This window comes from Mirounga leonina, unplaced genomic scaffold, assembly GCF_011800145.1.
Source record: "Mirounga leonina isolate KUSES-001 unplaced genomic scaffold, KU_Mleo_1.0 Mir_169, whole genome shotgun sequence".
NCBI lineage: Eukaryota > Metazoa > Chordata > Mammalia > Carnivora > Phocidae > Mirounga > Mirounga leonina.
Window position 1 is genome coordinate 18,634,073 of NW_023270431.1, and position 72,089 is coordinate 18,706,161.

At 34.6% G+C, this 72,089-nt stretch overlaps 1 protein-coding gene across 4 annotated transcripts; it reads left to right on the top strand.

Moving 5' to 3' along the window:
- Positions 1 to 12,962: 12,962 nt before the first annotated feature.
- Positions 12,963 to 54,426, top strand: ARL6 (ADP ribosylation factor like GTPase 6). 4 transcript variants are annotated; one of them, XM_035015183.1, is made up of 9 exons: positions 13,562 to 14,519; positions 14,988 to 15,080; positions 16,066 to 16,215; positions 23,718 to 23,779; positions 24,221 to 24,289; positions 28,026 to 28,120; positions 41,974 to 42,103; positions 45,954 to 46,009; positions 53,852 to 54,426. In XM_035015183.1, the coding sequence occupies exons 2-9, from the start codon at positions 15,024 to 15,026 to the stop codon at positions 53,875 to 53,877; spliced, it is 645 nt and encodes a 214-aa protein (XP_034871074.1). In that variant the 5' UTR covers positions 13,562 to 14,519; positions 14,988 to 15,023; the 3' UTR covers positions 53,878 to 54,426. The 4 variants fall into 4 exon arrangements, with proteins under 4 accessions (XP_034871075.1, XP_034871076.1, XP_034871074.1 ...); XM_035015184.1 differs by lacking the exons at positions 13,562 to 14,519; positions 14,988 to 15,080 and adding an exon at positions 12,963 to 13,383; XM_035015185.1 differs by lacking the exons at positions 13,562 to 14,519; positions 14,988 to 15,080 and adding an exon at positions 13,485 to 13,545.
- The last annotated feature ends 17,663 nt before the right edge of the window (positions 54,427 to 72,089 follow it).

A 72,089-nucleotide genomic window follows, 5' to 3' on the forward strand; every position in this document is an offset into this window, starting at 1 on the left:
ACCAATCACAGATCCCTGATCCCAAGGATGTTATAAGATCCAGGAATATTAACAGTTAAATTACCAAATTTATTTGGAAATTTCACATGAAATATTTTGAGATTTACTAGTATACATATTTAGTAATTAAAACTGTTTAATATGCATAAGTATAGAACTTAATTATAGAAAGAAAATTAGTAACTTACATAAATCACAGCCTTCAGTAATGATTTTTGATAACTTCAATATGCATATACATTCATGTACCTGCTTTATTTTAAATTTTCTAATCTATACTACTGAGGAGCTTTTTGGATTTTGTAGATCAGACGGTTGAAGAAACCATTTTCATTTTATTTCCTGGGTGGCCAGTTTCCAGTCTATAATCAACTCATTATCCCATAGTATAAGGCATATTTGGGAAAAAAATGTAAAAACAATGCACAATCAAGAAGAGAGATTAGGTATGTAAATCATTAAAAAAGCAATCAGAAATTGCAAAGCTCTTGGCTTAACAGGAATAAAAAATTACAGCACTTTTGCACTGAGTTATCTTATAGCCGTTGATAAATAAGTTACGCATGCCATTGGGGCGCCTGGGTGGCTCAGATGGTTAAGCGTCTGCCTTCGGCTCAGGTCATGATCCCAGGGTCCTGGGATCGAGCCCCACATCGGGCTCCTGGCTCAGCGAGGAGCCTGCTTCTCCCTCTGCCTCTGCCTCTGCCTCTCTCCCTGCTCATGCTTTCTCTCTCTCTCTCTGTATCTCTGTGTCTCAAATGAATAGATAAAATCTTTAAAAAAAAAAAAAGTTACGCATGCCATAATAGAAAAAGATTTGTATACTTTAATACTCTGCATTACTCTTTAAAATCTATCCAGCTATCACCAAATAAAACAGCTTTTTTTTTTTTTAACAGCCTTTTAACTACAGTTCTAAGACCTATCTTAGCCCTCAAAGGGAAAACAAATCGAAATTCAATTCTTGAAAAGCAAAGTCTTTGTAGAAGTGCTTCTGAAGAGGTGGTGAAGAATTAATCTCAACCACATTGCTTAAAAAATCCATTTTTTATATCTTTCCCTACCAAATTTCTACTTTATAAATCATTATCCCAAAATTTTCACCAACATTAGGTTTCTTTTTTCTGTTCCTTCATTAAATTTTCTAAAATTTCCTTCCTCAACCCCCTCTGTTGTTCTCTCTTTATTCCTCCATCCCATCTCTTTTCCTTTCTCAGCTTCTACCACTCCACCCTGATTCTTATCAGCAAAAGAAAGCACAGAAAATCCAAAAAAGATCTTACTACTCTCCTTAGAAGAGGCTGAAGATGGAGGGAAGAAGGGAATGTTGCAGAAGTCATACATTAGTATTTTGGGTCCCACCACATAAATGGAAGCATTTGCACTCACAGAGAGGGAATGAACTTTGTTTTTTATTAACTGGAAATTAAGTGCTTTGGAAAGTAATTTCAAAATGGATGATGATGATCCTTTTCTATAGCTTCAGATAAGGAAATTTATTATTAATTTAAAAATTTTGTATTTTAAGAATCAAAAACTGTTATCAATTCACAGTTGGTGTACATGTGTTTATGTAACAGAGACTAGAAGCAAATATATCACATCTTTTAATATTATCACCTTAACTTTTCCAAGCTCAGATTCCATTTAGTAGAAAAGACTCATATCACTTCATGTTCAATCCGAAAATATTTTGATGCTTTTTATATGGAGACTCCAAAAGGTAGATGAGTACACTGAGTCAAATTGATGTTATTCTTTCATTAGGACACCAGGCACTGGAGTCACCTAACTTCGGTTTTTATGCTCAACATTTTCAGCAACTTTCAATCTTTATAATGTTCAGTAAAGACAGTATAAACTTTATTTAGTTCAATTTAACAAATATCTATGAAGTGTCTCCTACACACATAAGATTTTTATGGCAAAGATGAGTTTGGCTGTACTGTCCTTACCTTCAAAATAACTCTTAAGCTTAAAACTTAGAGGTTGGAGCCTATTTGCTATGCTTGCTTGCTGTGATTGCCAAGTCACTAAGGGCCAGCTCTTTCCATAGAACAAAAATATATTAAATAAATTAATAAAGCCTTGTCCAGTGTGGATTGGGTTTGCAATCTTTATGGAGAGAAATTTATTTTGTACCTCAAATTCTCATACAACACCCCACACTTCCCCTAGCAGAAAGGAGCATGCTTGCAGGATTCTCCTAAGACAATCTCCTTAGGAATCACAGATTTTTCCTGTCCAGTGGCAAACTTTTCAGTTCATGTGTAGATTCACTACCTCAAAGGTGCCTCCAATTAGAAAACATCCGCCTTTTTTCAAAACAACTCTGGAGTAATCTCTTGCCCAAGCCAATTCACTGGTTTTAGTAAACGTACTAATAATTATGAACCTGCAATAGCTGCATAAAATTCTTTCAAACATGATACATTTAACAAGGGAAAGAGATGATTACTCATGCCTAGATCTAACATATTACTAAATGAAATAAAGGAAAGGAAAAATCTTAAGTTACAGAGACATAAATACCCCTCTTCCTCTTACTGTTTCCTTAAAAAACAAAATATTAGGCAGATATTTCAAAGATTTCACAGGATAAAAATAAATTTTGTGTGTTATAGGGGGTGTGACATTTCCAGGGAAAAAAGGTCAACAGATCCAGAAGATACAGGTCATCAAAATATAACTTTAATCCTCTTTCTTTTGACTAATAATTAGATTTGAATTTCACATTAGTGATGGATTTTTATAAATCCATAAAAAAGGATGTTTACATCTTAATTGAAAAACGTGGGGGGCACCTGGGTGGCTCAGTCGGTTAAGTGTCCGACTCTTGATCTTAGCTCAGGTCTTGATCTCAGGGTCGTGAGTTCAAACCCCATGTTGGGCTCCATGTTAGGCATGGAGCCTACTTTAAAAAAAAAAAAAAAGACTTGGGTTCTTTGTTTTTAATTCGAAACAAAAATTGGTTGGTTGGCATTTGCTTTTTAAGGATTTTAAAATAGATTTGAAAGTCTACCTTTAGTTTATCAGTGTTGATTCAAAATTAATTTTAAAAATGAAACAAAAAATAATATGAAGAAAACTTCATTTACTAAGGGTAGCAAAGCACTATTAAAAGAATATAAACTTCATCTTTTAAAAAAAAATCTGGCAAATACAAAGTTTTGTGTATCTCTTAATGATACCAAGTCACTTCCGTTGTGTTATATTTTGGCACTTTACCATTGAAAGTAGTTTTTTTCTAAACAAAACAAAGAAAGGTTCTCACTTGAGTTTCCATACTGGTTAACTACAGTACCAGATCTCTACATCATTAAGAGAACTTTTGTTTCATTTAAAAGGAAAAATCTCAAAGAAGAATTCCACTATCCTTAGACATACCTAATTATATACATACCTAATCCATCCAAAGGCATTACAGAAAAATTACCTGACAGATGAGGATGAAAGAGCTCTTAAATGTAATATAAAGAAGTGGTTCCGACTTTCGATTAGAAAATGAAGTACAGATTAACAACAAAATTTCCTGGGAGTTGCAAATTAGAAAGGTATCAAACTCAGTGAAAAATCTCTCAAGTAAAGCTCTTTCCTTACCCATGTTCTCCATTATTTTTAACCTCTGGATATCTATTTTGTTACAATAAACTCACTTTTGGTTAAGATAATAAGTTATCAACTCAAATAATAAATCAGAAAAACTGAGATATAACTTTAGAGTGTTCTACAAAATAATGAAAGAACAGCCTACTTCAGGATTCCTATTTAGTTAGCCCAGTCTCTAGCTCATTAGCCCTCATTGAAGGGAAAACTGTCTTTATTCCAAAATGATATATTATCATAAAGAAAAATTCAAGGTATGAGAACCTTCATTTTTCATATATCCAAATTTTATTTTTAGGCATTAACTTTGAAAATAGATGTCCTTGTTTTCATAACTTAAATATGAGCTTACATGCAAGCAATATTGATGTAAATATTTCCATGAGTTTTGCCCCATTTATAGATCATTATGCTCAGAACAGTCTTCATTTGCCTGTTCTAGAAAGACCAAATATCATTTAACTGTTTGAAATCATGATAGATGGAGTGAATAGTGCTAAATCATAAAGATGAGTAAACAATGCACTTACAAGATTTTTACCTAATTTAAAATGTCCTCTTCTATTGCCTTTATAATAAATTAAATCTCTCTTCTACATTTAGTAATTTGTAGAATGAAATGTAAGCATTTAGCTAGAAATTGCTTGTTAAATTTTCATTAAACACATCTTCACTCAGAAGCTTGAATATAATTCATTCTGTTAGCTCATTTCTCATGCAAAGTAGTAACTTTTGCTCTCTTTAGAATTATTTACCCAGTAATATCATTATTTAAGTTGTAATACAATTTTTCTTTGACTGTACATGCTTTACTTATTGCCACATATTTTTATCTTTGAAATAAATCTGCTTAAAATTGTTGTCTTTAGAAGCTCTGTGACAAAATCCATGGCTACTCATTTGCTAACAAACTTATGACTGAATGAGCTATTTTTTCTGTCCATGTGATTCATGTGAGCACTGTTAAATCTAACTTATTTGAATATTCGTTGGTATTTTACCTAGAGCTATTATTTCACTATCTTTAAAAGTACCTTTAAAACAGTACTGAATTTCATAGACAATATGACAATAAACAATGATTGGGGATTTTTAAAATTCCTGCATTGCTTGAAAAATAAGGTTTAATGTGCGTAAATGTTTATCATTGAAGTTTTTAATTTGCTTTAGTGTGATGTTTCTTCCCATGTCATATGCATTCAAAGAAAATTGTATTAATATATCTATACTATGCAAAAATCTCATCTTATTCTTCCAAATATAGAGTTTTGACATAATTTGGGGGTTTTTTAGGCCTCCAAGAGAAAAAAAAAAAGTAAAATGGGAGCATTTTTCTTTTTTTTGTGGGGCATAATATTTGAGCAGTCCTAACAAATATGAATGTGTAACATTTGATTTTAAAGATTGCTATATGTGCTTTATTTCTGATACATTATTGATCATTTTCTTAATCACATCCCATCTTAGATTGTGTCTTTGAAAATCTGAATAACTACAGGATATAAATGTCTATGGACATTTTTCATAAACTATACTTGGGTTTAATTTTGTATTCAGTACAAACTTTGACAGCTTAATTTTGATTTTAATAGTTTCTTAACATTTCTTAAAATGTTGGTTATATTATGCCTTCTATAATAACCTTATTTTTTAAAACTCAGAGGCGGAGCATTAATGTAGAACTTGGAAACAGACCAATTTCCATTAAAATTGAGGAAAAGACAAAAAGGTAATACAAAAAGGAGTTTTTTTGTCAAAACTATTAATTACCACATTAAAAAAAACTATTAGAAAAGAGTGATTAAAAATTCTGTCTTTTTTTTTTTATTCTTACGTTAATCCCCATACATTACATCATTAGTTTTAGATGAAGTGTTCCATGATTCATTGTTTGTGCATAACACCCCGTGCTCCATGCAGAATGTGCCCTCCTCAATACCCACCACCAGGCTAACCCATTCTGTCTTATTACTCTTCTGGTAATTTTGAAACTAAAATGCATTTTGAGGAGGGGAATCTCTAATATAAATAAGTCTATTAATATTTGTTAAAATATATAGTGATATATAAAATAAGAAATTTTGCCAAGATATTAAAAATAGAAATTTATTTTTTTTAATTTATTAATAAACCAAATGATCACAATTATTAACATTTCCATATTACTAGTTCTTTTGATTTCTAAGACCTATATATAATAAAAGAATTTGTCAAAAAAATACATGGAATTTTGGACTGTCAAAGCATTTTATACATGTCAGTGAATCACTCTCAATAAGAGTTTTTTCTTCTGATATTACTAAATGTAAAAAATTTATATAAGATGCAGAAAAAAAGAACTGAGTTAAAAGAGTAGTCTTTTAAATCAATTTATGCTTTTATGCAATTATACATATTTTATATAGTTTCAAATGTTTAAAAAATGTGGTATCTGCATATTAATTTTATGTTATATGCTATGATCTCAAAGTGCTTATATTCTTTCAAGGTGATTGCCTTCTCTTTTCAGTTGTTTTAAGTATTAAAAAAAAAACAGGGCGCCTGGGTGGCTCAGCTGGTTAAGCAACTGCCTTCGGCTCAGGTCATGATCCTGGAGTCCCGGGATCGAGTCCCGCATCGGGCTCCCTGCTTGGCAGGGAGTCTGCTTCTCCCTCTGACCCTCCTCCCTCTCATGCTCTCTGTCTCTCATTCTCTCTCTCTCTCTCTCAAATAAATAAATAAAATCTTAAAAAAAAAAAAAGAAAAAAAACAGCTGCTTTATGTCATATTTCCATTCAGTCTCATAATGCTTATAAATTTCCAGTTCTCAAAGAGTTGAAGCCAAATGCCAAAACACGGTGGCTAGAAGTTATTATTTTTTAAGTTACTCTCTTTTTTTTTTTAATCTAATATGGGACAGATGTCTCATAAAGTCTGCTGGATAAAGCAAACTCTTAGTTTCTCATGAATGGAAATACAAAAAGAAAATCCTACATTGGACTTTGTGTATTCAAAATAGTGAACATATATTTTTATAGTTATTTTTCACTACTTACTGTTTATTCAATTTTTTAAATTTCACCAGATGGGATACCTCAAACAAAAGTGAAAGGCCATTCCATTTTTGTATAAACTGCTTTCAGAGTCTCCAAAAACCCCTTGAGGAAGCAAAACATTCCCTTTTCCCAAGTTACAACTTCTCTCAACCATTAAATGAAATAATTAGGTATCTATAGTTTAATATAAAGAAGAACAACAGGGCATGATTTCTCCAGTCAGAGCTCTGACACTATGGGAAACAGATATAACAAACAAAAGAAAAAAAAAATTAAAGGAAGTTCTGTTTGCTGGTACAAAATTGTATAATTCCTAAATTTTAAAATTAGTATATACACATATATACTGATTTACTTTAAATATATTTATCCATAATTTCATTTGTTCCATTAACTAATGTTTATTGAACACTGTCATGTATGTGTCCTGTTCTAAGCACTGAAAATACAGAGTGACCAAGATAAGCAAAAGTCCCTGCCTCATGGAATTGATCTTCTAGTGGTAAAGGTACACAATAAAGAAATGTTATGTTGATAATTAAAAGCAATAAAGTTACATAGCATGACTGTGGTTTTTATATTACATGGTAAAATAAATTTTCTCTGAGGATGTGACATTTAAACTGTTATCTGAAAAGCATGAAGGAACCAGTCAAGAGAAGATCAGAAGCAAGAACATTCCAGGCAGAAAGATAAATTTAATGTGTGGGAGTTTGGAATGTTTGAGGGTAGAGAGAACAGTGTGCTTAGTACACAGTAGAACTGAAGAGAGGCAAAATGAGACAGGAGTGAAAGAACATTATGAGGCTACGAAATAGTTTAAGCAGAAAAATAAATGTTGGCTTTTGTTAAAGTGGAAGTAGTAAAGATAGAAGTGGGGGAATTTGGGCTATGTTTGAACCCAGGGCTTCCTAATGAATTAGGTATGAGGGGTGAAAAAGAAAAATCAAAAATAAATTCTATTATTTGGAGAATGAGAGACTAAGCAGGGGTGGGGAGAAGCAGGTTTGAAGGGAAAAATCAAGAGTTAAGTTTAAGCTACATAATGCCTGAGATGCCTGTTAGATATTCAAATGGAGAGTAGTGTATGTGAGAGTTCCAAGGAGCAATCAGGGATAGACATCAAGATTTGGAAGTCATCAGCATATAAATGGTGTTTAAAATTTTGAGATCACCCAGGAAAAGGCTGTAAGATAGAGAAGTAGGCTGCAATTGAGGTCTAAGGCATTTCCATGTGTAGAAGTTAGGCAGAGAATTGGAAGCCAACATAGGACACAAAGGGAGTATAAGGTAAGGTAGAGGAAAAAAGAAATCCAACTGGTCATCTGGATTAAATGCTTGTAAGAAGCCAAGATGTGAACTAAGAAATTGCCACTGGATTTGACACATGAAAGTTATTGGTGACCTTGACAAGGACAGTTTCTATGAAGTAGTGTAGTCAAAAACTGATTGAAGTGGATTAAGAGGAGATTGTAGGAAAGCTGGTGGAGTCAATATCTATAAACAACTCTTTCAAGAAGTTTTACTCTAAGAAATAGGGCAGTAGCTGGAGGGAGATACAGGGTCAAGAGAGATTTTTGGTTGTGTGTGTGTGTGTATGTGTTTAGAGAAAAATGCTAGAGTATATTTATATACTAATGAGAATGATCTGGTAGAAAGGGGAAAACTGATTATGATTATGCAAGAGAAAATATATTTATAGAAAGGGCCTTGAGAGGTAGAAGGGTTAGGATACATAGTATAAGTAGTAGGGAGGTTAGTTTTTGATAGGAGGAGACATAGAACTGCAATGGGAGGGAAGGCAGAATTGCAGATAGGTTGGTAGATTTGTGGTAGAAAGGTAAAGATGTTACTATGTGAGTAGTTCTATTTACTATTGCCATAAAAGTCATTACACAGGGTGTGAAGGCAGTATAGATTGGAAGAGAGAGGTATAAGTAGTTGGAAAGGGGAAAAGTGAACTATATATATGTATATATGTGTATGTATGTGTGTATACACACACATGCATGTATACATAAACACGTAGTCAGTGGGTATTTGTGTATATGTTGTACACCACGGGAAAAAGACATATAGTATAAAATATTTTAAAGCTATTCTTACTGAGTATTTTTGAGACATCTTACTTGAAGGACCTGAAACAATTCTGTGCTTTCCAAGGACTCTAATAACGGTGTTCTCTTTTCCATAATGTAGAGATTAAGTGAGGACTTCTCAATGCCATAATACGTCTCATGTTTTGTTATTTATTTTTGTCTATTACGGAGTAAAAGGCAGAAATATTTTGTAGCTATTCTAATTCAAAGCCTATGAAAATTATTAAAATTAGTTTAATCTTGAAAATTGTGTATTATATATTCAAGCTGGTAGTTTTCTTAAAATACTATTTTGGAGGGTTTTGAGCCCCCATCTGAATTTAAAAAAAAAAAAGGCAAACAGGCTCTAATCATTTAGTAAAATAATACTTTTATTTTGTTTTGTTTTCATATGAAAAACACCAGTACCATCTGTCATTTAGGAGAAACACATGGACAATATAGTTGTTTTGTTCATTGTGCCCTCCCTATCCTATTGGAAGGATGTGATCTTTTAATTGTGCTTGGATCTTTATTTCTGGATAGGATGTATGTAATTCAGTGTGTTGAATTTATAGATGCATATGGATTTGATGTAAAATTAGATTGTGAATAATGGAATAAGATTGCTCTCCATTTTTTTGCTGTTTTCGCACAGACAAAAATAGAAAGATGTATGTGTACATATATGTATTTGATTAAACACTTAATATTTAAATGGCCATGTCAAATATTAAGTGGTAGATGTTGACAGTTGCAGTGTATTCAAAATAAAAGTTACAAAAATCTTTGTAGCACAAATACTAAAAAGTTTAATTTAATACTTAGTAGTACATTTATATAAAATACCTAGATAACATCTGTCTAGGTTGAGGCATTTAATCCCTCATAGAGCAATATTTGACTAATGAAAAACTGCAGCTGAAAACATTTCTCTTTCCTATAAGTATGAATATGGTTTTTAAAATGTATCTCTCTGTAACCTGTCATAAAGTTAATTATCATTAATTATGGATTTAGCAGTGTACCCATCTACTCATACAAAAGGGGGAAAAGATCTGTGAGAATAAGGAAGTGCAGCACGGTATTTTTTTTTTCTTTGTTATTACTGTTTCTCTTTGGTATCTATTTAGAGATTCAATATATGCCTTCCGCTCAGGTTCCTTACACAGACTATGTTCTTTCTCTTTTCTGATTGTATAACAAGATTGTAGAGAGATAAACACAGTAAAAGGGTGTTAACAATTGAACTGCAATCCTACCTATAATCTACTTTGCTACAGCAGTGAAGTAGTCCAGACTTACTTAAAGGTGGTATTGTTTTCATCTTATAAAAATCTACTGTAATATTATGATGTTCCATGTAAATTTTCATGTGCTGGCATGCTTACAAGTAATAGTGTTATAGAATGCTCAGCTCTCAATGAGGGATTGTTTGTGGTTAATTGCATTACATATGTCATCTATCTATTTGCTGAAAGAATATGGTGTTTAGCAAAACTACCTGCTGAGCAACATAATAAGATTTTTGTACAAAGTACAAATTACTAATTACTGTATTTTATTTTTCTATGATTTCCTAAGAGGCATTACCAGGGTCTTACAGATGGAGTAAGCCTGTTTATTAAAATATCTTAGCAAATAAAAGTTACAGTTCTGGTGGTTAAATCTGTGACTTTTTTGTACTGTTGTATTGATGAATATTTAATATAATTTATTTTTCAGTCTCTTCAATCTAGACGTTCTTTAGATATATAATTCTGCATGCAAAATCATAGCTGTAATTTTTCAAAATAATGTCATTACCGTCAAGGCATAAAATCACATACATACATCACTATACATAGATACACATTTTTGTAGTGATTTCATATTGGCAAACTATTTTGTGAGCTTAAGTAAATTAAATTGTTCATTGCAGAGGTAATACTGTACATAAGTTGCAGATGACCAAAAGATATACATAATGTCCAACTATTCAAATGGCTTTACACCATCAGCATTCATTCCAAAAATGTGCAATAAATTATGAATCAGGGATTTTCTATATTCTTTTAAAAGTTGCTGGTAAGAAAATACATAAAAAGTTCCTCAGTTAATCAGAATAGTGTTGTAGTCATCATCTTAGACTTAACTTTTATAATTCTTCTACTACAGTTCCAGAAGCCAGTATGAAATTAAAACTGATTATAAAATACCTGAAACTTCCTTCTCTTATATGGATATCTTAAGTAGCCTTCAGAAAATCACTGCCATTTTTAAAGCTTCTCACCCTCATGATAAAATGAAGACAGCCAAACTAACTTATTAAATCAAGTGGAATAATTTTTATGCTGAGCCTGTCAGTACTCAAAAGGAGTTTCAGTTGGCAAAGTACCAAAATGCAGATTCAACCATATGAAATATTTACACTTTTAAACTTCTACATATTTTTAAAGCTGGCATTTTCTGTTATTGAGTACACTTTGGGTTTCACTATTTAATCTCTAATGATAAGCCATCGCATCAACTACACTGATCTAAGATGATTTACTTAGCTATTTTTTTGTCAAAGAATTATGTATATGCCTAAATTTACTGAAAAGTTGGATATCCAATCTCCCCGTCATATTTCCAGTTTTCACCAAATGTTCTGTGCTAAGCAAAAATAGAACTCAACCTAAGGGGAGAAAATACCAACTCCAAACAGGAAAAAATAAATCTGTACACTAATGTTTTCTGAAACATAAGATTTCTGCTTAACTCTAAGACAAAAAAAGTCATATTCAGGCTATAAGGAAATTAGCTTCCATGTCTCATCAAAATGAATCACAAATGCCCAGACACAAAGAAAAGGAATCAATACCTCCCTGTAAATGCATTTACAGTCAGAAGTTAATGAACCAGAATATTTAGGAATTGGGTCAAATCCTACCCATATACTAAAAATTTCAGGACAAAGGAAGACAGGAACTTATTAACTGAACACCTACTAGGTGCCAAAAAAATATTCTTTTTAAATCTATTCAATCCTCAAAACTACCAGATGAAATAAATAGGTATTTTTTGAAAGTGAGGAAGCTAAAGCATGGAGAAGGGTTAATTGGCCTAAGGCCACACAGTTAGGAAGAATATCATTTTTTTTTTCAAGGACATCTGTAAATATTTTGGAATATATAACTATTGAGTTTTTGTTATTAGTTTTAACCTTTCAAGAGTTAAGTTTACTCTTAACTCTTTTTCATTGTAAAACAACCACATTTGCAAATTTGGAAACCTAACAACAAAAATAGCACCCTATAATCATCCACATAAACACCCCATCATTAATTTTGTATAATTCTTCTAGTCTCTTTTTCACCCTCCTAGTTCGCTTAATAGGTAAAATTAATAGGCCAAAGATCAGGAAGGGTGGTTAACATAACCCTAGCTTATGTATGTGTGTGTGTGTGGTGGGGAGAGGGTGTTCCATACTCATGGCCAAAAAGTAAACTACAGACGAAAACCTAAGAGTAAGGGTTTCATCCATGAAACCCCCCCGTGGTGTGGGGGGGGAGGGGCGAGGCTAGGTAGGTTGAAACATCTGTAAAATTACTCCAACTGTAGTCTTGTCCTTTGGAAAGCGTGGTTATAAAAATGTGGAGAAATGAGTATATCTAAATATTTTCAACTGGAGTTATCATCGTTGCTATAAAGTCCCAGTGCAATTTTAAAAGGTGGTTAACGTTAAGCATTCAGACTATTCCTTTCCTGACCACCTACCGATTTGATTCTGGGGACAATAATCACAGATTATGGCTAGCGGAAATCTCTTCAGATCAGACAGCTAAGACGCCAGAGTACAGGCATACTTCCTCCGCCGAGTCACGCTTCCGACTTTTCACACCGGTTTTATCTCCACTCCCTACCTACATTAACAGTTTTACTTCAGGACTCCAGGGTCTGAGGCCCGTAAGAGACCGGGAAGCCTCCGTGGGAGAGGCAGCGCAGAAACTCTGGCGCATGCCTTGACAGAGAGGGCACAGCTGTCTTCTTCGGCCGTCGAAACACGCTGCGCGCGTGCCCGGTAAAGACGCAGAGGTTCCACGTCCCTCTGGGATCCACACGGAGCGCCCACCCCGGCGTGCTGGAATTGCTGATATTCTCCCGAGAGGCTGGGAGAGACCGTGGCGGAAAGAAGCGCACGCGCAAACGCTACGCCAAGCATTTCCCACCAGGCTCTGCGCACGCCTACAACTCCCATCATGCTCCATCGGAGACAACACTGCTTCTCGCAGGAAGGCGGCCGTTCACCCCGCCACCCGTCTTCACACCTTTAATACTCCTCGGTGTGCCTCTGGCATTCTCGGGAGCTCTTCAATCCCATAAACAAGAGTACCAAGGCTACTTCCTAAGACCTCCAAGGAGGCGTGGCTTCGGGACCGGAAGGACGTCCGGTTGCCAAGGGAACGCCACGCGCCTAGGCGCCTGCCCAGCCACTGATGCTTCGGCTGAGGCGCAGGCAACCAGTTCACCCAACTTGTAGATACGGCTTTGCTCAGGAGCAGGGATTCCTACAATGGAGGCATAGAGACTAAGGCTGAGAGACGCCCGATATTTATTCCAGAGACGTATACGAGTGAGTGAGTGGTCCATTCCTGTTCCTCTTCAGCCCCTGGGCCCGCAGAACTAACTTCAAAGACCAGGGATCCCCCCCCCCCCCCCCCCCCCCGTGTTTGTAGCCAGCGCCGCCGCCACCAACACCACTCCCGTCGCGTTTTAGAATTGCTCTTTACTCTTTCTTAAGGTTTTTACTCCGTACCGTTGTTTCTAAAGTGTAAGAAGTGGAAAAGGAAAGGATTTATGCGGTGAGTACTAGGGGTCCCAGGAGACTCATGGTTTTGGGCGAGTTTGGTTGGTTGGTTTTATCATCGCCCAGTTTTGTGTTTTTATTTGGTGTGTGGGAAATGTAATTGAAATTTCATCCTCAGAAACTGAAAGCCGAATAAAAATGTTTGAAGTACTAAAAGTAGGCTATAATTCACTCTAGGAACTTTTTTTTTTTTTTTTTACGTTTACAAAGTACCATTCATGGTGTTTTTCTCTGCCCCACCACGATCTGCGGCTTACTACCTTCCAAGCTGTTTGCTGTGGATAATATCCTAATTCCTCAAGACTTTCCTGGCAACAAGTAATCCTTTAGAAAGCAGTTTCTCAGATAACAACCAAGAGAGTTTGATTGGCTGGTGCGCAGTAAAAAAGTAAGATAAGAAACTGGAAAGGTAGATCAGAGCCAGACTGGATCTTAAAATTAGCTACGCGTGAACATTTGGACTTTATTCTGAAAGCCAGCAGTTCTCAATAGGAACTGTACATCAGAAACACTGTATAGCTTTTTAAAATGCGGATGCCCTAATCCCATCACCAGAAATACTAATTTAGTAGTTAATTCCAGTGTGCAGCCAAAGTTGAGAATCATGGCTTTAGGCATAGGGAGCTACAGAAAACTTTATCTCCCACTGTGCACATAGGGCATGGTAAGTAAATGATGAGTGGCTTAAATTGTTATCTTTCCTTCTTTCATACATGGAAAAAGTAAACTTACAGAAATGTATGATTACTAAGAAATAGAAACATGCATGCATAAGGCTATAATTACATCTTTTAAAACAACTGACTTCTACATTGTATGTCCCAAAATATTTTATTAACAAGCATTAGTTTTAATAATCCATGAAAAAGGGTTGGAAAATCACAATCCAGGATTCTTTGGAAAATGAATATTCAAGTATCAAGTTTTTGACAATCGATGCTTTATAGTGGATGCCCAGAGGATGATGAGGTGAGAAGTCGTCATATTTTTTTAAAATCTGTTCAAAATTGATTGGAAAATGGAAAACAAGATATTGTCTTTTTTTTAAATTAACATATAATGTATTTTGCTTCAGGGGTAAGATACTGTCTTTTTATCAATATGTTTAGTACAATAAATAACAAAGTGAGAATAGCAAATCTACTTTGAATTAAAATGGTCTGTGTGAATTGTTTCATGATATCAGAAGGCTAACTTAAAGTAGATTGTACAGATGTTCCTTAAGCTGAGATTTAAAGGAATGGATTGAGTGAGATTTGAGTCTCCAACACAAGGAGAAAAGTGGCACAAATGGAGTACCAGAAATCAAACCCAATCTTTGGATAAGACAACTGTGGTCTCTTATAGGCCCCATGCTCTGGTGGGGCACCGTGCTTGCTCCTTTCTGCACATCATTGAAATTTGGTTTTGAAATTTCTGTCGGTATGATCCCCCAAGGGGCCTAAGCAAAATCGATGATGCAGCCTCCTTTTGATGCAGTTGTCTTGGAAACCTCATCATTTAAGTTGCTGCAGCTTCACATTCTTCAAGGTATGGCCTTACCTAGGATAGTGTGGGATAAAAAATACTCGAGGAGTTGGGGGATGACAGGCTCCTGGAACTTTAGATGGAGATGAGAATAAATCAATTAAATGAGATGAGTATTTAGAGAACTTTGAAAAGGATGGTCAGGAGAGTAATAGGAAATATTTGGGACTTAGGCAGATTGTAGTTACTCCTATAGCAGTCCCTGCAGCAGTTGAGGGCTGGCAACAGGGATATCTCTCTTCTCCCATGATAACATTTTGGGGAGTGATGGACCCAAGGGGAGTACCTTTGGAAAGTTTCATTTGGAAAGTTCATAGCAGGTTATGAGCAAGCAATATGTATAGCAGTATATTATATATTAAAGTAAATATATCTGTTAGTATTCTTTGTTCCTCTTGATAGAAAATGCAACCTAAACTGGATATAATCAAGCAAACAAACAAAAACAGTGAATTTAATAGTTATTCCTTCAGATTATTGGATAATACAACAATGGGGCTGGCTTCAGAGAACGATTTAGCCAGTGGCTCAAATAGTGTAGCCCAAATCTCAGTTTTTCTCATTTCTGACCTGCCTTCTACTTTCTGAGCTTCGGCATTAGGCTCTACATGAACTCCTTTGCCATACATTGTTCCAGATTTCTAGAAAGGCTGCAGATATTTTCAAGATCACAGTGGCAGACTCTACATAATACTGAGTTTAACCACATTTTCTTCTTAAATATTGTAATTTACCAGAAGAAATATACAGCTATTTCAAGGGCATTGTTCTTTGTGTTGCCTAGGGTTATAAACTGCCAATCTGCATTTCAGATAAGGCTCCTTTGTGCTAATCAGCTTAAACTTTGTTTCCTAAATACAAAGCTACTTGACATGGTTTTTATGATTGTGTCTTTAAATTATTAATTTTTTTGATGCACATGTTCATATTTTCCATACCTAAGTTGCCTGTAATGATTGATATATCTTTTTTTACTTTTAACTTGCAGCTGGTTTGTAAATATTTGAATCACATTATGGGATTGCTAGACAGACTTTCAGGCTTGCTTGGCTTAAAGAAGAAGGAGGTTCATGTTTTGTGCCTTGGTCTGGATAATAGCGGCAAAACAACAATCATTAACAAACTTAAACCTTCAAATGTAAGTATCTTTGTTAGATGCTTTACGTATTTTCTACTAGAGAAAGTTAACATGCAGAATTATTTTGTTTGCCATATTACTTCATATAATCATGTTATGAAATCCTTTTAACCTTGTAGTATCTTAAAGTAATAAATGTCAGTCGGGCATAATTTGCAGTGTATTTTATGTAGGTGTATAGGTGAGTCTTGATTATTTAAGCTGGAATATTTTCCAAATGTCTTTTTTTCTTAAAAGATCCTCACAAATTTGCCAAGTTTACTTTTAGGTATCATTGCCTTCTTTTTGGCTCCCTCTTTACAAGAGAAACAAAGGGAATGGTGAATCATTTTTATGGGTTCAATGGATAATTAAGACAGTTTCCCAGGAGTGTGGTATGCGTATCAGTAGTAGTAAGCAGAATGACTTTAAGTCATTTAAGTAATAAGTATATGAACATATAATTTTAATAACTGAAAAATATAAAGCGAGCACATTCAACACATGGTACATAAAAGTTAGGTTTTGCTACATATAAAGAAAATCCACATAACAGTGGACTAAATAAGATAGAAGCTTCTTTTTCTGTCATCTAAATAAGTCCAAGGGAGGTATTCCAGGGCTGGTGGTGCAGCTATGTGGTCAGTCATGAGACATCCAGGCATCTTCCATCTTCCTGTTCTGCTATTCTAAGTGCCTTTTTTCATCTTCAAGATCTCCGCATGGTCACCTTGGTTAACTGTATTCTAAGTCACAGGGAGGAGAAAAGAACAAGGCAAAAGAATAGGCCCTCTTGCTAAATAAGCTCTCTTTAAAGAACTTACCCAGAAGCATCAAATAATGATTCCTTACTTGTATCTCATTGGCTACCCCTATCTGTAAATGAAGTTGGATTTTTTTTTTTTTTTTTTTTAAAGCAGGGCATACTGCTGCTTCCAAAAATAATAGGAGTCCTGTAAGTATGGAAGAAGAGGAAAATGGATATTGGATAGACAACTAACATTTACAGTTGTAAATACACTTATTTAGGTAAAAGCCATTAGTGAATTAATGAAAACTGTAGAGTGAAAGACTAATATAGACTGCATAAAGATAGGGCAAAAACTAAGAAGCTGTTACTCTTAATGACTAAATGGCTAGAGAATGGGAAATATTGCTCCTAAATATGGTAGTTGCCTCCAGTGTTTCAGGTTGGGCTGAATAAGCACCCTTACTACTCCGTTTTCTTTTGTAGCAGCTTCAGTTTTACTTCTGTTTAGTTGGAGATTACTTTGGAATACAAAAAAAAAAAAAAACAAAAAAAAAAACAACAGTATTTCTTTTTTTCTGGTCATTATTCCCTTCTACATAGATGAGTTTACCACATAAGAACAACTAACTGCTGGTGTATTTTCAGGTGGGAGTTAGTGTGAGGCGGCCAGGATAAAAAACTGAAGATGGATTTGGAAGGCAATTTAGGTGTTTTAAGGAGTTCCCCAGCTGAGGTATACATTCTGAAGTCAGGCAAAGATAAAAAATATCAGCTGTATTTAATTTTGGAGGGCAAGGTTAGGTCTCTCCAGAGGAGTTGCTAACACTCTATTGTATTGAGATTTGCCTCCCAAAATTTCGGGGTTTCCTCCTCCGGGAAAGATCCTACTCTTCTAGGTTCATTGCATGGCTAAGATCAGATGAGAGTGCATTCTTGTGATAGGCATGGAGCATTCAAATGAGAGAGTAGAGAGAGGCAGAACCAAGAATGCTCAGTTCTGTTTCACAAACTGAGCAGTCAGAGGAGTAATTAGCCATAGAGAGGAATAAATTGGAGAAGGTGAGATAGAGAAATATGGAGTATCATTTAATGAAGTTTTCTCTATATGTGAAGATAGGGGAAAAAGGTTAAAAGAAGCCCACATACATTAGAGTCTATCTCCTGACCTAGGTGATTACAAGAAATTTCTTTATCAGTCTTTCAGAGGGAGATAAAGCATCCTACCCAGTTGGGTGGGGTCCAGAATTGATCTTAGAGAACAGTGAGTATATGTTAAAAGTAGAACCATACCCAATTGTGCCTTGGCCCATAATCAGTACTGTGGATCAGCTATCAGCAGATAGGCTGGGCTAATGCTTAAGAAACTCAGTGACTGGTGACCTATACTTCTGTAGGTAAAGCTATCAGCAGTAAGGAAGATTATAAGGAATTTTTTTTCGGTAAGGGCCTATTCTGTCAGAGGTGTTTACATTTTTCTCCACATCAAGGAATTGCCTCAAAGGTAAAAATTTTTTTTCGGTAAAACTAGTCTTGGGACGCCTAGGTGGCTGTGGGTTGTGTCTTGATGCTTGATTTCAGCTCAGGTCATGATTTCAGGGTCATGGGATTGAGCCCAGTGTCAGGCTCTGAGCTCAGCGTGGAGTCTGCTCCAGATTCTCTCCCTCTCCCTCTCCCCCTCCTCTCTCTCTCTCTTTTTCGCCCTCTCTCAAATAAGTAAATAAAATCTTAAAAAAAGCTAGTCTCCAATAAGTACAAAATAACTGAAACCAGAGCCACCATTAATAGCCACAAAATGGGGGCGCCTAGGTGGCTCAGTCAGTTAAGCATCCAACTCTTGATTTCCGCTCAGGTCATGATCTCAGGGTCCTGGAATTGAGCTCCATGTCAGGCTCCATGCTGAGTGTGGAGCCTGCTTGGGATTCCCTCTCTCCCTCTCCCTCTGCCCCTCCCTTACCTCTCCTTCTGTTAAAAAAATATATATAGCCACAAAATGGACCAGTCCACCAATGTCTGCTGTACTCAAAATTGGCAGAAATAATATTCAAAAAACAAAAAAGAATTTACAGTCTCCTTCCATCATTCCCAACAGTATAGTGATCTTCCAAGACATATTATTACCATAGGAATAATCTTTGATATGAATGGGAACGGCTTTCTTCCCTGAACAAGGATGTATTTTTATTTTTTAACCTACTTAGGGATTTTTTTTTCATAATTTCTTCTGTCATTTCTAGAGATTTGGGGCAGGAAGAGGAGACATCATGTGCTCCATCTGTGATCTTAAAATACTCTATAACCCCCATTTCAGACTGGTCTTGTGACATATTAACCCTGTTTAACACCACATTAGTCAGGGAAAGCCCCCAGGAAAACCTGGGTACACAGCCAATAACTAAGGTTTTTTAATTAATCTTCCAGTGCTTTCCAACATCTCTCTCTCTGTTATCTCTGGTGAATTATGGAACTAGCCTCAACTTGCTATAGGGCTATTTTAAGGGGATCACCTACTTTCTGACAGCACTTCCTGAGACTTAATCTTTAGGCAACTATCCTGTCTCCACAGAACAATTGACCTCTAGATCCTGAGAACACAGTAAGTTGCTCTGCTTTTTTTTTTTTTAATTTGGTGCTTATAGCCAAAAGACCACTTGAAATAGAATTTCTTAAAGACCTCAAAACCTCTGTCACACAGGTATATATAAAACACTTGTTTCCTCCATTTATCTGAACCAAAGAAATCTTTTGTGAGCCTACATCCACTATTAGAAACATTATTTTTAATGAATTAAGTGAATTATAGAAATCTACAGTGCAAAAAATTTGCAAATCTCATTTTATAGTTATGTCTCTTATTTTTTGTGGATAAAATCAGTTTCTAGATAACTAGATACTTTTGGACCCAAACTGGCTTTAAGCTATCCTAATGCTTATTTATTGTCAATGTATTGAGGATGCTGGTGTTTTCTAAACTGATGCATAATGGTGGGGAGGCATTTTAACCTGATCACTCAAGAATCTGGTCTTAAGTGTATTTTCTTAGAGATGCACCCTATAAGTACCTTTTTTTCCCCAATTTCCATTACCCCCCGTTTGCCAGTGGAAATCCTATCATACTACCACATCATCCAGATTTATGTTATTTAAAACAATCTGAGGGGCGCCTGGGTGGCTCAGTCGTTAAGTGTCTGCCTTCGGCTCAGGTCATGATCCCAGAGTACTGGGATCGAGCCCCACATCAGTCTCCCTCCTCAGTGGGGAGCCTGCTTCTCCCTCTCCCACTCCCCCTGCTTGTGTTCCCTCTCTCGCTGTGTCTCTCTCTATCAAATAAATTTAAAAAAAAAATCTTAAAAATAAAAAATAAAACAATCTGACATTATCTTGCATATTTAATTGGTAGCTTATTTATTAAATTTTTCCTCATTATAAATTTAAATTACTTAAGAGCATAGATCTGATATTATTCAACCCTAAATCCTAAATACCTATACTATTGTCTGGTATATAAGTGTATTTTGGGATGGACTGATGGGGAATTTTTTAATTTTCATTTTTGGGCAGGGAATGATGATTGATAGCACCAAGGATTTAATTTTTAGCAGACTTAATGAAACTAACCAAATAGGATGTTCTCTTAGAACTCCTGTTCTATTCTTGTTGATGTTAGTCTATCCTTGGGCTATCTCAGATAGGCTATTCCACTTAGGTAATAATTCCTATACTCTTTGCTTGGTTTGTACCATTCCCTGACCAATTCAGAGAATGACCAAATGTATTTGTTCCTAGACAGAGCAGAGAAGATTAATGTCGGAGATAATCTTTGGAATTCTTTAGAGGAAAATAAATCCCACTTGAAGTAGAAGCACGAGCTCACATATCTTGTTTTATCCTGATTAATTTGTGGAGTTTCTTCTTTCTAATTAGGTTCCATGAGAACTTTAGAAGTAACGGAAAGAGGGGTGCCTGTGTGGCTCAGTCGGTTAAGTGTCTGCCTCTTAATTTTGGCTCAGTCATGCTCTTGGGGTTGTGAGACTACATCATGGAGTTTGCTTGAGATTCTCTCCCTTTCCCTCTGCCCCTCCTCCCACTCGTATGTACTCTCTCTCTCTCTCTCTCCCTCCTTAAAAAAAAAGTGATGGGAAGAAAAGAAAGTTGATTAATTTTATCCTTGTTAAGTAAAACAGCAAGATATAAAAGAGAAGCTCTGGAAACAAAAAGAGTTTGTGAAGAAGCTGGGTGATTGCGGAGAGGCCAGGCAAATGTTCTAATTACAGTTCAGTGAAGACAGGGCTACTATTTTGAGGTATATTTTCTGAGATTTCTTTAGACGTTTAATTTCCTCACTTTATTACTGGTATTTTTTCCTAATAGTAATAGCTGATGATTTTATCATGATTGTGATCAAAATAAAAAATCAAAACCATGGAATATTTTGGGACAACAAAAGTAAGGAAACTCTTTATTCCAAAGTTTGTTGTGCAATGAAGAAACCCTAAGGACTGAGGCAGGAATCTGAATGGCAGGAAATAAATTCTAACATAAACAGAAAGATATTTTTGGAAGAATATAGGCAGCTCAATAGGATGGAAAGAAAAGCTGAATAAACAAACTTTAGAAAGGCAAAACCAGACATCTCTAAGGAGGCCTTTTCACTACTACGTTACTACTAAGGTGACTAAGCTCCAGTGACTTTTCGGCTTCTGTCTTTTCATTTGAATTTTAAATTTCCAGAAGTGGACTACCAAATTGAACATAATGGTGTGGGGCAACAATTTACCTTCTCCTGTTTTCACACAAAAGCAACATGATGAACTAAAGGGTTTTTTTGTTTGTTGTTTTTTAAGTTACACTGTGGCTGTATGGAGAAAATTGGAAAGAGACTGAAATCATTGAAAGTATAGTACCTCTGAAACAAATAATACATTATATGTTAAAAAAAAAAAAAGAAGAAGATAGCAGGAAGGGAAAAATGAAGGAGGGGAAATCGGAGGGGGAGACGAACCATGAGAGACTATGGACTCTGAGAAACAAACTGAGGGTTCTAGAGGAGAGGGGGGTGGGGGGATGGGTTAGCCTGGTGATGGGTATTAAAGAGGGCACGTTCTGCATGGAGCACTGAGTGTTATATGCAAACAATGACTCATGGAACACTACATCAAAAACTAATGATATAATGTATGGTGATTAACATAACATAATAAAATTAAAAAAAAAAAGAAAGATAAGAGAGACCAGAATGGTGGTCAGTTAAGTGGCTGTTATAATGAGAAGAATGGAAATCAATAAGAAATGTATTACAAAGAGACCAAATCACATTCTCAATATTAATAGGTGCAAAACCAAAGCAAATGACAGCACTGAGATATTTCTTCTGTATATTGATGCTAAAACAGAAATGCCAGAGTGAATACTTGAATTTTATATGTGTTTAAAATTCATTAAATTTAAAACATTTAACACTAAAAAAAAAAAGAAGAAAGTATACTTATGATATTTGTTGAGTAGTTGCTGAGTATTTCCTATGGACCAGGCACAGTGTTGAGTATTTTGCATTCATTAACTCATTTAATTCTCACGATAACTTTACAAGTTAAAGATAATAATAGATTTCACATTTGAGAAAACTAAGGTTTGGAGAAGTTGAGTAACTAGTCTAAGGTGGCACATTAACAGTTAGGAGTAATTAGAAGGCTTTTGTACTACATCAAAGCAAGAAATGTTAAGGGCCTGAACTAAGTTAGTGAGATAGGACCAATTTGAGAATGGTTTATAAAAAATGTAAGAAAACGAGGAGTCAAGAATAACTCATAGGTTATCAGAAAGTAGATGGTGTTTTTTATTCAAACGGAAGAATGGTTTTTGATGGTGAAAGTGTTAGGAGGCATTTGATGACTTGTCAGCTTAAGGCATTTTAATTGCCTATGGGACTTGCTAACAGGTCTCCTGCTGTACTCTTGCCCCTTGTAATCTGTTATCCACACAGAATTCCCTACCATGGCCTTCAAGGCTCTACAGCTCTTTGTTACATATAGCTCTCTGCCTTACTCAGTACATTTTAGACATACAGGCCTTATACTTTTCCTGAGTGGCAAGTCCCTGCTTGCCTTGGGGTCATTGCACTGGCTAATTCTTTTGACTGGAATGTTTTTGCCGAGATCTAGTCATAGCTTTTCTCCTTTTTGATATTCACTCTTGGGTCCAATGTTACCTCCTCAGAGAGGCTTTTTCTCAGCATCCTTTTTCCATGCCCCATACCAACCCTCCTCCCCCATTGCCTCCCATCTCCAAATCACCTTTCACTGTACTTACCACTTCCTGAAATTGTGTTCACTTGTAGTTTACTTGGTTATTGATGTTTACTTTCTCTAGGTAATAAGCTCCATGAAAGCAGCGACCATGTATATTCACCATCTAGACATGAGAACAGTCCCCAGTAGCATATATAAACTCAATAAGTATGTGGTGAAAGATCATGAAGTCCTGTATGTGAACTCAGAATGACTCATCAAACCACTTTACAGCTATGGTTACTTGTAGCAAGCCACAAAATGTGAATTAAGATATACACGTTATACAGATTCATAATTAGTAAACCTTAAACTTCTGTAAAGAATTCACACACAGTGATCCCACTGCAAAAATTATAATTTTGCTTAATTCTGTCATCTCCGTAGTGACAAATTTTAGAATTGGAAACGTGGATGCTTTTTTTTAACCTGAGGAAAAATTCATCTTTGGTAATTGCAGATTTCTCAATTTGTCTTTTCTCTTGAAGGCTCAATCACAAGATATAGTTCCAACCATAGGATTCAGCATAGAGAAATTCAAATCGTCCAGGTAATTCATTTTATTATACTTTTGACTAAGAAGTTGTGGGTGAGAAGTGATAATATCAGATTGACCTAGTCATTCGTTCTACTCTTAGAAAAAGAAATTTGTTGTTTCAGAAGTCCATAGAGATGGTAAATTATTTGTACCACTACCCCTGGATTGTTTTTCAGAATTTAGACTTTAGATAAACTCCGATAATCTCACTAGAAGGAAAACATCTTTTTTTTATATGTTATTCATTACAAAATCATATTTATATTAAAAAATTTAATTTATGGGACTTGTACTTGAAAATTGGCTCAAGTTGAATATTGTATATTCAAGGGTGGTTTCTTTGAAAACAATTTAAATTTTTAAGTAAAAGTAACACCTTGAGTTAGTATCTTATAATGTAGTCATGGTTTTTTTGTTTTGGTGTTTGGTTTTGTTTTGCTTTGTTTTCTGTAGTTTGTCTTTTACAGTGTTTGACATGTCAGGTCAAGGAAGATACAGAAATCTCTGGGAACACTATTATAAGTAAGTATGTTTATAAATGTTGGTTAACTAGATGAGTATATTTTAATAATAATGCTTAACAAATAAATCCAAAGGATTACGTGGGCTAGGTTGCAATATTTATTTTTCATATAATTTAAGCACATGTTCTAATGAAAAAATGAAAATGTTTTCTAATGAAAAAGTATAATCATACTTCATATTATTTCTCAAATGCTTCAGGTCCTCCGTGACCTTGGATCTTTGCATATGCTTTTCTCTCTGTTTTTAATGCCCTGTTCTATTTAGTTGCAGTTTAAAGTTAATATAGTCATGCTTTAAAGTTAACTCAGAAGTCACCTCCTCTGTCAAATTTCACCATTTTTGCCCAGTTATTCTGTCCCCAGTGTTCACACAGTACTTTACCATACTTGTTATGTCTTAAAGTCATGTGCCATAGCTGCCTCTCTAATGAGGGTGTGAACTGCTCAAGAGCAAGGATTATTTCTTATTCAGGTTATTTCTTCAAGGCCAAGTATGATGCTAGACATATAGATCGGTAAATATTTATTGAGTAAATTTAGTTAAAATAACAGTACTAACTTAAACAGTCGATCCATTTGTTCTACAAGCAATTCTAAACAAGATATTTGTCAGCATATGCAAATAAAGTGCTCACTAATTACTTCAGATTAAGAACTGTTAAGTTACTAGAACCCAAATTATTATGCCGTCTCAGGATTTGCATGAGGTAGTAAAATGAATTCATTAACTGTTCATATTGCTAGGACTCCTTCCTGTAAAAGCAATGTAACTTACTTTTGGAGTCTGAAACTTATAACCAGTATCCCTTGACTAAATGCCCTTTTGTCATTATGAACTCTTGCCTTGGAATGATTATGAGATGATTGCCCAGATCAGATTTTAATTTTTATTCTTTCCTGCTAATGTGGGAACAAACATTGTATTCCTCAGATTAGAGCCAAAGGAGATTTTTTTCAGATACTCTTTTCAATGAGTGCTTTAATAGATTGAAGTCATATTTAAATCATACAGATCCAGAGGACCGCTGAGGTACAGAGAAAAGATTTTGTTCTTCAGATTTCAGAGTCAGTTTGGTAAAGGGAAAGTGGCATGTTTATGGTAGCTTGCATTAAATTCTCTGGGGAAATGTGAGTTGTTTTTTGGTTTTTTTAGGGTTTTTTTTGTTTTTTTAGGAAACCTGAGTTTTCAGTGTAGGATTTTTTTATTCTTCCTCCAAAAAAAGAATTTTTAAAATGTATTTATTTTAGCTACTATTTCAAAAATAACATTTATTTTAATTACAGATAACAAAAATACATAGAAAATAGTTTCTATAAAAGGAAATGTTTCTGCTTTTAATTCCTTTTTCTTCAAAATCTTTTTGGAAGAAGTTAATTAGGAACACTATAGCTAAATTGTAGGTTGAATAGTGAATAGGGTTACTGTGGAGAAGTCTACAATAATAGTAAATTTATATCCTGTATCTATATTTTTCTAATTATGAAAGAACAAGTACATCTTAATCTATTAGACTGAAAGAGGTTAAAAAGATTAAGTCTACTGTGGCAAAATAAGTCACTCTTATGGTGGGAATGTAACATCTTTTTCAGGGAAATTTATCAATATCTTTTAAAATGAAAAATGTTCATGCTCTCTAGCCATCATTTTGTTTCTTGGAAAGTATCCTAGACTAGCACTGGTGGACAAAGTTAAACATAGAAGAATATGTGTTGAACACTGTTTATAATGATATCTCAATTATAAGAAGAAAAATACTACTCTTAACAAAAATATGTGCTTAGTATATATAGAGAAGGAAAAAAATTTAGTAGCATGTGCACCAAATCATTAATAGTATTTGTTTTGGAACAATAAGATTATAAGGGAAGTTTACTTTGTCATTTATTTGATTCTGTAACATTGATTATTGTATAATTATTGCATATTTATAATATGAAAGTAATAAAGTATAAAATATAAGGAGTACACATTTTTTAATATTTGGAAAATATAGAAAAGAATATAAAAAAATTTTCTCTAAATCTCACTACTAATAAATTTACCATTGTTAATCTTTTTTGTTTTTCTTCTTTCTTGAAATATAAAATGTATACTCTACATAGTTGAGAAAGGAGTCTTCTAAATTATGTACCATATAGAGTTTTTTATCCTGCTTTTTCAGTTAATATTCAGTGATAAGAATAAATCAGGAAAAACATCCAAAGAATATAACTAATGACTGGCTGTTTTGTTTTGTTTTTTTCACATGCCTATGCCTATTTTGTAATCATTCTATTTTTGGACATAAAAGCTATTCTCAGTTTTTGAAGATTATAAACAATCCTTCAGTTAGCACATCTTGCTGCATAAATCTTTGTCATAGATCATGTTTCCTTAGAATAAATTCCAGAAATAAAATTACTGGCTCCAAGAGATTTAACATTTTTAAAACTGTTGGTAGATATTTTCCAATCTTATCAATTTCCATGGCTACTAGTAATGTATGACTAGTGATAACCTATGTTCATTTTTTTTAAATGATAGGAGAAAATGGTACTCAAAAGTTATTTTATTTTTATGCTCATGTGATTGCTAATGATATTGAACTTTTATTTTTTAATGATATTGAACTTTTAAAATCTTAATTTATGACTGGAATAAGTGATTCACAAAAAAAGGTAAAGTGTCCAATAAATATATGCAAACATATTGAACTTTGCTAGCAATTAATGAAATACAGTGTAAAATACTATGCTGTTAGAATGGAAAAGAATGTTAAGAGCCATGCTGGAAAGGTGGGAAAAATACTGGTAGTAGTATAAATTGATAAAGTATTTCTGGAATACAGTTTGTCAATGTTTATCTAAAACTTTAAATTTTGTATGTATTTCTAGAAATTTTATTCCTAATTACAAGTCTTAAGATACCAAGAAATTTAAAAAATGTACTCAGGAGGATGTTTATTCCAAAGTTTTTCACAATAATAAAAATTAAAAATAATCTCTAAGTCCACAGTATTACTGATGACATATCTGTGCAATGGGATACTTTATAATCATTAAAAGAAAGGTGCAGAGGGAATCAGTGATTTTTTTTAAGTGCCACTGTGATCTGTAAGTGAATCTTTAAGCCAGTTTAGTGGTTGGTTATCAGCTTAAAAAAAATCAAATAGAATAAAATAAAAGCTATTTGTAAGTATTATTTCTGGAAACTTATTTCAAATATAGTTACATATACTTAAGGGTCTACTGTACCTTAATGTAAAATGTATTTCTCACTATGGTTATGGTAAGAAATATTTGAGAAACACTGGTGTAGAGCTTTAATGTTTCATATAAAAGTAGTTCAAACTATACTGCAAAGAAGATCAAGGAAATATATATATATATCAGAAAGGCAGGGTATAAAACAGCAAGATTCCATTTAAATACAAATGTAGGTACTCATATGTGAATATACACAAAGAAAATGTCAAAATTGACTTACCCCCAAATATTAATAATGATTGCATCTGTGTAATAGGATTATGGTTTTACTTGTAGTTTTTAAAAATTATGAAATAAGTCATTAAATTTACCATATTATCAACCAACTGAGAAAAAATTATTTTACATGAAATAGGACTGATGGTAATATAGTAGTCACTCATATAAACTAATATGTAATAAAAAGATAATACACAGGAAATGCAAATGAATGCTAAACATGGAAAAATGTATAATTTTATCTTTAATTTTTCTCATTCCTTCTACAGAGAAGGACAGGCCATTATTTTTGTCATTGATAGTAGTGATAGATTGAGAATGGTTGTGGCCAAAGAAGAACTTGATACTATGCTGAACCATCCAGGTATATGTGTGTGTTTGTGATATCTGTGCTTTAGGGTCTGTTTACGTAAGATGTTTTTTTTGTTCTTTGGTCTTGGCAGAAAATGTTGCTTATTCTATGTAATTATCTCATTTAAAATTTTTAATTTTTTTAATTGAAACAACATACAGTATCATATTAGTTTCAGGTGTACAATATAATGATTCAATAGCTCTCTACATTAATGAATATATTACTCTCCTTTGTTTTTGAATTTTAAAATATAGTAATTATTCAGAATTCATATCTATAGCACCATGTATTTTTTAAATTTCAAAGCTTTTTGCAGTATTTTCCAGGTCTCCGACCTTTTTATCCCCCTAAAATAAAAATGTTCTTCTGATTGCACAAGTAATGTGTCAATAGCAAAAAATGAAGACAGGAAAAGAATAAAGAAGGAAGTAAAAATCCATGTATTTCAACAGTCATTAGAATTATTTTGGTTACCAACTTTTCATACATGTGTATATATGTATGATTACACAGCATTTCTTACATATTTATTCTGAGAATTCTTCTAAAACAGATCTTTTCTGTTTTTAAACTCTTAACTACCAGCCCTACCCTCTTTCCAAGATACCAGTATTAACAATTTGGTATTTTTTTCTCGTTGTTATTTACTAAAATGGGATCATATTCTCTACACTCTTCTGCATTTAGCTATCTCAGAGAACATTAAATTATGGAAATCCTTTCAAGTCAAAATGAATATATGTAAATATTCTTTTTAATAGTGCCTAAAATGCCATTCTATGAGTATACCACCATTTATTCTGTTTTACCTATTATTAGATATTCTTTTTTTTCTCCACAATACAATTCTCCAGTAAGTATTGTGAAACTGCATTTCTAGCTTCACTCGTGGGAAAAGATTTAAGTAAGTGGTCTTTGTGCTATGACTTTTAGGAAGAGGTGATGGCTTAAAAGAAGTGTGGATTTGTTAGAAATAGAATGGGAAATAGCATGGGGCTTTCTAACAGTTCTTCCTGTTTAACCACACTAACTGGTATTTTTATTGAACAACCTTAAGCTTATTCAGATATTTGGGGTAATAATTATCTAGCCTGTATATTTTATGTGACTCTTTCACTTTTTTTTTTTTTTTTAGAGATTTTCTTTTTTTTTTAAGATTTTATTTATTTATTTGAGAGAGAGAATGAGATAGAGCGAGCATGAGAGGGGGGAGGGTCAGAGGGAGAAGCAGGCTCCCCGCTGAGCAGGGAGCCCGATGCGGGACTCGATTCTGGGACTCCAGGATCATGACCTGAGCCGAAGACAGTCGCTTAACCAACTGAGCCACCCAGGCGCCCAATGACTCTTTCACTTTTAAAAACTTAACAGGCTTTTATCTGGGTTATCTGGGTTGAGAATGCATTTTTGATTATGCATTCCCTTTGTGTTAATCTTTCCATTTTCTCCTCAAAAACTCTTTTAACATTGACCAATAATATGAAATGATTCCTACAAAATCAGCTTCAAATACAGTGGAAACCCTGGTTTCCTCAACTGAAGCCTTGTCCAAGTAAGTTATCTTTATGTACTGATGCATTTATTTTTTGGGATAGATTCCCAAAGGATTTCTCAGCTGAGGTAAACATGAACTTTAATAAGTTTAATTTTACTTTTTTACAGAGGTATAGTTGACGTACAATGTTACATTGTTTTCAGGTGTGTAATATAGTGATTTAACAGTTCTGTACATCATGCAGTGCTCACCACGATTGGTGTAACTACCATCTGTCACCATACGAAGTTAATACAATATTACTGACTATATTTCCTATGCTGTACTTTTTATCTCAGTGACTTATTCATTTTGTAATTGGAAGTTTGTACCTCTTAATCCCCTTCACCTATTTCACCCATCCCTCTCACTCCATCCCCTCTGGCAACCACCAGTTTATTCTCTGTATTTATGAGTTTTTGTTTTGTTGTGTTTTGTTCATCTGTTTTGGTTTTTAGATTCTGCATATAAATGAATCATGCTATTTGTCTTTCTCTGTCTTACTTATTTCACTTAGCATAATACTCTCTAGATCAATCTACGTTGTCACAAATGGCAAGATCTCATCCCTTATGGCTGAGTAATATTCAATTCAACATCTTGTTATCTATTGTTCATCTAATGATGGACACTTAGATTGCTTCCATATCTTGCTACTGTAAATAATGCTGCAATACACATAGGGGTGCCTATATCTTTTCAAAATAGTGTTTTTGTTTTCTTGGAATAAATTCCCAGTACTGGAATTATTGGCTTACATGGTACTTCTAAGAATTTTGATTTTTTGAGGAACCTCCATACTTTTTTCCATAGTGGCTGCACCAATTTACATTCCCACCAATAGTGTATGAGGGTTCCCTTTTCTTTACATTCTCACCAACACTTGATATTTCTTAATTTTTTTGATACTAGCCATTCTGGCTGGTATGAGGTGATATCTCACTGTTGTTTTGGTTTGCATTTTCCTGATGATTAGTGATACTGAACATCTTTTCTGTTTGCCATCTGTATGTCTTCTTCAGAGAAATATCTATCCAGGTCCTCTGCCTATTTTTAAATTGGATTATTAGTGTATTTTGGTGTTGAGTTGTATGAAATCTTTATATATTTTGGATATTAGTCTCCTATCAGTTATATGATTTGGAAATATCTCCTCCCATTCAGTAGGTTGCCTTTTCATTTTGTTGATGGTTTCCTTCACTGTGTAAAAGCTTTTTAGGTTAATGTAGTACCAGTAGTTTATTTTTCTCTTGTTTCCCTTGCCTGAGGAGACATATCCAGAAAAATGTTGCTACAGCCAATGTCCAAGAGATTACTAAGTCTTCTTATTGGAGTTTTATGGATTTGGGTCTTACACTTAGGTCTTTAATCCATTTTGAGTTTATTTTTGTATATGGTGTAAGAAAGTGGTTCAGTTTAATTCTTTTGCGTGTAGCTGTCCAGTTTTCCCAGCAGCATTTATTGAAGAGACTCTTTTCCCATTGTATTTTCTTGCCTCCTTTGTCGTAGATGAATGAGCATATAAGCGTGGGTTTATTTCTGGGCTCTGTATTCTGTTTCATTGATCTATGTGTCTATTTTTATACCAGTACAATACTATTTTGATTATTATAGTTTTGTACTATATTTTCAGATCTGGGATTGTGATACCTTCAGCTTTGTTTTTCTCAAGATTACTTTGGCTATTTGGAGTCTTTTGTGGTTCCATACAAATTTTAGGATTATTTGTTCTATTTCAGTGGAAAATAGTATTGGTATCTTGATGGGAATTGCATTAAATCTGTAGGTTGCTTTGGGTAGTGTGGACAATATTCTCCTAATCCATGAGCATAGTATATCTTTCCATTTGTTTGTGTTGTCTTCAGTTTCTTTCATCAGTGCCTTACAGTTTTCAGAGTACAAGTCTTTCACCTCCTTGGTTAAGGTTATTCCTAGGCATTTTATTCCTTTTGATGCAGTTGTAAATGGGATTGTTTTCTTTTTTCTTTTTCTTTTTCTAAGATTTTATTTATTTGACAGAGACACAGCAAGAGAGGGAACACAAGCAGGGGGAGTGGGAGAGGGAGAAGCAGGCTTCCCACTGAGCAGGGATCCCGATGCGGGGCTCGATCCCAGGACCCTGGGATCATGACCTGTGCCAAAGGCAAACGCTTAACAACTGAGCCACCCAGGCGCCCCTATGGGATTGTTTTCTTAATTTCTCTTTCTGCTGCTTCCTTATTGCTGTATAGAAATTCAACAGATTTCTGTATATTAATTTTGTATCCTGCAACTTTACCAAATTCATTTATTAGTTCCAGTAGTTTTTGGTGGAACTTTTGGGTTTACTGTGTATACTATGTCATTTGCAAACAGTGAGTGACAGTTTTACCTTTCCCTGCCAGTTTGTATGCCTTTTATTTCTTTTTCTTGTCTAATTACCGTGGCTACAACTTATAATACTGTGCTGAATAAAAGTGGCAAGAGTAGACATCATTGTCTTATTCTTAATTTTAGAGGAAAAACATTCAGTATTATATTAGCTGTGTATTTTTCATATGTTGGCCTTATTATGTTGATGTATATTCTCTCTAACCCCACTTTGTTGAGAGTTTATCATAAACTGATACTGTATTTTGTCAAATGCTTTTTTCTGCATCTATCATATGGTTTTTATCCTTCATTTTGTTAATAGGGTGTATCATGTTGATTGATTTGCTAATATTGAACCATCCTTGCATCCCTGGAATAAATCTAACTTGACCATGGTGTATGATCCTTTTAATGTATTGTTGAGTTCAATTGGCGATTGTTGAGGATTTTTGCATTTATGTTCATCCAGAATATTGACCTGTAATATTTTTTTAGAATGTTTTGTCTGGTTTTGGTATCAGAGTAATGCTGGCCTCTTAAAATGAATTTGGAAGGTTTCTTTCCTCTTCTATTTTTTGGAGTAGTTTGAGAAGGATAGGTATTAACTCTTCTTTAAATGTTTGGTAGAATTCACCTGTGAAGCCCACTGGTCCTGGACTTCTGTTTATTGGGCGTCTTTTGATTTTTGATTCAGTTTTGTTGCTAGCAATCAGTCTGTTCAGATTTTCTATTTCTTCCTGATTCAGTCTTGGAAGATTGTATGTTTCTGGGAATTTATCCATTTATTCTAGGTTGTCCAATTTGTTGGCATATAATTTTTCATAGCAGTCTATTATAATCCTTGGTATTTCTGTGGTTCTTTTTCAGTTCTTCTCCTCTTTCATTTCTGATTGTATTCATTTGGGTCCTTTCTGTCTTTTTTTCTTGATGAGGTTGGCTAAAGGTATATCAGTTTTGTTTATGTTGGTCTCATTGATCTTTTCTGTTGACTTTTTAGTCTCTTTCATTTATTTCCACCTGGAACTTTATTTCCTCCTTCTAGTAACTGTGGGCTTTGTTGTTCTTTTTCTATTTCTTTTAGGTATAAAGGATCATAATGTTTATTTGAGATTCTTTTGTTGTTTCTTGATGTAGGCCTATATTACTATAAACTTCCCTCTTAGAACTGCTTTTGTGAGGGGTGCCTGGGTGGCTCAGTTGGTTAGGTGTCGGACTCTTGATTTCAGCTCAGGTCATGATCTCATGGGTCGTGGGAAGTGAGCCCTGCATCTGCTTCTCTCCTTCTTCCTCTCCCTCTGCCCCTCTGCCCCTTTGCACACACTCTCTCTCAAAAAAAGAAATCTTAAAAAAAAAAAAAACCTGCTTTTGCAGGGTGCCTGGGTGGCTCAATTGGTGAAGTGTCCAACTTGATTCCAGCTCAGGTCATGATCGCAGGGTTCTGAAGTCAAGTCCTGCTTCAGGCTCTGCACTCAGTGCAGAGTCTGCTTGAGATTCTCTCTCTCTCCCTTTGCCTTCCCCCCACCCTGCTCATGTTCTCTCTCTCTCTCTCTCTTAAATAAAAATAAATAAATAAAATCTTTATAAAAAAAGAACAGCTTTTTGCTGTTTCCCTACAATTTTGAAGAATTGCATTTTCATTTTTATTTGTCTCTAAGTATTTTTTTATTTCCTTTTTGATTTCTTCATTGACCCATTGGTTGTTTAGTCTCCATGTGTTTGTGTATTTTTCTGTTCATTTTTTTGTAATTGATTTCTCGTTTCATACTGTTATGGTCAGAAAAGATGCTTGATATGATTTGAGTCTCCTTAAATTTATTGAGACGTGTTTTGTGGCCTAACATGTGATCATCTGTCTTGGAGAATATTCCATGTGTACTTGAAAAGAATGTATTCTGCTGTTTGGGGATGGAATATTTGTATATATCTGTTAAATCCACCTGGTCTAATAATGTTCATTCAAAGCCACTGAGCAAAGTTCCTTATTGATTTTCTGTCTAAATGATGTATCCACTGATGTAAATGGGGTCTTAAAGCCCCCTACTATTCCTGTATTACTGTCAATTTCTCCCTTTATGTCTGTTAATACACACTTTATGTATTTAGATGTTTCTGTGTTGGGTGCATTGATATTTACAATTGTTATATCCTCTTGATTTCTTTATCATTATACAATGCTTTTCTTTGTCTCTTGTTACAATCTTTGTTTTAAAATATATTTTATCTGACATGAGTACTGCTACCCCAGCTTTCTTTTGTTTCTATTTGCATGGAATATCTTTTTCCATGCTTTAATTTTCAGTTTGTCTGTGTCTTTAGGTTCTGAAGTAGTCTCTTGTAGGCAATATATAGATGAGTCTTGTTTTTTCAATGCATTCGGTCACCCTATATATGAACTTTTTAAAATTGAAGTATAAGCTGTTTACAGTCAAATGCTCAGATCTTAAGGACATAGTTCAATAATTTTGACAAATGCATACACTCATATAACTACACTGCCTGTCAAGAAACAACATTTTCATTACCCCAGAAAGTACTTTCACACCCCTTCCCAATCAACACTTAACACCTCATACCAGAGAACTAATCTGATTTCTATCACCAGATTAATTTTGCCTATTCTACAGTTTCATATAAATGGGGGTAAAGGCACATACATTTTCGTGCATAAGTTTTTTTATTTGGCATAATGTTTTGGGGAGCCATCTGTGTTGTTTTATGTATCACTTGATTATTCCTTTTTATTCTATGTAACATTCTATTATGTATGTTTATCACAGTTTGTTTATCCAGTATCCTGTTGAGTGACATCTAGACTGTTTCTAGTTTAGGCCTAGTATGAATAAACCTGATATGAACATTCTTGTAAAAGGCTTTTCATAGACATATTTTTCTCTCTTCAAAAAATTCCTAGGAATGATACTGCTGGGTCATAGGATAGATGTATGGGTGATATTTAAAGAATTTCAAAGTGGTCATACTATTTTACATTGTCAGTAACATAAATGAGAGTTCTAGTTTATGCACATCCTCTCCAAGATTGATGTTGGTTTTTTTCATTTTAGCCTTTCTACTGAGTATATAATAGGATCTCATTGTGCTTTTAATTTGTATTTTACTGATGATTATTAATGTTGAGCACTTTTGCATATTCTATTCACCAATCTTGTACATTCTCTTATAAAATGTCTTTTTAAATCTTTTGCCCATTCATTAATTTGGTTGTTTGTCTTCTTATTATTGAAAATTTAACATTTTGGGGCGCCTGGGTGGCTCAGTCGGTTAAGCGACTGCCTTCGGCTCAGGTCATGATCCCAGGGTCCTGGGATCGAGTCCCGCGTCGGGCTCCCCCTGCTCTGCGGGGAGCCTGCTTCTCCCTCTGCCTCTGCCTGCCACTCACCCTGCTTGTGCTCTCTCTCTCTGTCAAATAAATAAGTAAAATCTTTAAAAAAAAAAAAAAAGAAAAGAAAATTTAACATTTCTTTATAAGTTCTAGATAGGAGACCTTTGTTAAATATATGTTTTGAAGATTTCTCATCAGTCTGTGGCTTGCCTGTTTATTTTCTTCATGGTATCTTTTAATGAACAAATATATCTAATTTTGATGAAGTATAATTTATCAATTTTTTTTTTAATACAAGCTTTCTATGTACTCCCTAAAAAAATCTGTGCCTACCCTAAGATTACTGACATACTCTCCTATGTTTTCTTCTAGAAGCTTCATAGTTCTGGCTTTTATGTTTAGGCCTGGGATCTATCCTGAATTAATTTTTGCACTTTCTTCTTACAGATACCCAATTATCCCAAAATGTATTTATTGGAAAAAAATTTTTTTTCACTGAATCACTTGTCAAAAGCATTTGATTTTCACACTTCTTGAATTTAATTGGACTGTATATATGTGCACCTGTTTCTGGACTCTGTTCTATTCCATTGATCTCTTTTATGTCCTTTCACATTTGGCTTGTTACCATGGATTTATAATAAATCTTGAAGTCAGATAGGAAAAATCTTCCAATCCTGGTCTACTTTTTCAAGATGATTTTGGTAGTTCTAGGTGTTCCATATTTCAAATAAGTTTTTATATCAGCTTACTAATTTTTTTAAAAAACTTGCTTAGGTTTTATTTTATTATATTTGGGGATAGTTGACATCTTAACATTGGACTTAACACTGAATGTTCCAACTCATGAGCATGGTATGTCACTTAATATGTTTATCCTTTTCCCAATTTCCCTGTCTTTTATGGTTTTCTATAGAGGTCTTATACATCATTCATTCAGCTTATCCATAAGTTTTTTTTATATTTTTGAAGCTATTATAAATAGTACATTATATTTCATATTCTAATGGCTCATTGCTAGTATGTGAAAATACTGACTTTGTATTCTGGGAGGTTGTTAAATATATTTATTCTAATAGTTCTTCTGTACATTTCTTAGAATTTTCCCTGTCTAAAGTCAACAACAACAAAAATTCTACTGCTTCCTTTTTAGCCTTTTTGTCTTTTATTCTTTTTCCTGTCTTATTGCACTGGCTAGGGCCTTCAGTACAATATTGAATAAAAATGGTAAGTTTTGTCTTATTCCTACTTTTCTTCCTGCCCTAAATCCTGGTGCTTGCTTCTCTTCCTTACTAATAAATGTCCTTTGTGGCATTTTTTTTTTTCCAGAATAAGGCACTTTTTCCTGCATTAAAAACCTGTTCAGGTGATACCCTTTTTCCCCAGGGATTTTCTTAATGACCTATGGAAATTCTTTTTTTTTTTTTTTTTTAAGATTTTATTTTTTTGACAGAGAGAGACACAGAGAGGGAACACAAACAGGAGGAGTGGGAGAGGGAGAAGCAGGCTTCCCTCGGAGCAGGGAGCCGGCTGCGGGGCTCGATCCCAGGACCCTGGGATCATGACCTGAGCCAAAGGCAGACGCTTAACAACTGAGCCACCCAGGCGCCCCAACCTATGGAAATTCTGTCTGCTACCTCTTGGTTGGCAGAAGCTGCTCCTCCTGTTATCTTGACATTTTTTAAGGCAGACCTCTTCCTAAAATTACCAAATTATCTTTTGTTAGCATTAAATTCTCCACCTTCCTATTGCTTTATGTTCATATAATAACTTCACTTTTTCTTGAATCATGTTAGAATCTATAGGTATGCCTTTCTTACAGCAATTCTGCACCCACATAAAAGCTACATTTCAATACAAGGTAAAAAGGTATTTCATGAAAAGTGCAAGATTTCCATGCCTGCTGGTGTAACTACAACAATGACTTCATGAATTTCCTTTTCTTTTTTCACAATGGCCCTTATACTGGCTTCATTTATCTTGAAATGGTGGGCATCCAGAGCTGCAGACCTCAATCTATGATACATATCAAACAATTCAACTTTTTCTTGTAATGTCATGATTTTTCTCCGGTTCTTGGGAGCATTTCCAGCATGACTGGTGGCACTTTGTATGGGTCCCATGGTGTAATTCAGGATTTACAGTATTACACAAAATAAGATGAAAAAATATATGAGAACTGTGACAGCTTTTTGTGATACACACAATTTACTAGAGAAAGGAACTGCTCACATAGAGATGATTAGTATCACATAGCATTTTAAGCAGATCCTTCCACACTTGAGGTCACTGCAATAGCTACAGGAGGTGGCTATGAAATTATTACAGCGGTACAGTATTACTACAGTTAATTTTATGCAGTTTTGATTTAATACTGCATCTTTACACTTGTTTGCATTTCTCTCAACTGTGAATGCTGCCATATTTGGTCTATATGTGCATAAGAATTAATAAATTTTAACTTTTTATAATAGATTTGTATATCTTTTATGGTACTAAGTGATAAAATCATCTCATTTCTATATATATTTTATGCATTCATGAGATGCCTAACTTTTTCTTAATTTTCCTTCAGTGTTTCTAAGCTTCATGATTTGTTTACAGGATTTTTCAAACTGTTGCAAATCTCCAAAATATTCTTCAATATATTTATTGAAAAAAAGGCACGTATAACTGGGCCTGCACAATTCAAGCCCATGTTATTCACTATCATTATCATTCATCATTGATAGATACTTAGGTTGTTTCTGTATCTTATTTCCATTCTTTACATTTAATATTTTACCACTGATTATGATGCTCACTAGGGTATGCTTATATCTCTATTGGGTCAAGGAAATTTTCTGTTATTCCTAGTTTTTCAAAATGTTCCATTATAACCTAGTGTTAAAATTTACCAAATGCTTTTTCTACATCTATTACGATGATAATATTATACTGTATTCACATATATTAAACCAAGCTTACATTCCTGGGTTAAATCTCATTTGACCATTGAATATTAACCTTTTGATATATCATTGAGTTGGATTTGCTAACATTTTATTAAAAATTTTTGTTTTTGTGCTCATAAGGTTTTTGGTTTGTAACTCTCTTAAAATGCTTTATTCATCAGGGTGATAGAGACCTTATAAAATGAGTTGGAAAATATTTACTCTTTCTCTTTTTATTTTATTTTTTGGATTGGATAGAACTGGTATTATTTCATCCTTAAATGTTAGATAGAATATATGAATGAAGCCATCGGGGTTGGGATTTTGTATGTGTGCGGGAGTATGGGGGAGTAAGAGGGACTGTGAATCAGGAGTTAGATTTCATTAAATGATATAAGGCTTATTAAAGTTTGGTATTTTTCCTTGGGTCACTTTTGGTAATTTTTGACCAGATTTTAAAATTTATCTATGTTGTCAAGTTTACTGACATAAAACTGTTTATAAAATCCTCTCGCTCTCCTTTTAACGTCTGTAAAATCTGTGTATCTTCCTTCATTTCTGATATTGATAATTTATGTTTCCTCCATTTTTTCTTGTTCAATTTTTTGAAGAGGTTATTGGTTTTCTTAACTTTTTAAGAACTCTGGCTTTGTTAATTTCTTCTGTTGGTTTGTTTTTTAAAAATTTTTGTTAATTTCTGTTCTTTGGTTTATTATGAAATTTCTATACTTACATTGTATTTCATTGTCTATTGCCTTTTTCAGATGGAAGTGGAAATCATTGATTTTACACCTTTTCTAATAGGAGCATTTAAAGCAATACATATGCTCTAAGGATTTAGTTACATGTCACAAATTTTGATATGTTTGTTTCCTTTATTATTTAGTTTGAAGTATTTTCTAACTTACCTTGTGAGTTCTTTTTTGATCCTTAGATTATTTAGTAGTGTATTATGTAATTTCCCAAATATATGGGAATTTTCTAGGTTTCTTTTTGTTATTGATTTCTAAATTCCATTTGATGGAATAACATAATCTGGATGATTTCATCCTTAGAAATATTGGGTCATCATATATAGTCTGGCTTGGTGAATGTTCCATCTGCCATTAAGTAAAATACGTATTTTGCTATTGTTGGATGAAGGGTCTATAAATGTCAGGTGATAGTGTTCATTTATTAGATGCATATACAGTTAAAATTGTTTTGTCTTCTTGAGTGAGTGACACTTTCATAATTTTTAAATGTCTGTCTTTTTCAAAGAGGGAGAGAGGCAAACCAAGAAACAGACTCTTAACTATAAAGAACAAACTGATGGTTACCAGAGGGGAGATGGGTGAGGGATGGGCTAAATAGGTAATGAGATTGAGGAGGGCACTTGTGATGAGCCTGGGGTGTTATATGAGCATACAGTGTTGTATGAAAGTGTTGAATCACTATATTGTACACCTGAAACTAATAATACTCTGTATGTTAACTAACTGGAATTTAAATAAAAACTTTTAAAAAGCACTGACATATAATAAACGGCACAGAGTACAACAACAAATGCCTCTTTTCCCCTTCTTCTTGAACACTACTTTGTCTGATTATAGTGTAGCCCAGCATGCTTTCTTACATTTATGTGTATGCATGTTTTTCCATCCTTTTCCTCTCAGCTTGTTTGTGTCCTTATGTTCACTGTGTTTCTTGTAAACATCATATGGTTATGTGTAGCTTTTTTATCCATTCCGACATTCTCTGTTGCAGGGTAAATTCTAGCTGGACTAAATATTTAAATGTAAAAATCACACCAATGCAGCAGTAGAAGAAACTATGGGAGAAGTTTAAAATAATTCTGGGGGCAAGAGGAGGTCTTTCCAACTCTAACACAAAACCCAGAATCCTAAAAGAAAAGATTGATGAATTTGACTATATAAAAAGTTTTTAATTATAAAACAAACCATGAGCAGTTAAAGGCAAATGACAAGCAAGGGGAAATATTTGCAGTTTATATCACAGCTACAGGACTTTTTTCCGTACTACTTACGGTGTTTCTACAAATCAATAAAATAGAAAATAAAAACTTAGAGGCGCCTGGGTGGCTCTGTGGGTTAAGCATCTGCCTTCGGCTTGGGTCATGATCCCAGGGTCCTGGGATGGAGCCCTGAGTCGGGCTCCCTGCTCAGAGGGAAATCTGCTTCTCCCTCTCCCTCTGCCCCTCAACCCCTATTTGTGCTTTCCCTCTCTTTCTCTCTCAAAAAAATAAATAAAATCTTTTAAAAAATGGGGAAAGGATAGGATAAAATAGTTCGTAAAAAAAGAAATAGAAGCATCTTTTGAATATATAGAAAAATTCTTGACCTTTCTTAAAACAAAGTAAACATATTCTGATAGTACTTTTTTACCTATCCACTATCATAAAAAGATCAACAGGTTTGATAACACTTTTGGCAAGGGCACTGGAAACGTTCATTCTTACACATTGTTGTTGAAGTGTAAATTGATATAATTTTTAAAGGAAGGCCTTTCAGTAATCACTATCAAAATAGCAATTTACATATCCTTTAACCAGCAACTTTACTTCCCAAATTTATCCTACATACTGCCCATGTACAAAATTTGCTATGTACACTTATTCATTTCAGCATTGTTTATAGTTTTAAATATTGGCAACAATACAAATATATCTCACTGGATACTGATTAAACAATTATGGTACATAGTACTAAAAGGCAGAATATTCTACAACTGTTAAAATAGTGAAGAAACTGCTCTTTATTTACTGGTATGGGACAGGCTCCAAGATATGAAATTAAGTGAAAAGCAAAAGATATAAAACTGATAGTCTGCTACTATTTGTATAAAGAGTAATATATAATAAGTTTTTGCAAATACTTCTAAAAAGATGCCAAGCAATAGGTGATATAGGTTAACTCTTCTAGAGCGGACGAGTGGATGGCCTGGGACAGGTGGGAGGGAGATTCTTTTACTGTATACCATTTTGTGTCCTCTGAATGTTGAACTATTTAAATGTATTATCTATTCAAAACAGTGAAAAATGTTTCCAAAGTTGTAACAAGGTAAAATATCTTGTTAAAGTAGTTTGTTACTTCTAACCTGTTACTAAAATCTAAAATCAAGATCTTGTTTGTCTCCCTTCTACTTTCATTTGAAGTTTGACTCCTTTCTATTGACAGTAAAAACAAAACAAAATATTTGACCCCTTTGTAGGTACTGCTCAGTAACTGCTTACTGAGCCCCAACTCCCACCTCACTCATCTTTGTTTTAAAGCTCCAACCAGAGGGCGGATGTCTTCTTTTTCTTTTTCTTTTTTTTAAGATTTTATTTATTTATTTGTCAGAGAGAGAGAAAGAAACAAGCGGGGGGAGTGGCAGGCAGAGGAAGAAGCAGGCTTCCTGCTCGGCATGGAGCCCGATGTGGGACTCCATCCCAGGACCCTGGGATCATGACCTGAGCCAAAGGCAAACGTTTAATGGACTGAGCCATCCAGGCATCCCAGAAGGTGGATAGTCGTAAGAAGAAGTATTTTGTTAATTCTCCTATCATTCAAATACATTCTTGACAGTGAAATGTTTTTAAATGTTGGCATATATGTGATACAGAAAGAAGTGGTTGGAAAACAGTTTTAGTGAATTTCAATTTTAAATATTTGGGGAAATGACCAAAAAGCTGGAAGTGTGATGGTAGTCTTATTTTGTCTTTTAGATATTAAGCACCGCCGAATACCAATCTTATTCTTTGCAAACAAAATGGATCTTAGAGATGCAGTGACATCTGTAAAAGTGTCTCAGCTGCTGTGTTTAGAGAACATCAAAGATAAACCATGGCATATTTGGTAATGTTTTATATTTACTCTTCATTATAGCATTCTGAGAAAAATCTCTGAGCTTCAGTTCTTCCCTCCTAAGCACATTGTATACGTCATCTAACATGATAAAATGTAAGCTAAGGATTTAGTTGTGTAGAATTGTAGCAGTGCAGGTATTCATGAGTATATTATTATTAAAACTTTTTCCAATCTTGGGGCACCTAGCTGGCTCAGTCAGAGCATGCAGCTCTTGACCTCAGAGTTGTGAGTTTCAGCCCCACATTGGGTGTAGAGATTACTTGAATAAATAAATCTTAAAAAAAAACTTTTCATATCTTTCTGAGGATACAAAAATATAAACAACTCTAAAAGAATAATTTAGCTCACTTACCCAGTTTCAAGCACACTGATTTTCTTCTGCACATTGAATCAGCCAACCACAATCCCATCTCAGGACTTTTTTGTACTTGTTAGTCACTTTGTCTGAATCCGTCTCCAAAATGATTTTCCTGGCTTGCTATTGTACTTCCTTCAGGAGAGAGACCTCTCCTGATAACCCTCCAAAATATCATTATATCTTACCCCGACCCTTGTTTTTTTTTTATACACTTTGCTTTATATTTCTCTTGCCATGTCCTCTTTGGGTTTTTCTTGTTTTATGGTCTGTCTACCTATACTAGTGCATTAGCACCATGAGAGCTGAGATTTTATCAGTTTCATTCACTCTGTAACACCTAGAATAATAGTAGTACCAGGTACTTAGTATGTACACAACAAATACTGGTTTATATGAGTATATAGAAATGTAAATATTAATTTTATTTGGATATACTAAGACAATTGAACTCTTCAGTATTTAGTATCTGAAATTATTATACATTGTTTATTTGGAAAGCAGTTTCTTATGGTTATATTTAACGCTGGTGTGCCTTTCTGCCAAATATTCCAATAAGGATAACCAGAAGTTATATATTAGATAGTATTTTAAGTGCCTACCTTATATTAATTTGAGCTCCTTTCTGTCCACCCACCTACTTCCCTCTGCTGCAAGATGTCCTTCTCTTGCCAGTTTTCCCTTTTTTAAAAGAAGGTATCTATGGAGGAAGACCTAACAAAGAAGCAGAGAAATATACTGCCTCTAGAAAGAGAAACAATATGGAACAAGGAGATAGTAGAGCTCAGTAAAGAACTTCCAGAGCTAACCTTGGTGCTGAAAAAGGAATCTCATAGAAGAGAGCTTGAGAAAGCCCTTGAAACACCTCAATACTCAGGGCCATTAGCTCCTCTACCCAGGAATGAAACACTACATATCTTGAGTAGAACCCTCCTTACTTTGGAATCAGAAGAAGAGTCAATTTTACAAAATGTCTCTTGATTTGGAATTTGTGGTTCTGTGATATTTGGTTGGTAAAGAAAGGAGGGATTTTAGGTAGAGAAGTATAGGTAGAACCTTTGTATTTCTCTAAATCATACCTTTTTTTTTTTTTAAAGATTTTATTTATTTATTTGAGAGAGAGAGAATGAGAGACAGAGAGCATGAGAGGGAGGAGGGTCAGAGGGAGAAGCAAACTCCCTGCCGAGCAGGGAGCCCGATGCGGGACTTGATCCCGGGACTCCAGGATCATGACCTGAGCCGAAGGCAGTCGCTTAACCAACTGAGCCACCCAGGCGCCCCATTCTCTAAATCATACCTAAATTAGTAATACCCAAAGTAGAATAGTTTTTAATTTTTGCTTTGTATTAAGCATTGTGAGTTTTCACATTAAGACTACAGGTCTAATTTATAGTAAAAGATGTAGTCCTACTTTTAATTTTGAAATAGAAATTAATTTTGCAAGTGGAAAAAAATCTCTACTTAAAATTTAACATCAGCAATTGAATTTTAACAGATTTCTTTATTCAATTGTGACATCTAAATACTTCTCAGTGAGAGAAAAGGTAATGTCCTGTTGCTATAAGGATGTGCAGTATTATATTGCCAGGTTCTATATTTTCTGTATAACTTATAGAAGAATGCCAAGTATTTCTTTGAAAGTTGTCTATAATTTTGACTCTATTCAAACAGTACCTCACTGAATTTCTAGTGTTTCATTTGTTAAGCTTGTTTTTTATTTTTTGCTATGTTCATTAAAGCGTGTATAAAGTTGAAAATACACTTATTTTTCTTTTCCAGTGTTAGAAATAAAGGTAACACTCAGTGATACAAAGATAAAACATTCTATCTCTCTTGCCTTAGGTCCAAGTAAATTTACTGGACAATAAAGAAAAGATTATAGAGAAATGCAGCCTGGAAATTTTTGTGGTTTATTTTTAATCATTGTACTAAATATATAGCCAACTCTGATTCTCGGGGTCTGATTTTGTTAATGTTCTTTTAAAAAAGTTCTTTGATAAAGTCCCTGGCACAATAAGTATATACGTATTTGCTTATTTACTCTCTTGTGAGGGCAATAGATAACAAATCAGCTAAATAGATATTTTGTAAAATATCTGAAAGGATGAAGAAAAGTAAAGTAGGATAATAAGAGAAAGAATGAGAGGTGCTCCCTCTGTGAAATCTAATTGAAGTCAGGGAGAAATTCATGCAAAAGTTTGGAGGAATAACTTTCCAGACAGAGAGGCCAGCCAAGTGAAAAGGCTCTTAGATGAGAATATGCCTCGTGTGTTCCAGGAATAGCAAGAAGTCCAAGCTGGCTTGAGCAGAGAGATCCAGGGGGAAATTGTAGGAGATGAGGCCATGGAGAAATAGCCACAGGCTGTATCACACAGGTCCTAGTAGGACATGGCAAAGACTTTGGCTTTTATTCTAGTTACAGATCTGATGATCTATTCAAAAGGAAAGGTAGAATTCAAACATTTGGGAATTATAGGAAAAGATGCAGGGTTTTTAGTATGGCACTAACGCCTCCAGTAAAGGAGACAAGTTTTTCCATTTTATTACTTGTTCAGTTAAGACCTTAGTCTTGTTTGGGACTGTAAATGTGTGATAAAGATCAATACATTGATCTTTATAAGCATTTCAGTTACTGATGTTTTGCTATTGATATGGATAATCTGTAATTTACTTTGAATAATTATGTATCACATGCTGTTGGTTTCTTTCTATTTTAAAATAATTCTATGATAAGTCATATTCATAATCTAATAAGTAATTCCTTGGAAGTAATTTCTGTTTTGATTAGAATCAAATTAATTATTTTAGGTAATTAGGTACATTTTTAAATCATGCTTTAGCACACTTAAAAGGAACCCTAATCATTCAGAAAATCTAGTTGTTTATACTAATTGCTATCAGTCTATGTCTTTGAAAAAGATTATCTGATACTAAAAATCCTCTGCATTTCATTATTTTAGTTTATTTAGCATCATTTTATAGATGCTAAAAACAAAGGCAGAGAGTTAAATAACCTGTCCAGTTCCTGAAGCCACTAGATAGAAGAGTATGATTGAAATCTGAGATTTTTTTTTATTCTACCAGTTTACCAAAGTTTTAATTACAGATTTATACCTTATAGATATCAAATTCCATTTCAAATAAAGTCACTCCATCGTGTGGCTAAATTACAACCTAAGTCAGCCATTTCTAATAATTAAATGTTATTGAGCCACAGGGGCTGGGCAAAGTAGAGTAATAACTGTTTTAGTGATAACACTTTTCCAAATGTCTATTATAAATCATGAGTAAGTTTCTCATGTCTTCTTCCTGAGCACCCAGACTTTTATTTCTTATGTATATTCAGTTTCAGTGCTTACCAGTTTTGCTCAAATATATGTTACTAGACTATATTAATTTGCCATATAGCAAAGTTGTAATTATTTATTCTTATGGTTCTATGAAGTAATGAAATGGATATGTTTTTTATGGATTTTATTTCAGTGCTAGTGATGCCATAAAAGGAGAAGGATTGCAAGAAGGTGTAGACTGGCTTCAAGGTACATCTCAAAATACTGTGCATCTTCAGCCTTTATTTCTATTCTATTCACATTTTTATTTCCCTTTTTACATTTCATTTTTATTATATCATTGCCTTTCTCGTTTCCATTTATTTCTGCTGTCAGAAAAAACAATCCAGTAAGTATCCATTACCTTGCTACATTTACTTCTTTGTTTTGTTCTGTTCTGTTTTTTGTTGTTTTTTTGTTTTATTGGTTGTTTTTTGGGTTTTGTGTGTGTGTGTGTGTGTGCGCACATGCTTGCAAAAAAGGTGGTTTTATTAAAGCACAGGGACAGGACCCATGGGCAGAAAGACCTGCACTAGGGTTGTGAGGAGCAATTGATTATATACTATGGGGTTGGAGGATGTAAGAGAAAAGGGAAGTTTTCGAAAGAACTTTCATATGCCAAAGAGGACCTACAAGATACCAGACGCCTTGCCCTTTTCAAGTTAAGGTTGTTTTTTCCCCCTTTGCAAGGCATTAACATTAAGATAGTTAGGAGCTTCCTAGAAGAATGTCACACATAATCCTACCCAGGAGTGTGGTGGAGGGGGAGATTGCAGGGTGTCAGCTTATGCTTTGTCCTCAGCAAGCCTTCTGCTCCCTCATCATATCCCACCTGAACAATTTTGACCCTTAAATCTTTAAGGTTGTTGAAGGTAGAATGTCTCATCTTCTGTAACTTCTTCCTGCTGAATAGGGGCATAGAGATGTCCATACCTATGGGTCAGTATTGTCAGTTGGGGAACATATGGGGGAGTTACAAAAGTTGGAGGCAGCTAAATCCAACGTGGTCAACATATATGAACCTCCATGAGTAAAAAGGATCATCTGTCAGCTGGAAGTTATGGCAGTGGAGTCTTGACACTAGGCAGGGAGACACCAGAAATAAGAAAATAAGGTTAATATTGTAATGAGAAAGAGAAATCTGAATGAAAGAACTTTGATAGTTGACCTTTGATAATTTTCCTCCAGGCCAGGAGTTTAAAGCAATCACTAAAGGAAAGAGAGATCATTTAAAGTGCCAATTTGAGTATTCGTTCAGTTAGAAACCCAGATATATTTTTGTGGTAATCTGGAATGTATACGCAGCATTTTGTTTTTATTTTTTATTTTTATTTTTTTTAGCATTTTGTTTTTATGTTAGCACAAGTTTCACCCTTTGTAGCAGTTAAAACATCTAATGCCACTCTATTTTGTAAAACTGCTTCATACATTTGTATTACTTTAGTATTTAATAGAGAAATGCCCTTTTGAGTGTCATTTAGGGCTTTGACCATGTACTTAATTAAGAGCTTCCATGTGCCAAACATCCTCCAGTCTCAAAGAGGGAACAAAGATGATGCTAGGTGGTCATACCAATGTAACACAAAACGTGTCTATCATTGTTTTAAATTTGGAAAGTTGGCTGGATTGGTAATGGTTTTAATAATGCATCCATGCATTCAGGCGAAACCTGAAGTACAGTGGCCTTTCCAGCCTGGGGGAAACTATGGACACAAGTTAGAGCTACATAGTCAGTGGGTCCATTAGGAGCCAGACATATAATGTTGGTCATCCTTTAACTGGAGTTAAGATATCAAGGGCTATTCAGTTTTAGAGGGCCACTTTTTAAATTTGTTGGTGACTGCCATGTCATGCTTAAGGTGGTCACTGTGTGCTTGGCTAAAGTCTCGACTTGTAATTTTACATTAATAGAGGTAGTTCCTGGGACAAATATGACTAAGGAATAAAACCATCAAGAAGCCCTCTTTGTTTGAGGTCCAGCCTTAACAATATCATAATTAAAAGGAATCACAGTTAAGTGAGAGAAGACTTGTCTCAGGCAATAAGGGCATCCCCAAGTGCATCATCCAATCCAGTCATAGAGAAAGTGGGATCATCCATTATCTCCACAAGTCCATAGTTAACCTCATGGAGCAGGGTACGTTCCAGCTTTTAAGGAAAATTTTCATCATCCTATTCATACAGAATTGGTCAAGGTGATAGTTGAGTTATACAGTTGTTGGGGGATTAATCCCATTTTCCAGTTGTTTAAATAATCATATGCCCATGGGATCCTGTTGTTATCCCCACAGATGAACAAGCAATAAGATTATCTATATGTGAGCTATTGTGTGGAAATAGAAAAGCTATTTCTCTGAAGTTACTTCAAGTTGTCTAACTTAAGCAAACATTTAAGGACAATCAAAACTAGGATTTAACATCCACAAAGGTGGGTTATTGAAACAAATTTTCTCTCTAAAATAACCCTCATTTCCAGAGATAGCCAAATCAAGACTAATTTGTTTACAAAACAAGTCCAATTTTAATAAACTTGGCCTAATTATTTACATAAGCCCAGCAAGAATAATGATCATATAGATCTTTTAGAATCTGCTTTGCTGGAACTTTTATAAGGAATCTCTAGGTTGAACTTTTAGTAGCCTCTGCAGGCCAGAAGCCAAGCCAACTACTTGCCATCAGACATGCCTGCCATACCTGTAGATTTGGGCGGATTCCTCTTCATGAGGTCCCCAGTATATCCTGAGGTTCCTGCACCTACCAGGAAGTGATACTTTTTTTTTTTTTTGATGTAGTGTTCCATGATTCATTGTTTGCGTATAACACCCAGTGCTCCATGCAGAACGTGCCCTCTTTAATACCAATCACCAGGCTAACCCATCCTCCCACCCCCCCTAGGAAGTGATATTCTATACTCACCTGGTGAGGCTGCAGGGAACTCTGTAAGCAAGGTATCAGGCCAACATTTCCAAGGGGCTTTATGGCTCCATGTTTCATAAAGTCAGCCTTAGTTTGTCAAAGCTGTTTGGTCATATCTGAGTCTATGCATGTCTCTCTCAAATATGACATTCCAGTCAAAGCCTTGATAAAATAACTAATGTTTCCAATGGTGTCCTGTTACAAGGAGAACAGAAATAATAAAAATTTTAAAGATTTAACTTTTTTGTCTACCTGAACCCTCCAAAATTCAAAAGGTCTCAATAAGTATTCTTTCTTCCTTGACAATCATAGTCATTTATATAAGTTTAATAACAATCTGTTCTTGTAACAGGCTACGTTTACTTCTATTACATTTTTCTGAAGAGTTTATTTAAATAAAGAATTTGCATCTTTACAATCAATATACATGACAACTCTAGAAAATAATTTTAATTTATGGCAACAAATTTCTGTCAGATCTAGTGATAGAAGCACATTTGAAGTTTGGGACAAATTTCAGGCCTTACTGTCAATAATTAAAAATAAGTTTGAATAGAATATATCTTCTAAGAATCATGCTGAACTCTATGTATAACTCCACTTATACATGTTTACACAAATTTTAACACTCATTTAGTATTGTAAATACCGGTATTCTATGGATGTTTTGTATATTGCAGTTTTGTTATTCATCAAAATAGCTATCATTGATTGGTACAGTCTTACCATATCAAGGAATAAATTAAGATATATCATTTCCTCTAAGATTACATTGTTTACTGATCACAGGAATGGATTGAAGCAGTGACCCACACAGAGCAATAGATGTGGATGAAACCAAGTTCTGTAGGTCCTTTTATTACAGGACCCTGAGTCAGGCCGAAAAATGTCCATTTGTGAGCAGAACTGGTGGGGAGTCATTCCTATCAGGAATCTCCCAGCCCTGAACAAGGGTGAATAACAAAATATTATTAATTCTAGTTATAGTTTTGTGGCCGTAAATTTAATTTCTTTTACACTAACCTTTTAATGCCAGTTATATATGTAATTTTGTTTTCTCTTATGCATATCCTGGTGAATCTAATAGCCTGCTTGACCATACATAAAGAGACATAATATCTCTTTGGTTCAGAGTATTAAATGTACATCTGATAAATATTTTTATGTGTTATTAGTAAAATATGGTATTTTAATAAACTGCATAGACTATTGTATTTCTTTCTTTTTATGTAGATATCATGACATTCACCATTAAACTACAAAGAATGTTATAGTCATACTTTACAATTAAGTAAAATATAACTGAGAACCTCTAATGGTGATAAAGAACTGGTTTACACTTCTGATGATTTGATGGGACTTATTCCCATATAAAACAGGTTAAGGAGCAGTGTTTTGCAGAAGATACCAGAAGCATATGTTCAGCCTTGATTTCTTATTTTCCAGTGCATATTGCTCACAGTGAAGATACAGTATGGATAAAATCCTACTGTTGCTCATGAAAACATAGTACCTACTGAAAATAGGTTGATAAATTGTAGTTCTCGCTTCCTTTTTTCGTTTTTGGTATATTTTGTCTGTAATAATGAGACCACTAGGTGTCAGTAACGATCCAACATCACAGTGCCACTTGCCAACTCTGGTCTTATTACCCAATTTTTGTGTCTTTGATTTCTCTGATTCATTATCTTTGTATCTTACTTCCCATTTTGTAAGGGGGATACACTGTTGTAAATATTTTTGTGCTTTGTGTTACCATATTATTTTATGTAACTTTTAGAGCAGTTTTCTGTGAACAGTTTCCCTATTTTATGTAGGGAGCATAGAGTAGTAATAAAAAGCATTTGAGCTTTGAGTCTAGATTCATTCTACTACTTATTAACTAATTATTAACAATTTTCTGTTATTTTCTTTTGAAGATAATTTTCATCACCTATACAATTAAAAAGTAAAATGTCAAAAATTGTATGGATTAAATGAAACACTATGTGAAAATGCCTAGCATAAGAAAAAAACCCAATAAATGTTAAATTTACCCTTTTACCTAACTACTCTCTATTTAGGAGAGGAGGAAACTTAGTACACAGATTAAAGTGTTATCAGCTTGGTTTTGAATAGGAGATCCTTTGTTCATCTTTCCTACGTAATAGTAAATAGTTTACATTTTGATTCTCCAGACTCTTTCTCTGGATTTAAAAAGAGGTAAAAACCTAATTCGCAAATTAGGTAGCAGTAGATACAGGAGACTAGTCCATGCCTGTAGCTAAAGGTTTTTATGTAAATGTAACTGTGAAAGATATTCTGAATTTATATTTCTTCATTTTGATTCCAGAATTCTGAATTTCCTAGCATGATAAACAAGAAAGCCTCTGATTGATTTTGGACCAATTTAATCTTATTATTTTAAGGTTAAAAAATGTTGAGTAAAATATTAAATGACATATTTTGTGCCATGATTCCATTCTCTTTTGGAAGGATTTTCAATAATTACATACATATTATAACCCAAAGACAAGAACCCCTGAGTAGACTATGAAGTATTTTTTAAAACCACCAAAGAATGTACAGAAACGATTGCAGAGGTGTAAGTTGTTTTCTAGCTCTGAAACTTTCAAATGAGATATTTCTAAAAAAATCTTCCTAAAAGACTAATCTCATTTTATCACTTTATCTGTATGGGAAAAGCTAATGCTTCCAAGGTCTTAAAATAAGACTTTTATAAACTTATGCATATGGGTATTCCAATGAAAGATAGAGGACTGAGCACATACTTAGTTTCATCCCCTTCTCAAATCTTACTAACAGTAAGGGGGCTTTTGTTTAAAGACATTGTCCTACAAGGGCAAAAAAAAAATGGAAGTGACAAAAATGGCAACGAAATTTTGGAAGCTGGATGTCTGATGAATGTTGAATGACTTAACAGACCTGAGAATGGTGAATTCTAAACTAGCACTGAGGAAAGCTGGAAAGCATCCCACTTTACGATGCAGATACCCTCAAAGGCTCAGATATTGATGGGAAGTGGAAAGAAGGGTGAGGTGGGGCTGAAAAGAGAGACAGGTATACTTTCTTGCCCCCCAAAAAGATTGAAGGTTTATTCTTGCAGAGAGTTAAACAGAGTATCTCTGGACTAGGGTATACCAAGCACAACTGTGTGTGGCAGTCCTGATCTGAAAGTTTTATACCAAGTAGTATAATCCTCTTCTGCCTTCTCCTACTTCTCCAAGAAGACACTGGCAGTAGGTAGGATGTAGAAACTCATCTTTAAGAAATCAGACCAGTGAGAGAAAAGACCTAAAGGTATTAACCTCAAAGATTCCCAAGAAAATGGTGTAGCTAGCTACACTAGAATAAAGACCACATTTGACAAGCCTCACACACATATTGAAATTTCAGTCAGCTTTATAATGTTCATTCATACTTATGAGAAGATGGCAAAGGATCACCAGGCATTTGAGGACCAAAACATTATAAATTATGGAACATCAACAAACCAAAAAAGCAGGTTAGAGGAAGTAGAATATTTAAGGGAGAACATTTCAAGAAACTATTGGAGTATCCTCAAAGAGATAAGAAAAGGTATTATTTTCATGAATATGACCAGGGATGCTACTTGAAAAGGACCAAAGGGGAAAAAAATAAGTTCTTGGAAAATAATAGAACAGAAGAAATGGAAAACTCAATAAAAAGAAGATAAAATAGAAGCATTCTCTCAGAAAGTAGAGCAAAAAGATAAAGATTGGAAAGAAAAGAAAGTAGGAGGCCCAATATCCAAATAACAGGAATTTTAGAATGAGCAAAGAGAGAAAATAGAGGGGAAAAAATTTATCAAATAAGTCACCACATGGTATTTTCCAAAACTGATGAGTTTTTAGTTGAAAGGCCTCTTGAGACCCCAGTGCAGCAAATGAAAATATTACCACAACAAGGCTCACTATTACTTAATTTCAACACTGAAGACAATGGAAGATTCTACAACCTTCCTGGGAAGAAAGTAAAGTTTCATGTAAAGGCTAAGGAAGCAGAAATGCGCATCAGACTTCTAAACATCAACATTTGGAAGCTGTTAATTGGGCAATGCCTGGAAAAGTCCAAGGAGAAAATAATGAAACTATATGCTCAGGCAGTATCAGTGTATTGTGACTGTAGAATTAAGACATCTTCAGCCATTCACAGTCTCAAGAATGTACTTTCTATACCTTTTACTAAAGTAGCCATTGAGAGGTATACTCTTCAAAGACAAAGGAATAAACCAAGAGGAGAAAATAAGAGACCACAAAACAGGAAAACCAGTATAAGAGCGTTTGGGAAGGATCCTCAGGATGATAATGAGAGATAATGAAATCCTAGAATGATAATGAAAGATCTCTTTATGAAGATAGCTGGGCAAGCATAGAGAATAGCTGGTCCAGATTAGAGAGTTTTAGAAGACTAAGGGAGAATTCTTCAAGAAAGTGAAATTCATAGGCTGTGTAATGTGCTTCGTAATGATAAAGGTTTAAACAGTGTGGGAGTAATGGGAATGAATTAGTGTTAAGTACCTTAAAAAACTAAGCAGACAGGCAGGATTGGAGAATGAGGCCCACTTATTAAAACAGGGAAAACAAAATGTAGAAGAAAGGAATAGCGGGGAGGGGGATACAACCTGTCTCAGATGCAACCTGTCTCAGATGTGAATAGCATGTACATAGTCATCATATTGATGACTAGATTACTATGGTAGAAGAATGGGAGGGCTGGAAGCATAATGAGGCTTGCAGGGCAGCAGCGTAGAGTGTGTGAGAACTGAAGCCTCATATTACATTGAAGGAACTGATATTTCAAAAAGTAATGATAAAAGTATATTATTTAGAGATACAGAGGCAAATCTCCTAAGGGGTTAGAAGTGGTTGCCTATGAAAGGAGAAAGAGGACCTGAGCCAAGGGACTATTTTTCATACAAACTTTGGAGAACTAATTGACTCTTAACTGTGTGCATGCACAATGACAGAAATAAAAACTACAGTGTGTGCTTTAAACAAACACAGATGTGTGCATAGGCTTCTATAGTGTTTTTATAGATTTTTCTTGGATTACTTTAGAAAATGGATTTTGCCTGTGGGGACTGATAATTTTTTGTTTGGTTTTTGTTATCAGATCAGATCCAGGCTGTGAAGACATGAGAAGATAGTATTTGGAAACCTCAACAATTTTCAATTCAAGGAATGTATCTTAAGGCAAACTGGGAATACTTCAAATTTTTTAAAAGATGTTTGTGCATCTAAGAATGCTAAGACTTTATAATCTTCTGCTTGCATTTATGGATTCTGAATGAACTTTTTAAGAACATAGGACTTCAGGTATGCTAATCTGACCATTAATTATATTAAAACTAAATCTTTCCTCAGAAGGGCTCCTTCCCCAGAATTATCAACTTCTTGGTAAAAGTCTACATTTGATTGTAATTAGAATGTTTAAAGTCAGATTTATAAGCCATCTCAATATCTCATCATGATTTATAATATCTTTAATGCATTTTATTTTTTAAATTGTCTTCTAAAATTTAGTTTTATGATATGACTTTGCAGTATGATTGTGCTTGGAAAAAGAACTTTAAATATTTATAAGGGACCATGGGTAATTAATATATACATAAAATTTTTACTATTTGTCACTATCAATAAAACATAATATGCAATGTACCAACTAGTGTACTTTGTTTACGCTGAAAAGAATAACACTGTGTTGTCGTAATATTTAGTGTTTTACTGTCAAGCATTTGTAAATTATCTGAGACTGAATTAAGCTGAATTTATTTATCCGGTGAATGTGTATTGAACCTCTCTGTACCTACACTAGTCTGGCATTGTCCTAGGCACTGGTGATACAAGGTAAATAAGTAAGATATATTCTTTATCCTTAGAGAACTTAAAAATTAATGAGGGTGATTTTGAGAACCTTTTCATACACAGTATCAATTTTATTTCATTGGCTGAATGAATATCTTGAATTTTAAGGTTAAGATGTATAGAAGTGAATTAATCTGATTCTTCAATAATTATTTTAACTGACTTTTTGTTTCTTTAAAATGTGTCTTTGTTAAAATAGATTGTGACTCACCAAACTATGTCTTTCCTGAGCATAAACTGCTACAAAAATGTTCTTTAGAATTTTAGACACATCTCAGCATCTACTCTATGCAAATTGTGTTAGTTCTCAAAACTTAGAGACCAGTTATCATTGTGAACTCTGAATAGAAGCTTTCATTTTAAATTAACCACTGGAAAACAGTATATAGAACAATGGTGTCAATCCTGAAAAACATTGGATATAAAGAATAACTGTAATATACAATGTGTAAAACATCTTAAATGTCCTTAGCTGTGAAAATGATAAAAACAGGAGGCAAGAGGCGCCTGCGTGGCTCATCAGTTGATCATCTGCCTTCGGCTTGGTCATAGTCCCAGGGTCCTGGCATGGAGCCCCCTGTCCTTCTCCCTCTCCTCCCCACTTGTGCTCTCGCTATCTCTTTCTCTCTCTCAAATAAATAAAATCTTAAAAAAAGAAACAAAAAAAACAAAAACAGGAGGCAAAAGGTAAGTAATACTAGGTGTGTTATCATAACTGTGGTACTGCTGTATGTGTCTGTGTCATAGAGATTTGAATAAAATCATTTAGGGGTGCCTGGGTGGCTCAGTCATTAAGCATCTGCCTTCAGCTCAGGGTCCTGGGATCAAACCCTGCATCGGGCTCCCTGCTCAGCAGAAGCCTACTTCTCCCTCCCCTACTCCCCCTGCTTGTGTTCCCTCTCTCGCTGTGTCTCTCTGTCAAATAAATAAATAAAATCTTAAAAAATAAATAAAAAATAAAATCATTTTAAAACTATAATAAAGTTTTGTAATTCAGTTTCTCTTAGTCCAAAAATCCCAGTGGTTTAGAACTTAGCAAATCAAAAGTTATCCAGAATATTCCAATAGTCCAGCATTTCAGCTAGCTTGCAAGCCTCTCATAAATTGTTTTGATGAGGATATAAAGTGAGAGTCTCATTAATCTAGACTTGCCTTAAATATAAAAAGGACATGAAAACACTGTAATTTAACAAAATACTTATATGTTGTAGTTTAGAAGGATAGGAGAATAGTTTAGGAGGATGGAAAAAGGGTGTATTAGAATTCAAATCCTTATCCACCAGAACTATTATAATAACAATAACAGTAATAATAGCTATCACTATATGAACACTGTATTTTGGGGCTAGATACTATTACACATACTGGATTTTGCATTCTTTGTCACAATGACTTTGTGTGGTAGGTAGGTTTTATTATTTGTTTTATAGACAAGGAAACAGAGACCTAAAGAAGTTACTTGCTAAATGTCACTAGTAAATGCTGGTGCTGGGATTTAGAACCAAACCATCTGTTTAAGATAGATGAATTCAAGAGACAGGAGTATTAACAGATAGTGGAAATATAGAGCTATCTGCCACAAGGATAGCTAAAAGGATTGAAAAGGTTCCCATTGTGGTGGGAGACCAGGATGGGGTGGGAAAGTCAGAGAAAAGTGACTACTGTTTTGTTTTTAATTTTTTCTTGTTTTAAGTCTCTAAACACTTCAGATTTTCAACTTGGGGTATATATAACTAATAAAAATACTTCTTAAAACTATGCTGATACTGAGTTAATTGGTATTCCACAAACAACAGTAACTCACACCTATGCAAATATTTAGAAGAAAAGTACTGACTTTTTCCTCAGTTTCCATTATCTCCATATCTATAAACATCTATTCTACTCTACATTTTCATGTGAAGATTATGTAGAAGCACATTGGGCTACAGGATGCCATAAAAGTGTGAATAAGCTGAGATTATTGCATTTGTGTTTAACATAGTATACAATTAAAATTTATTGCATTAAAACTCAAAGTGTTTTTTCATGTTTATATATCACTCTGTTACAAAGTGTAATTCATTAAGCTCTATATTTCAATACAAACACTTCATAAAATGTTCAAAACTTATCTTATTGTATGTATTGCATTTAAATATTTATATGCGGCCCTATTCAGCCTGTGCCTTGTAAATCACAAAAGAGCTGAGTTTTATATATTTGTTTTTCATTTATAGGTTGTCTGCTAAAAATTGTGAATTATTTCTTGATTGCTCAAGTTATTTTTTTCTTTGGAATTCTTAGCATAACACGTTGTGATTTCCATAAATATATGCAATTACTCGAGAATACTTAAGGCAAATACATCCTATGTGTAACTCTGGTACATTAAAATGCTGTAGCATTTTAACTATGCATATTTTCTGCTTTCTGATTATTCTCTTACTTCTTAGTTTAAAAAATAAAACAGATTAAATGTTCACTTAAATAGATTTAAAATAGGTTTGTCCGTTTCTTTGGCTGCAGAGAAATACTGTAATAATACAAAATTGGTTATTGTGTTTAATTGAATGTTTCAAGTAACTTAGTTATGATATTTTCATAGTGAATCTTTCTCCCTAAGGATGCTCCTGCTGGGATTTGCAAGGGACTGCCTCAGGACCATTACTGACTCTTCCTTCTGATCACTCAATTTTAATGCCACACTTGGGAGTTTCATCAGTGTACAATGCTAAACCTTTTCTGGTGATTTAGAATAAACCAAGAGGGACAAATTAAATCCTTCTCCAAATTTGAAGTCACCAAGTAATGCTACATACAAGTCATAGAGGAATAGTAGGTATTTTGAAACCAAAATTTGGTTAAATACGTAGTAGTAATAAACATTTTTTTAAAGTACTTTTTTTTTTTTTTTTAAAGATTTTATTTACTTGAGAGAGAGAAAGCACAGAGGGAGAGTGTGAGGGAGAAGCAGGCTCCCTGTCGAGCAGAGAGCCCAATGCGGGACTCCATCCCAGGACCCGGGATCATGACCTGAGCTGAAGGCAGACGCCCAACCGACTGAGCCACCCAGGCGCCCCAATAATAAACATTTTTATAGCTTTTACTATGTGCCAGGAACTTTCCAAGCACTTTACATGTATTAATTCATTTAATCCTCTTGACAACCCTATGAAATAGATGTTATTATCTCTGTTATATAGATCAGGTGTCAGCAAACTACCAATCTGGTTCTGTATGGCCCTTGAGCTAATAATTTTATATTTTTAAAGGATTAATTAAGAAAAAAAGAAGGAGCAACAGATACTGTAATGTGATTCACAATGCATAAAATTATTTACACTCTGGGGCTTTACATAAAAATGGTCAACCCCTGTTATGGTGCAATAGGGGACCCTGGATTTTGAGCCTAGACAATCTGTTTCCAGAATCTATGTTCTTAACCTCTATGAGGTTTGTCAAAAAGCTGAAGATTTTCTAAAATGGAATAGAACAATTTGAAATTACTTCTTTCTTAAATAATTATGTGAAGTATGAAAAATAGATTCAAATGCCTAAAAAGTAATGCTCTTTGAAATCTTTTTTTCTCCCCTGGTAAGATTGATGTCCTGGCCTTCTGAAGTCTTTCCTTCCTTTTCTTTAAATGAGTAGCAACACATTGGGAAGATTCTGAAACATCAGACATGTTAATATTTTAAAGATTGATTTATTTATTAGAGCAAGTGCACGCGTGGTGGGGGAGGGGCAAAGGGAAAGGGAGAGAGTCCTAAGTGGACTCCATGCTGAGTCGCCATTCTGAGATCACGACCTGAGCCAAAACCAAGAGTCATACACTTAACCACTTAGCCCACTGAGCCAGCCAGGCACCCGTGGACATGTTAATATTTTAAAGTATAACCACACACAAAGTTATCCCAAGCATGTGGCTTGACCTTCCAGATTTCCCAATGACTTTTATCAGCATTTTGACGTCAATGATAACTAGTGTTGATAATCTTGAAATATATATGGTAAAATGTGGAAACATTTATGATTCAATTTGTGGATATGCATTTTTTTAAAGATTTATTTATTTTTAGAGAGAGCACAAGTCAGGGGAGGAGCAGAGGGAGAGAGAGAATCTCAAGCCGACTCCCCACCAAGCAGGGAGCCCCATGTGAGGCTCGATCCCATGACCCATGAAATCATGACCTGAGCTGAAGTCAAGAGTTGGACACTTAACCGACCGAGCCACCCAGGCACCCCGTGGATAGGCATTTTAAGTTAAGTGACCACAAGTAACAACTATAGCTAAAAATATTTTCTTAATTACAAACTTCATGGTTATGCCTGCATCTTCTAAGTTTTTGCCATGTGACTAGTAAATACAGCATATATCCATCCATAAAGGATGAGATCTCAACTTAGTCTCTCTCTCTCTTTCTCTTTCTCATTCTCTTTTGGAAAAGTTTATAAATTATTCCAAATATTCTATGAAATACCTTAATGTAGTAAACTATTACTGAAATAGGTTTATGCTTCTTCCAATTAAATGTAATCATTAATGTTGGCAGTTAAAGCCAATTTCACATTCAAGCTCTATCTTAGCCTAGTGTACTGTGTGTGTGTGTGTGTGAGCATGTGCACACATGTTCACACTTCTCTCACCCCAGTGATCATTAACTTTTCTCCTTGGGCTTTCTCGGGCAGATTCATAGATCTATCTTGCAAATATGTTATTCTTACCATGTTTTAGGTTTTTTTTTAATTTTGTTATTTGTTTTTATAACTGTTAAATGTGATATATCAATTCTTGTCATTTCTGGAAACCTTATTGTTTATTTGATAGAGTTTTAATCTATTTTTAGATGCTGGATTATTAATGTCTTAAATACTATCTGCTAATTCAGTAAGTTTATACATTCACAAAATATAACTTATCCTTTTTACATTGTAAAACCCCTATACTATGAATAATTTTATTTCATTTATGCATAGCAGGACAAGATTTTTTAAGAACAAAAATAAATTTTCAAAACCCTATGTCACCATGGGATCTTGTTAATGTTAAAAATTAGTTTTTCTATTATGAAATACTGTATCTGAAACAGGACTAGTTCTTAAATGTCAGTGATATGTTTCCTGATTAAAAGGGGATATTGGTCTCTATAAAAGCAAGAAGCAATGCTTTTCTGCTAATTAGATCTTCAGATATAACAAGCAGAGATATTCAGTACTCAACACAGAACTTTTCTATATGGGAAATGAATATAAACTTAAGAAACAGACTATAGGGGCGCCTGGGTGGCTCAGTTGGTTGAGCGACTGCCTTCGGCTCAGGTCATGATCCTGGAGTCCCTGGATCGAGTCCTGCATCGGGCTCCCTGCTCAGCAAGGAACCTGCTTCTCCCTCTGACCCTTCCCCCTCTCATGTGCTCTCTCTCGTTCTCTCTGTCTCAAAAAAAAAAAAAAAAAGAAAGAAAGAAACAGACTATAGTTCTTTCTTAAAAGAATTTAGAACAAGCCTGAGGCTTCCACTCAATAGTAAGTAGGCATTTTCGTAGTCTTTCTATGAATAGGGCCCTACATAAAATAGCATTCAAACAGCAACTATGGTTAGGAACCCTGCAATTGTATGTCCTTTTAATGTATCAGCAGAATTACTAGCACTGCAAAGAAGACCTTATTTAGGTTGAAAGGTTATACACTACCCTGTGCTTAACTTAATTACATCCTTATTTTTATTAGATTTATTTCAATATCAGTCTTATGTATTCTACCTCCCAGAAACAAACTGAAAAAGAGTAGCTACATCCTAAGGTCACTTTACAACAAAATAAAAAATTGTAACGAGAGTGTCTTATTCTAAGGAAACCTTGAGATTATTCATTTAATTTATTTTTTTCATCTTTTTTCTTTAGCCCTACTTCAAATTGTTTTTCAAAAGACCTAAATTAATATCAGTATATGTGCATTTACTGAGATAATCCTGTAATCAACTGCAAGCAGAAAAATGTAATAGTGTAACTACAAGTGTAAATTCTAATTATAAAGAAAGAACCCAAATCCTTTTCTGCCTTCTTACAGAGAATAGTATGGAGTCGGAGGGGGCAGTGGTGCCCTGGATAAAAGTCTGATCTGGGCCAACTTTCAGAAAAGTGATTTCAGATTGCTTCCAAATCTGTGTAGACATCAATGAATAGATGGCTAATAGTATAGTTGCTTGTTCCTAGTAAGCCCAGGGCACAGCCTGGAAGCCGGATAGTGAACACATTAAGGATTGATGGGGTCTGCATAATAATGTAAGGTTCTTTACAGCCTATATTATATTTAGAAAAATGATTTTGTTTTCCCCAAACAAAGGGCTCTATTTATTTTAGGGAGGTGTGCATGAGCTTCGTTTGGAAGGGCAACAATTATGTTTTGAATGTTTGAATCTCTTACTATAATCCTTTATTGAGGAAGCTGATACATTTCTTTTTTGTACATCTTGGTCACTCCTGTTTTGAATATCGACTTACCATCCAAGATCCTATTCTCTGCTGATTTCTATCTTAAATGTCTTCTAAACAGATGTATCAGTTCCTAGGGTTCCCTATGGAAAGTCTTAACATATTCTATTAAATTGAACTATATGACATTGCCATTTTGTAGGCCCAAAGAAGCTGAATGATAGCACTTTCATGTGGTTCAGTTGAGATCACCTGGAAACTTCCAAATGGCTAATTTCTTCAATAAGGGCCAAAGAAATTCACTGGGAATAACTAGGTAACCAGAGCCTAACCTCACCCAAAAAGAACCGATGGTGAAAAATATGACAAATTCTTTGTAGTTTCATACCTAAAACTAAACAAGTGATTTGACAGATTTCTTTCTTTTTTTTTTTTTTTTTAAGAATTTTATTTGAGAGCAAGCGAGAGAGAACACGAGTAGGGGAGAGGGGCAAGGGGAGAGAGAGAGACAGACTCCTTACTGAGTGGGGAGCCCGACTCGGGGCTCAATCCCAGGACTCTGGGATCACGACCTGAGCTGAAGGCAGATGCTTAACTAACTGAGCCACCCAGGTACTGCAGTCTGACAGATATCTTTACTTTTTTAAGGTATTGTTTTAGACGAGTTTTATAAGCCATTTCAGATTCTCTCAGGCTCACTCTTATTAATGCCGCTGCTTGTAGGTTCCAGTCATCATATGTAGGTGCAACTTGACAATGCCCTACATCCCTCATTTCCTGATTTAGAGCTTCCTGTTTTTGCTTCCATGCCCTCCACTACCGTTCCAAAACATACCTAACCCAGCAGGGGAACCATTGGCCAGTGGGAGAAAGGAGCCAGTGAATAAACTCTTCCATCTTTCTATATTTCCCATTCATCACAGACAATCTTGGGACACTATATATAGCTTCTGGGATGATTCCTCTGAATCTAACAATTAGTCACACTTAGTGGTCCGCTCAGTAACACCTCAGATTGTCTCTCTTATCCTGCTTCATTCTCCTTTTTCCATAACTTTACTTCCTAACAAAGTAACAGCCCAGTGTTCCTCTGCCTCAACAATGCTTTCTGAGGAACCCAAGTTATATCCAATACTGTTCTCAAATTTTGATCAGAATCACCTTTGGTAAAGTACATGCACTGAAGTTTGAGAAGCACTGCCCTGCGATTTTTTTTTTTTTTCACTTTTAAAATAGACTTTATTTTTAGAGCAGATTTAAGTTCACAGCAAACTGAGTAGAAAAATCAGAGATTTCTCAAATACTCCTACTCCTATCTCCACAGAGTCTCCTCCACTATCCACATCCCAAAGTCCTAGGATTTTGAAGAACATAAAAGCCACCCACAAGTAAGCATAGTGATAGGTGATCAAAAGCGACCTTGGAAGGGAATGCCTGGGTGGCTCAGTCAGTTGAGCATCCAACTCTTGATTTCAGCTGAGGTCGTGAGATCGAGCCCTGAGTGGGGCTCCATGCTCAGCGGGGAGTCTGTTTGAGATTCTCTCTCATTCTCCCTCTGCCCCTAACCCTGCTCACGAGGGCTCACTCTCTCTCCCTCTCTAAAACAAATAAATACATCTTTAAAAAAAAAAAAATTACCTTGGAAGTTCTAGTTCTGGGTAAGTTGGAGTAAGCGCACTCCACCCTATCCCCCCTCTGAATGCAATGGTAAAACCTGCATAGACCAGCTATTTGAATGCATGGGCAACTAGCAACAACTTGAGGACTGAGAAATAAATAGTAGCGGGAAGACTGAAGAACACCAGAATTTAATGTGCCATCAGGCAGCAGTGACTATGCCCATTTTTTTTTCCTACGGTGTCCCCACTACCTGGGCTTAAAGCTGCTTAAAACCCAGAACTGAGCATCTGTGCAGACAGAGCTCCAGGAGAAATTCCAGCTCAAAGAGTGGGAAAGGAGTTTGCTAATGATCAGCAAAAGTTAAGGAAATATTGAGTTCTTTTCTACCCTTTGTTGTGCATGAACCCCCAAACAACCTCAAGTACTTAACAGCAACAATAGCAACAGTGGCAGTGGGAAACTCACAGCAAAGTTAGTTTGGAGAATTCTGAAGAGGAGAAACCGCCCTCTACAGTCAGAGTCCTTATGGTCCTAAGAAGTTGTGGCAAATGCTCATTCCTTTTGTTCTGTTTTCCCACCACTTGGCCCCAGACAAGGGCACATTCAAAGGAAGAGCATGGCAGAGTAAGGTACATAAAGCACCAGCTTTCTAGCTGGCAGATCAAAAAAGGGAGCCCCCGAGAACTGGAACCAGTTCCTGGTTTCATTGATCTGTTCTATTGTTTTTTTAGTTTCTATATTATTTATTTCTGCTCTAATCTCTATTATTCCCTTATTTCTACTCATTTTAGGTTCTGTTTGTTCTTTGTCTAGCTCCTTTAGGAGCAAGGTTAGGTTGTTGATTTCACATTTTTCTAGTTTCTTGAGATAGGCCTTATTGCTATAAACTTCCCTCTTAGAACTGCTTTTGCGGGGTGCCTGGATGGCGCAGTCAGTTAAGCGTCCCACTCTTGATTTCGGCTCAGGTCATGATCTTGGTAATGAGATCAAGCCCTGCGTCAAGCTCTGTGTCCGGTGTGGAACCTGCTTAAGATTCTCTCTCTCTCTCTCTCTCTCTCTCTCTCTCTTCCTCTGTCCCCCCACCCAACCTGCTCACCCTCTCGCTAAAACAACAACAATAGCAACAACAAAAAACTGGTTTTGCTGCATCCCAGAATTTGGGCCATTGTGTTTTCATTTTCATTTGTTTCCGTGTACTATTTTTTTTCTTCTTTTATTTCCTGGTTGACCCATTCATTGTTCAGTAACATGTTATTTAACCTCCATGTATTTGTGGTCTTTCCAGATTTTTCCTGGGTATTGACTTCTAGTTTTATAGCGTGTGGTCAGAAAAGATGCATGGTAGGACTTTGATCTTCTTGAATTTGTGAGGCTGGTTTTGTGGGCTAATACGTGATCTATTGGGGGGGAATTTCCATGTGCACTTGAAAAGAATGCATATTTTGCTGTTTTAGGCTGGAATATTCTGAATATATCTGTTAAATTCATCTGTTCCTGTGTGTCATTCAAAGCCATTGTTTCCTTGTTGATTTAATATTTAGATGATCTGTCCATTGATGTAAGTGGGGTATTAAAGGTAAAGAAGGAAGTAAATGTAAAGAAGAAGAAAAACTTTTACTATTTGCAGATGACATGATACTATATATAGAAAACCCAAAAGATTCCACCAAAAATCTGCTGGAACTGGTAACCAAATTCAGTAAAGTTGCAGAATACAAAATCAATGTACAGAAATCTGTTGCATTTCTATACACCAATAATGAAGTAGCAGAAAGAGAAATTAACAAAACAATCCCATTTACAATTGTACCAAAAATAATAAGATACCTAGGAATAAACCTAACCAAAGAGGTAAAAGACCTGTACTCTGAAAACTTAAAACACCGATGAAAGAAATGGAAGATGACACAAAGAAATGGAAAGGCATCCCATGCTCATGGATTGAAAGAACAAATATTGTTCTATACTATCCAAAGCAATCTACACATTTAATGCAATCCCTATCAAAATACCAACAGCATTTTTCACAGAACTAGAACAAACAATTCTAAAATTTGTATGGAACCAGAAAAGACCCTGAATAGCCAAAACCATCTTGAAAAAAGAAAAGCAAAGCTGGAGGCATCACAATTCTGGACTTCAAGTTATATTACAAAAGTGTTGTAATCAGAATAATATGCTACTGGCATAAAAATAGACACATAGATCAATGGAACAGAATAGAAAAATCAGAAATAAACCCACAACTGTATGGTAATTAATCTTCAACAAAGCAGGAAAAAATACACAATGGGAAAAAGTCTCTTCAACAAATGGTGGGGAAACTAGATAGCAACAAACAAAAGAAAGAAACTGGACCACTTTCTTACACCATACACAAAAATACATTCAAAATGGATTAAAGACCTAAAGGTGAGACCTGAAACCATTAAAATCCTAGGTAACTTCTTTGACATTAGCCATAGCAACTTTTTTCTAGATTTGTCTCCAGAGGCAAGGGAAACAAAAGCAAAAAAAACTGTTGGGACTAAATCAAAATGAAAAGCTTCTGCACAGTGAAGAAAACCATCAACAAAACTAAAAGGCAACCTATGAAATGGGAGAAAATATTTGCAAATGACATAAACAATAAAGCATTAGTATCCAAAATACATAAAGAACTTAACAACCTAAAACAAATAATCCAGTTAAAATATGGGCAGAAGACATGAACGGATATTTCTCCAAAGAAGATATACACATGACCAACAGACAATATGAGAAGATGCTCATCATCACTTACCATCAGGGAAATGCAAATAAAAATTACAATGAGATAACACCTCACCCCTGTCAGAATAGCTAAAATCAACAACACAAGAAACAATTGGTGTTGGCGAGGATGTGGAGAAAAAGGATCCCTCTTACACTGTTGGTAGGGAATGCAAACTGGTACAGCCACTTGGAAAACGGTATGGAGTTCCCTCAAAAAGTTAAAAATAGAACTACCCTACAATCCAGCAATGCACTACTGGGTATTTATCCAAAGAATACAAGAACACTAATTTGAAAGGATACATGCACCCCTATGTTTATAATATCATTGTTTATAATAGCCAAGATATGGAAGCAGCCCAAGTGTCCATCAGTAAAGATGTGATGTATGTGAATATATAATGGAATACTATTCAGCCATGGAAAAGAATAAAATCTTGCCATTTGCAACGACATGGATGGAGCCGGAGAGTATAATGCTAGGTGAAATAAGTCAGTCAGAGAAAGACAAATACCATACAATTTCACCCATATGTGGAATTTAAGAAACAAACCAAATGAGCAAAGAGAAATACACAAATAAAAAAAAAAGACTTTTATTTATAGAGAACAAACTGATGGTTACCAGAGGGGAGGGGTGTAGGGGGTTGGGTTAAATAAGGGATAGGGATTAAGGAGCGCACTTATGATGAGCACTGGGTGATATATAAAACTGTTGAATCACTATATTATACACCTGAAACTAATACAATACTGTATGTTAACTAATTGGAAATAAAAAAAAGAATGAAGGAAAATGACAGAGGAAAGACTCCATGAATGTGAAGGTAGATTAATAGAAATCATCCAGTTTGAATAAAAAGAAAAAAAAAAGATTGAATTAAAAAAATGAACAGAGCCTTATGGAACTATAGGGCAACATCAAAAAGTCCACTGTCTTGTAAGTAGTATCCCCAGAAGTAGGAAAGAGTAAAGAGCATAAGAAGTATTTTAAGTAATAATAGCTAAAAACTTACCAAATTTGATGAAGGGCATAGCATACAGATTTCAGAAGTTCAGTTTGAAGGCATCCAGAGAAAATGACACATAATTTATAGGGAAACATCATTTCAAATGACTGCTGATTTCTCATCAGAAATCATTGAGGCTATTTTTAAAATGCTTTTTTAAAAAAATATCAACATTGGAATAATAATATTTCAGCAAAAATATCCTTTGAGAATAAAGATGAAATATACTCTCAGAATTATGGAAAGCAAAAGCATTTATTGCCACCAAACCTGCTCTAAAAGAATTACTAAAGGAAATTCTTTAAACAGAAGGGAAATGATACCAGAAGGAAACTTAACATCCTGTGTTCTTTAAAACATATTTGACAGTAAAAAATGTCTTATGGGGGTTTCAATTTATATAGATGTAATATACAATACAACTACAAAATAAAGGGGGAGAATACAGAGTCAAATATGTTTCTTTCTACATAATTCTTGAAATGAAAAAAGTATTTTTTCTAAGTGGACCATGAAAAGTATGGTTGTTGTAATTGCTTTTAAAGATTTTTTTATTATGTTCATCACCATACATTACATCATTAGTTTCTGATGTAGTGTTCCATGATTCATTGTTTGCGTATAACACCCAGTGCTCCATGCAGTACGTGCCCTCTTTAATACCCATCACCAGGCTAACCCATCCCTCTACCCCCCTTAAAGATTTTTTTTTTTTAAAGTAATCTCCACACCCAATGCGGGGCTCAAACTCACAATCCCAAGATCAAGAGCCACACATTTTATCAACTGAGCCAGTCAGGTGTCCCTGATTGTTATAATATCTAAAGAAGGCACTAAAAAATTATATAAAGAAATATAATCAAAAATATAATAAATAAGTTAAAATGAAATACTGAAATAAGTTCAAATGATCCAAAAGAAAGCACAGAAGAGGAAGCATAATTCAGTCTCAACTTATTTTTAAAACAATGAAAAAGGGGCGCCTGCATGGCTCAGTTGGTTAAGCGACTGCCTTCCGCTCAGGTCATGATCCTGGAGTCCCGGGATTGGGTCCCGCGTCGGGCTCCCTGCTCGGCAGGGAGTCTGCTTCTCCCTCTGACCCTCCCGCCGTCTCGTGCTCTCTCTCTTTCATTCTCTCTCTCTCAAATAAATAAAATCTTTAAAAAAAAAAAAAACACAATGAAAAAGATCCTATATTACTAGCCCAGTCCTCATGGTTAGAAGCTTAAAAATAGTTAAAAATAGTTAATCACTGAATAATATTTTGTTTAAATTAACACAGTATTAACCTTCACTAACATTCCAATTTTATTTCCTTATTATGCCCATCGTGGAGCTTGAACTCACAACCCTGAGATCAAGAGTCATATGTTCTACCAACTGAACCAGCCAAGTGCCTCCGTATTTTGAGGCTTTTAGTCTGAGAACAGGCCACAGACATAACTAAAATTCTGGGCTGCTAAGCCCCTGACAGAAAACTTGCCATATTTTTGCCCTGAAGAAAAGAGGACAGAGCATGGGACAACCAAAGCCACTGCAAAGTGAAGGGAAGGACATTCAGTAAAGGATAGATCCAGAAAATGGGAGTCTAAAATTCTAGGTATAAACATTCCCAAGTGTCTGGCTGAGTCCCAAACCAGGCACAAGCAAGGCAGACTCAAAGCAGGTTATACCTAGGGCTAAAATAATGAACTGAGATTTGATACACTGTCCACAATCAGCAAGGCTAAGTTTGCAGTGTGAGTTTAAACATCTTAATGTCTCTATAAAATAAAAATGGAAATATATAGTAGAATTTGGAATTATATAATAGAATCCACAGTCTCTACAGCATGACATTCAAAATATCCAAGAGACAATATATCTGACAATCCAAATTTACTTGACATATGAAGAACCAGAAAACTATGACCAGAAAACCATTTTCCAAAGGAAAAGATAAGAGGTCAACACTGGGGTGACTCAAATGGAATGATCAGATGAGGACTTAAAGGCAGCTGTAGTAACTTATCTCAGTGGGGTAAAGGGAAAAATGCTTATAAATAGAAATTTTCAGCAGAAAAATAGAAAATATTAAAGAAAACTAAATGAAATTCTAGAACTGAAAAATATGTCTGACATTTAAAAATCACGGCATAGACTAACTGTAGAATAAAAATGACAGAGGAAATAATTAGCAAACTTGAAGATATAGATCAATAGAAATTTTCCCATCTGGAGAAGAGAGATAGAAATATGAAAAAAAATGAACAGTCTCAGGATCCTGTGGGATAATATCAAAAGTATTTTTGCATATATGTAGTTGGGAGTCCCACAGGGAAAGGAAAGAGATTGGAGCAGAATACATTTTTAAAGAAATAATGGCTGAAAATTTCCCAAACTGAATGAAAGACATAATTTATAGATTAAGAAAGCTCAGCAAACCCCCAACAGAGTTAATACAAAACAAAACAAACAAACCCCCTAGGTACATCATAGCAAATTGTTGAAAACCAAAGAAAATTTCAGAAATATCCAGGGTCAGATGGAGGGAATCCACCTTATATGCTAAGTGATATAAACTATTGGATTTCTTATCAGAAATGATCTATGCCAGAAGACTGTAGTATGATCTTTAAAGTGTTGAAAGGAAAGAAAAAAATTATCCAGAATAATAAGAACACTAAGAAAAAATTTTACCAGCAGCTCTGCACTATCATAAGAAAGTTCTTCAGGCTGAAAGGAAATGATACAAAAGGGAAATTAATTTTCAGGAAACAATAAAAACAATGAAATGGCAAATATTTGGGTCAATATAAAAGGTTTTTGTTTTTTGCTTTAATGTCCTTAAAGTACATGTGGATGTCTAGAGCAAAAAGTGAGCATATTCTTACAGGGTTTATAATAGGTATATAATGACATACGGCAACTTCAGTGTAACTGATAGGGTGGATCACAAAGGATCTAAACAGTTGTAAAACTACATTGTACGTGAAGTGATCGAATATGAATTCTAGTAGGCAGTGTAAATTAAAAATGTATATTATAATCCCTATAGCAACTATTTTTAAAATGTAAAGAGGTATGTTAAAATGCTAATAAATTAACATGGAATTCATCAACTGATCCAAGTAAACATCATCCATAATAGGACAAATGAAAATCATGTACCACCAGGAAGAACATAACGTTACTTTTGTGGTATTTTTGCCAAAAAACATAGCCTGGATTTAACCATAAGGGAACACCAGACAAGGATTTAACTGTAAGGAGACACCAAATATAGAGATGCCTCCATTACCCCTAACCAACAAAACCAACCAAACAAACAAACAAAAAACTGGCCCTTAACATTTAAAGTGTCACAACCATGAAAGTCAAGAAGAGACTGAGGAACTTTTCCAGAATGAAGGAGACTACAGAGACATGACAAATGTGATATGTGATTCTGGACTGGATCACTTTGCCATGAAAGACATTAATCAGACAATTGGAAAAACATGAATGGGGTCTGAGGATAAGATGGTAGTACTTATTAACATTACTTTCTTGATTTTGAGGGTTATGTTTTGGTTATTTAGGATTTTAGGACAATGGTCATGTTTATTAAGTAATACATCAAATTATTTAGGGGTGATAGGACATTAGTTTGACAACATACTTTCAAATCGTTCATTAAATGAAAGAGGTTCTTTATACTATTGTAATTTTTCAATAAGTATGAAATAATTTCAAAATAAAAATTATGTGTAGATAAAAATAATTTTATATGAGATAGCAATATAAAGCAAATGGCATTCTCCATGAAAATAACCAGAACAGATGTGTAATTTATTTTCAAAAAAGAAAGTCTGAAATTGTTTCACTCATATAAAAATCGACTACCTGAATATATTGATAATTGCAACCATTATGGGAATATGGATATACTTATGAATTACAGAATTCTTGAAATCTACATATATAATATTAGAAAATACAGTACTGCTGCCAATTTTTAGGGGCGGGAACACTTTAACCATAATCATAAAGATGGGCCAAGTGACTTTCTGGATTTCACAATAGTAGTAACATCGACCTGACAACTTTTAGAGTGAATCCAAGGTAATAGCTATTAAGAAAGACAATTTAAATAAGAATGTCAAACGTGTCAAACTAGTTTTTGCATATACTTGACTTTGGTCCTAAATTAGGTATTTGGTTAGTAGTAAGACTTCTCCTGCCTGAACTACTGGTCTGACCTGTCTTGGTCAATAATTGGCAGCTGTAAACTCACATTATGTAGGTCATGTTAGAATCAGTGTAACAGTTTCTCTGCCTGCATATTTCTCATACCTTATCTTTGTCATGTACTTTTAGTTATGCAATTATTTTGAAGAATGTAGCAGAGTTCACTTAAAGGTAGTTTCATCTTTGGTATGATAGTCCAAAGTCCTTGAATATTCTTATATTACACATAGTATTTGATGATTCACAATGTAGTAGCACCCATTTATTGCAATATTTTCTCACTAAATCAGACAATATATATTTATTATATGTCTATTGTTGGCCCAATATTTTGTGCACTCCTATGTGCTTTGATATTGCTTTTTTATCTAATATAGATTTTATCTAATTATAAATTTGATTATAAATTTATTAATTTTATCTAATATAGATTTCTAATATGAATATGTGTCAATAGGTGTTTTAATTGGTTGTAGTTGCAGGACTTTATGATCTATACTTCTGGAGCTGTGATTTGTGAAATCTATCCTGGACCCCAAGTATAACCTGCCCAAGTGATACAGTTAGGCACTTTCTTCTCCCTTTGCCCCTGTACATGTTTCCATTATCACATTGTCTTATAATTTGTAACTTTTGCTTAGTTCTGCTTCCTTCTCTGAGACTGAGCTTCTTGATGGTACATCAGTGTTATATTCCAATCACCAAATACAGGACCTGGAAGTATTCAGTAAGAGGTTATTGAGTGGGCAGAAGACTATAAAATAACTTTTTGTAAATGAGATATTATTTTTCTTTCTTTTTTTAATATATATGTCTCCCACCAAATCTCCTAATCAAGTTTGAAGCACGTAACACTAGAGTAATGAATATTAGGTCTATGATCTTTAGATTCTATTTACAAATTTCAGAATTTTCCATTTTCTTGGTTTTTTGTTTTGTCTTTCCAAAATGTAGACTGATTAATAGATTTTTCAATAAATATGTAAATTTGTTTAAGTTCTCTGATACCTTCCTGACCAACTAAGGAGGAGTTTTGCCAACAAGTAGCTACTTGTTAAATTTTATTTAAAGATACATTTTTTTTCTAAGCTAGATTGTGTTTTATTTAAGCTATGCAGACCAAATATACCTACAGAATGTACTTAAGCAGTAGGAAGAACTGGAATGAAAATGGCAGAATTTAAAATGAGTAAGTTGATTTCCGTTCCCCTCAGGCTGCATGTGGTTGATAGTTTTATAGAGACAAATTCTATACTGTGGTGTGGTTAGCTACTTCATTTGATGATATACGTGATTGATCATTTGAACTGGAGTTCCTGTTGAACCAGATAGAAATGGAATCATCTTTTTTTTTTTAATACCAATTGTGAGGTTCAAAAAACCATTTGTTCATTTAATTATTTGTCTTCCAGACTTCATAATTCAAAGAAGTATGTCAATAGACTTGCCTGTATGAGAGGTAAACCAAATGATTTATTAG

Coding starts and splice junctions, on each gene's coding strand:
- ARL6 (XM_035015183.1), top strand. CDS start 15,024: ATGCAGTTGTCTTGGAAACCTCATCATTTAAGTTGCTGCAGCTTCACA. Junction 16,216..23,717: donor ACAAACTTAAACCTTCAAAT/GTAAGTATCTTT, acceptor TTTCTCTTGAAG/GCTCAATCACAAGATATAGT. Junction 28,121..41,973: donor TACTATGCTGAACCATCCAG/GTATATGTGTGT, acceptor TTTGTCTTTTAG/ATATTAAGCACCGCCGAATA.